General features: G+C 53.1%; 2 protein-coding genes across 2 annotated transcripts in view; one reads left to right on the top strand and one right to left on the bottom strand.

The window, feature by feature from the left end:
• Positions 1 to 67, top strand: part of MAFF (MAF bZIP transcription factor F) — a 7,771-nt gene extending 7,704 nt beyond the window's left edge. Inside the window, exon 3 of the mRNA XM_068971877.1 lies at positions 1 to 67. This exon is cut by the window's left edge and continues 398 nt beyond it. Within this exon, the coding sequence (XP_068827978.1) occupies positions 1 to 67 (67 nt within the window).
• A 4,102-nt stretch (positions 68 to 4,169) lies between these two features.
• TMEM184B (transmembrane protein 184B) lies at positions 4,170 to 53,630 on the bottom strand. The gene is made up of 9 exons (XM_068970821.1): positions 53,522 to 53,630; positions 27,181 to 27,430; positions 25,489 to 25,654; positions 13,717 to 13,807; positions 13,168 to 13,243; positions 10,178 to 10,269; positions 9,207 to 9,376; positions 8,554 to 8,748; positions 4,170 to 5,444 (listed from the first exon to the last, which is right to left on the bottom strand). The coding sequence occupies exons 2-9, from the start codon at positions 27,370 to 27,372 to the stop codon at positions 5,203 to 5,205; spliced, it is 1,224 nt and encodes a 407-aa protein (XP_068826922.1). The 5' UTR covers positions 27,373 to 27,430; positions 53,522 to 53,630; the 3' UTR covers positions 4,170 to 5,202.
• Between the last annotated feature and the right edge of the window lie 14,514 nt (positions 53,631 to 68,144).

Here is a 68,144-nt window from a genome sequence, read left to right on the forward strand (position 1 = left end):
CCCCGGCCCGGGCCCCGCCCCTGGGCCGGGCCCCGCCCCCGGCCCCGCCCCCACCGCCTGCTCCTAGTGCTCGCCGAGACCCGCCGGTTCCACCCACGCCCATTCCCCAAACCACGCCCCTCCGACCCCAGCTGCCATCCCTAAGTGCCTAAGCGCCGCCTCTGTCTCCAAGTGCCATTTCTCTGCAGCCACCAGCTCCCTCCATGGTGAACACACGTTCCCTCCCCAGATCCTGTCTTCCTCGTGCGGTCTCTGAAACTGGGACCTAACGGCCCCGGGGAGGGTCAACTTTAGTGAGATAGGAAGTCGGGTGAGGTCGAGGTCTGGCGTTTCCTAAAAACTTCAGCCTTCTTAGTTTGGGAGGATGGGATACAAAGCTGATTAGAGAAGGGCCATCGAGGGGAAGATAGCCACCCCTCATTTTGTAACTGTTTGCTCAGATCGTGCCATCGGCCCGTCCCCACCCTCCAGGATACAAGACTAGACTTGACCTCGCATGCCTCTGGTAGGATTGTCCAGCTGGGAAGTTGATGTTCCCGCCTCTGCTTTGGGCCTGGATGCCTGGCCCTCCAGAGCTGGAAGGTTCATTAGAAATCTCCTAGTGAAGCCCATTTCACCGATGGGAAAACAGGCCTCCAGTGGACCCGACAATGCCCAAGGCCACATATGCTTAGCGGTTAAGCTAGAACCATGTCTTTCCACTGCTGCCCTGAGAGTCCAGCCGTGGTTGTCAGGGGGACAGTGGTCGGGGCCTGAAAAGGTGATGCAAGGGCCTCCGTGGTCTGGGAGGTAGCTCTCTGTGAGTCAGGTGAAGAGAAGTAGAGGGAAAGAGAAGGTGATACAGATGGGAGAGAGGGAAGGAGCTGGCCTGACTGTCCTGGGCTCTCTCTGGACCCAGGGAGCTGGCCAAAGAGAAAGGGGACAAAGGAAGTGACCACAGAGGCAGGTGGGGAGATGAGAAGACAGATCCTACAGTTCTGAACCTTGGGATAGGGGTCGTTAGAAAGGGAAGGGTCCTACCTGTCCATCCTATTGGGTGGGGGCGGGTCACTGCCATTGACTGCTATTCTCCTGGGAAGTCTGGCCCCAGCCCCTCCCCTTTCCCTATTAGACAGCTGCCCCTTCCCGCTGTTTATTTATTGCACGAGTCTAAGTTATTCTCCCCAGCCAGAGGCCTAGCGCCCACTGCCTGGGAAATGTGGCGTGCAGTCCTGAGCTGTACTTTATATTTTATATCTGCAAATAAAACACATTTTATCTTATATTTAGGGAAAGCCGGATAGCAAAACAACCAAAAAATGTGTTTTAACAGAAAAGTGCCCGGCCCCCAGAATTTATTTATTTTTCTGACTTACAGTAAGCGAGTTATCCGCCTTCTGTATTTTGTAGACTTCCTGAATAAAGTCAAGTTCTCTTTTTCCACAGTTTAGAAGTATGTGTCCTGGTTTATGTGTTTTTTTTTTTTTTTTTTTGCGGGGATGGGTTCTGAATGAGGGCCCCAATATGAATTCAGCTTTCAGTCCCATGCAGAACCCTCTGCTGGGTGGGAGGGTTTCCTCCAATTTGCAGATGAAGAAACTGTGACCCATCACTAAATCTAGCACCTGGGCTTGCACTGGAGTAGGGTGGGTTGGTGGGGGTGAAGGGGGATGTAGGGTGGAGGTGGGAACCAGACAGGGTTTTGTCCTTCCATCTGGGTGCCTGGAGCCAGGGAGCCTCCCTGGGGAAGGCAAAGCTAGGCGAACAATGAAATGTAGGGTTAAATTCCCTGGGCATCCCGTCAGCAAATAAACAGTCCCACCCAGAGAGGAAAATTCCCCGATTTAAGAGGAATTGCACTTTCACATTGAGGTCTGACTTTCTACAGCCAAGTAAAAAATATTTTCCTCATGTTCCGGAAAGGCACAGGGAGGCAGAGAGAGAAGTGACTTCCTCCGCCCCGGCCTGCAGGCCTAGAATGCAACCCTGGGTCTCATCCTAGGCCCCAAACTCCCCGCTGTTGTTGCCGTCCAGTCACTGAGTAGTGCCGACGTTTTGCGACCCCATGGACTTCAGCATGCCAGACTTCTTTGTTAATTTAATCCGACCTGCCAGCACTTCTGGGGCACCCTGGGAAGGAGTGTTCTGTGGTTCAGGGGTCAGGGAAATTGGGGTGTGTTTTTCTCTAGCTGTATGACCTTCGATGGCTTATGTCACCGCTTGCAGCCTCAGTTTACCCATCTGTACAACTCAAGAAGTGTAAGGTCGTACGTGGGGATGCCAGGGGCTGCAAGCTTCCGCAGGCAGAGTGAACGCTTACCCGAGAGCACCTGATGGCCAGGAGGAGGAGTTCCATGAGGCTGGGTATGGAGGGATGGCTGGGCTAGAAGGATGCTTCTGGAGAGGACCTGAAAGCTGGGAAACGGCCCACAGGCCCACAGGCCCTTCTGCCCTCCCAGGCTGGGGTCCAGGATCCTGATGCCGAGACACAGAGCCCAAGCCCGTGGAAAGGACAGCAGGAAGGCATGCGGGGACCGAGTGGAGGGTGGCGGCTGGGAATTTCCCCGCCCGCGCCACATTCCTGAGCGCCCCGTCAGCCGGGCCAGGCCACAGAGGGCATGCAGAGGCGGCAGGGAGGTGCCAGGTGTCCGGCACATGCCCACTGCTGGGCAGGCCGTGCTCCAGGACTCCTGCCCCAGGTCCCAGGGTGGAGGCATAACGATGGACTAGGAGGCATGAGGATCACAGGAAATTCTTTAAACCCCAGGGAGACACCTGCAGGAATGGGGCTGCTGGAGGGTGCACCCCGTTTAGCTGGTTGACTGAAGCCAGCACGAGGCACCAACCCGCTGCTGGGTGTCGAGGTGGGTGGACCCCTAGTGACCAATGTCCCACTGGCCAGAAGAGAGGGAGACACTCTGGGGACCTGGACCCCAATTTCAGTCTGGCAATGTGACCCCCCCCATCACTTATACCTACAACTCGGACAGAAGAGGGTTTTCTAGGACACCTTTGAACCCACAACCACTAAACCCATCCCCAAACATACATACACGGGAGCTGGGGGAAAAAAAAATCTCACCCACCAGCAGAGAAGATTTCAATACAAGCTATATTATCTCATATATATATTTCTTTCTCACTGTATTTGCTCACTTCTGTCACGCATTTAAAATGTCACAGAGACCAAAATAGAGCGGCTTTCTGGTGGAACTCATGGCAGTCATACACGAGATACAAAACTAGGGGACTCTGTCTTCTCATACATCATACAATTAATTTTTCAAGTATTTTTTATGTACAAAGAGCTACTCTATCGGGAAAAAAAAATAAAAATAAAAAATAAAAAGACAAGGTAGGTTACACATCCTAGGAAGGAGGGGTGGAGTGGTTGGGCACGCGTTCCCAGCCCCCATCTCCCCGAGGGCTGCTAGCTCCCTGCCATGGGGCACCTCCCGTCCACCTTGCAAGTGGCCAGGGGCCAGAGCAGGCAAAGACGGGGGTGGGGGACAGGGAGTCCACAGCCCACTTTGGCCTGGAAGGAGAATCAAATTTATGAAAGCAAATGACAGGGGCAGCCCAGAGGTTCTCCGTGGACAGCCCGCACCTACCCGCTGCCTTCCTGCACAGCTTGGTACCAGCTGGCCAGGCCCATCCAACAGGGGCTCACAAGCTGGCCTTTGTGCCCCTCAACCCCAGTGCTGGCTTGGTCACCAAAAGAGGCCGGGGAAGACTCCTGGGATGGAACCCCCTGCCCGACCTTGGCATGGTTCAGTCCAGGAGTGGCCAAAAGGTAAAGAGATGCCAAGGTCCCTCAGGGCTGGGCCCCCTTCCCCTTCCCCTCCTCCAGGCTGGTGCAGCCCACACCCGCGTGCTCTCTGGGTTTCATGTGACAGGAACTCCTGCCTGAATGAACATGCATTGTGTCCCATTATCATGAGGCTCCTCCAAAGACAGTGGCCAGTGGAAGCCCGGCCTGCCTGGGGGCTCCGGCCCTGGGAGGCTCCATGCATGTGGGCGTGGAGGTGGGTGAAGGGAGGGGGACTGGTGGTCCTGGCCACCCCTGAAGCCTGTCCAAGGGTACTTGGCCCTGCACTACAGGATCCACTGAGTGCCAGCAGCTTAACAGGGAGCCCCCCAGGGAGTGTCTGGGCCAGACTGACGGCCGGGGGCAGGGGCAGTGGGGGTGGGGGGCTTTCATATGTGACTAAGGCACAGAAGAGATGGGCTGTGGGGCCAGATGAGGCAGGACACCAGGTCCTGTGTGGATATGGGGCCAAAGAGAGGAGTCCCCCAACTCCGGGCTCCCCGCCGCATGCCCCACCCCTCCCGCCTGCACTGCTCCTCCTCCGGAAGCTGGTCTGCAATGCAGAGACCAGGCCCTCCTTGTGAAACAGGAGCAAGGAGCCCCAGGGAGAGACGAGGATCCAGCAGAAGAAGGAGGGCTGGGAGTCCCTGACCCTTTGAGTAGCTTGGATGCAAGGGCTCTGCTCAAGATGCTCTCAAGAAGGACCCCTCGTGGGAGGGCAGTGTGGACTGCTGGCTCCTCAGCAGGCCCAGGGGAAGGGGCATGAGGCAGGCAGACGGGGCGGCCCCGGAGGACACCCAGGCGCCCTCTGAGGGGGGTACCCATGGCTCTTGGTGTCTGGCTCTGATCCCTGCAGCATGCCAGGCAGGCCTGGGTCGGGAGGAGGGTCTGCAGAGAGCATCTGTGCCCCCTCCTCCTGCCCAGGTGAGGCTAATCTAGCATGGGACCAGGGGGGCAGGGTTGGGAGCAGGCAGGAGCCCCGGGGAGAGAGTATTGCACGGTCTTTGGGGGAGGGGTTTACGTCTGGGGGAGGAGGGTGAGGGGCTGAGAAGGTGGCAGCCGCTGGTCCACAACACAAGCATCGGGGCCTGGGCACGGCTGGTCCTCACAGGACGAGCTGCAGGGGCACGGGGAGTTGCTCCCACCATCCTCTCCCCATGGTCCAGGCGGTAGAGCCGTGGCCTTGTATAAATATTCCTGAAGGCTCCTGGGTGAGCCTGGGCCGTACCCTGGGCAGACGGCGGCGTCGGGTTGTTCCTCTTGAAGCGATATGTGAGTGTTTCTGGTCCAATAAATTAAAGGGTGATGCCAAGGCTGTGCCACCCGGCCTCCCCGCCTGGAGGTGAGGCCGGAGGCAGGGCACACCCTGCCCTGGGCCAAGGGGCCAGTCCTTCCCCCGCCAGCAGCAGCCACCCCTAGAACTCATCATCGGAGCTGAGCAGGAGCGTCTTCTCGTTGTCGCGGGCGCCGCTGAGGCTGTGGGAACGAGAGAGGCCGTGGGCGCCCCCGCGCCAGGTGGGCCCGGGCTCCAGGGTGGACTGCTGCGTGTACTGCTGGTAGGCAGGCGAGAAGTTGTGGATGGCATCCTGCACAATGTCGTGGGGGTTCATGGTCTCCTTGAGGCTGCTGGAGATGCTCTTCATGGGGGCACAGCGGCCTGCAGGGAGGAGGCGGGAGGTAGGGTGAGGGGTCTGGGCAGCAGGGTAAGGCAGCTGGGCCCCCACCCCTGGTCCCAAGTGTGTGTCATCTAACCAACCCCTCTTGGGACAGAGAACAGGGTCCTGGGCATGATAAGGGACGAGCAAAGGAACGGCTCCTTTGGCTGCAGAGCACCTCTAAGGGAGACAGGGGTTGGGGGGGGGGTAGCCTGGGAGTAGGGAAGGGAGCTGGGGTGGAGACTGGGGTGCTGCAGGCATGAACCCAAGGACCCCAGGGAGTTGCGGGAGAGGGTCCAGGCTTGTGGGATGCTCCCCTTCACTCTGGAGAGGAGACCAAGGGCCCGCTCCACCCAAACAGGCTGACGGGGGCCTGGACCCACAGCAGAGCAGACATCCTGGCTCTGGCAGGGGGGCCCCTGCCTTGAGGTGCTTGATCGCTCAGTCGTGTCCGATTCTTGGAGACCCCACGGACTGCAGCCCGCCAAGCTCCTCTGTCCATGGGATTTCCCAGGCAAGATTACTGGAGTGGGTGGCCATTTCCTTCACCAGGGGATCTGCCTGACCCAGGGATCGAATCTGCAGCTCTTATTTCTCCTGTACTGGCAGGCGGGTTCTTTATTTCTTTCTCCTAATTCCCTAACATACTGTGCTCAAGGGCTCAGGGAGGGAGCAGGGGCAGAGATGGCCCAGGCCCCCAACTGAGACGTACGGGGCGAGCCCCACTCTGGCCTCAGTCTTCAGACCCAAATCCACGTGCCCTTTCCCCTTTGGCGTTCTCTGCCACAGAACAGAACCAAATGCCCCAATTCCCCATCAACGAGCACTGTGCCCTCAGAATGCACAGGGCATGTTTCAGAACAATGAGAGAGAGGATGAAGCAGGCAAGCTCTACGGAGGGCAGCCCTTGGCAGGCGCTCTCCGTGCCCCAGGGGTGCTTGTGCGGGAGGAGACGGGGACACAGAGAAGGAGCTAGGGAGAGACTCATGCTGGTGACAGGAGTGGCGTGCAGGACAGACGTACAGACTGAGTGGAACCTACCGTAAGGGCCGTATGTCGGCACTGCCCGAGGCCAAACCCGGGGCAAAAGCAGGGCAGGGGGAGAGGGAGGGGGAGCCAGAGAAACAGAAGACAAGAGACAGCTGAGTGAACACCTCATGCCCATCACCGAGGCGGGCACCTCACCGCATACGCTGCCCGCCCCACCCCAGGTCCCGCCCCCACCCAGCTGGCACTCAGGTGGCCCCACTGCCCCTCCAGGCCTGGGCCGGGGCAGTTCTGTCCATCTAGGAGACTGCTCCTTCAGGGCTCAGGCCTTCTTCTGCTGGGGGACCAAGAGTGGACACCCAGAATGCTGGTCGGAGTTCAACCTCTGCACCTGAGGAGGGACCCCCCACACCCCACTTCTCTTCACGCTTGGCTAGAAATCCTGAGCCTGTGTTACGTGCGTTGCCAACCTTGCAACACTTCATAGATGGAGCATGGAGGAGAGGGCGCTTGACAGGTAGAGACCACACCACAGAGCTGGCTTTGCACTCAACTCTGATGGGGGCTGAGAGAGGCCGGGCACTATGGTTAACAGGTGAACAACTGGCCTAGGACCCACACAGTGGTGGGCAAGGGCGTGCAGCAGCTTCCCCAGGCTGGGCTGGGGTCCTTGCTAGAGCTGGATGCCTGGCCACGCTGTTTCTGGCTGGGGGTGGATGTGTCTCAGGGCAGTGGGCGAGAAGAGAGCCCAGGTGACCGCGGAGAGCCTCTGTGGGGAGGGCCACAGAAGCAGGGCCTTAAACCATGTTAGACCTTAATGGTCTAGAAAGGGTTCTCAGCCATGGCCTCAGGCTCAAGGCACCAGGGTGACCAGGTACCAGGGACATTGCCCTCGACACTGGGAGGGTGCTGGCCACATCTCTTCCAACTGGTGGGAAGTGGGTGGGATGCCAGCTAGCAGCAGTGAGCCCTGGCCAGCACAGCCCCTCTGGCACTAAGTGTAGAATCCGAACCAGAAAAAAGATGGAGAATGCCCAGGTGGAAACTGTGTTGGGTGAATGTGGTCAGGTGCACTGGAGTTGAGAGGCCTGGAGGTGATTCAGTCCACACACCTATAGCAGCCGCAGGTTTTCAAGGCCCCTTCTCAACCAGGGAAAGCACAAGACAAGTAAGGTGGGAAGGGGCCCCCTGAGGAGCCCTGCAAAGGCCAGGCCAGTGTTTCTACACTCAGCTCAGCATGCCCAGTGAGCCCACGGTGGGCACAGGTGGTGGGCCTAGGCAAGTGGGCCCTGGGCCTTCAGCCACACACGCAAGGAGCTGGCAGCAACCGACCCCATGGATAGATGTGTTAGACCAGGAGACTTCCTCCTCCCCAGACCCTCCTGCCTCCTCGAGGGGCGAGCTGGTTCAGGCATTGCCAGCCTCTTCTTCCTCGTCCCGAGCCTTACCACTCTGCCCAGCAGCAGCCAGAGGCAGCGCTCAGCCCCTGCTTTTCCTGAGAGCATGTCAGAATTGCCTGGGGAGCTGTCAGCACATCCTGCCGGGCCCAACCCAAGGGCAACTACTGCAGAATCTCTGAGGGCGTGTCTCCAGGGCATCTTAATATACAACTGGGGTTGCCAACCGCTGTTCTCACAAAGCAAAGATTAGCAGGTGTAAAAAGAAAGCTGTTAAAAGCTATTACCATCCGAGTCTGTTTTTTAGAAGTAATCAGGTTAAAAAAAAAAAGCTTTAGAGACAAGGAAATTCTAGGACAAAATGGATAATGCTGTTCGATATCGGAACCTGAGGAATCTGTTTATCCTAGGGTCTCTGTCCTGGCCTTCCCATGGAGATATTGCGCTTCATCATCTCAGGTCTCCATACTCCAGACCTGCTGCGGACCAGTCCTCACCCCCACTGACTTCCAGGACCAGTCCTCATCCCCACTGACACCTTGTAACTGGGGGCAGGGGTGCTTGGACCTCTGTGGCCCCTTTCCTACACCAAGGGTCCCCTCCTGACCTCCTGATCCATCAATACCAGAAGGACCCTGGGAGGCAGGAGGGGCCGAGGGGCAGGGCCGGGAAGCACTCTTCCGGCTGGTGGGGGGTCGGGGGTCAACTCTAGGACCCTGGCTCATACCTTGTGCGTCCAGCCTCTTGTCGGCATAGACCTTGTAGGTGAAGGCATGCCGCAGAGCCAGAGCTGCAAAGAACATCTCCACGCAGATGATGAAGTCCTGGTAGCCAGCAGCCACGGTGCCCTCGCCCACCGACACGCGGGCCGAGTGGATCTTGGGGATGGCCCCGCACTTCTCCAGGATGGCCAGGAGCATGCCTGGAAGGGGAGGTATGGAAGGGGCGCCACGGGCGTCGAGCCCAAGACTGGGTCCCCTTCTCCTTTTCCCTCCACATAGCGCCCCAGTGCCACACTCCCCCGGGAGGGTGAAAGCAGGGTGCACGGCTTCTCCTATTGGGTGGGAGTGCTGACACAAGCCGGAGCCTTGAGGAAAGTACCCCCCAGGTCCTGGCTGGACACCAACCCTGAGATCCCCCTGTCCAGGAAGCAATCCCACCAAAGCTCCTGGCTCCAGTGAAAGGCTCTGGGGGCCCAGACTTCATGCCCCACAGGTGCTCAGTGGACAGAGCTCCCTTTGAGCTCCAGCCAGGATCGCCCATGGCAACCCCGAGGCCCAGGCCCTCGGGGCACTGGGGATGGTGAGCAGGAGGCAGAGGACGAGGTTGAGGGGACAGGGAGGCACGGGCTGGCCTCGCAGGGGCCGGGAGGAGGCTCACCTTGCCAGAAGGAAAGAAAGATGACAGACTTGACCATGAAGAACTTGAGGACAGGGCTGTAAGGGCTGAGCAGCTCCCGGGTGGCAAAGTAGAAGAGGAAGAGGGCATAGAGGGCCAGGCTGACGGAGATGTTGTAGACGATGGTCACGTAGAGGTAGCCGCTGGTGACACTGCGGGAACCGGGGACATTCTCAGGCTTGAACAGACCCTTCTGAGCGACAAGGGGCCTCCTTCCCCCTTTGCCCTGCCCGCATGCCCCTTCACATGGCTCTCAGAAGGCTCCCTGAGCAGTGCTCCCCAAGCCACTGATAGAAGTGGGCAGGGCACCGGTGAGCCTTGCCACCTGCAGCTCCATTGCCCACGCTCCTGGCAGAGGACTCCAGGCGGCCTCGGGGGCAGGGCCTCAGCCTGATGGTCCAAGGGACAGAACCTGGCTTGGCTCTTTTCACTTGAGCCACATTACATTCCCTCGGAGCCTCTGTTTGCTCACCGACCCCCGGGGACTGTCGTGCAGGGTTACAGGGGGTGTGTGTGTGCAAGCTCAGGGCCTAGACACACAGTCATGTTCACTAAACCCTCAAGTGGGGTGTGTGTGTCAATCCACGCAGAAGAGACTCAAGCTGGGGACCTCAGGGATCTGGCTCTCTCGTCCCCTCCCTGGGAATGGTCACTGTCCCTTCTTGCCCCCCTCCCCCCAGGGGCCCCACTCTGTTGCCTGAAGGTGACAGATGCTCCTCTGTCAGAGGCAGGGCCAAGTGTGATGGCACCACTGCCAGGCTCCAGCCCTGGCAACTCAGGGGTGCAGAGAGGCATGAGGACAGATGGGGTCAGGCTTGCCCTCCACTCGGACGACAGACACAGGCGTGGGGGCAGTCTGCGGCCACTGCTTCCCTCAGCCAGAGCCTGAGCCTCTGGGCAGAGCTGCTCACTCCTCCCCACACGCACCTCGGAGGAGGGGACCCACCACTTACTCAAAGTCACCATCCCGGTACTTGCCGAACGCCTGGAGGACCACAGTGCTGACGGCCATGAGTGGCTTCACCACGCAGAACTGCAAGGTGGCCTGTTGGAGAGAAGGCAAGAGGCAAGGCTGAGCACACGGACCACGGAGGCAGCACCTCCTCTGGCCAGCTGGGCTGGTGCCAGGAGCCAGGGGATGGGAGAGGCCCAGTGTCCTGCCCCCGGGGGAACTGCTGCCTGCAGAAGACATGAGACAGTAATAGGGCGATGTGGCTGCGTGCGAAGACAGGAGGGTGTGAAGGAAGAATGGAGGAGACACAGAGACGGAGATCCCACAGGAGCGACCACTGGACATGCTGAGACAGGAGGACTGGCAGAGGGGGCAGCCAGGGGCACGAGCTCAGCCCAGGGGCAGACAGCAGACAAGGACGAGGGGTTAAGTGCTGGTGTGCGGGCGGCAGCGGGGAGCAGGCCTCCCACTCTCGGTGGGTGAGGGCCTCCTCGTCCACCCCAGGTCTGGCCCTCTGCCCCATGCTCTGGGCCTGGGTCTAAGATTTATGTTGAGCTGGGGTTTTACTGACGATGGGGATGACCCCAAAATAGGAAGTAGCCCAAAGCCCAAGAAAGGCCTGGAGTCCCGACATGAGTCTGAATTCTGGCCTCATCAACTACCCGCTGCGGAAGCTCGAGGGGGCAGTCACTCAGCCTCTGAGTGGCTGTGCGTGAAGGATGGTTGTAACCAGCCCCCTGTGGCAGGGTCGCTGTGCAGGGACTGAAGCACAAGACCACACAGGCTGCCCTTGGAGGTCTCCCACCTCTGAGCACTCAGCAGAGGCCTCTGCCACTGAAAGAAGCCCTCAGTTGAGTTTCCACAAGTCCCTCCAGAGGCCCCAGTAAATGCCAAGGGGAAGTGCAGGGCCCATGTAATCATGAGAAGCACCTCTCTCTAGGGGCTTCCCTGGTACCTCAGTTGGTAAAGAATCCGCCTGCAATGCGGGAGACCTGGGTTCGACTTCTGGGTCAGGAAGGTCCCCTGGAGAAGGGATAGGCTACCCACTCCAGTATTCTTGGGCTTCCCTGGTGGCTCAGTTGGTAAAGAATCCGCCTGCAATGCGGGAGACCTGGTTCGACCCTGGGTTGGGACGATCCCTTGCAGAAGGGAAAGGCTACCCACTCCAGTATTCTGGCCGGAGAATTCCATGGACTGTACAGTCCAAGGGGTTGCAAAGGGTTGGACATGACCGAGCGACTTTCACTTTACCACTCTCTAGAAACCCAATAAATGTCTGCCACAAGGTCCTGCTTGGGGAGATGGGATTAGCTTTCAAAGGCTAAGCTGGTGTGGTTCCAAATGGGGCAAGGACCTCAGAGCAGAGAAAGTAACCTGTGGAACCCTAAGTTTCTGATCCGAGAGGGGCTTGAGTGAGGTTTGCAGGGGACCCCTGGGCGAGCTGAGCTGCAGGGCTGCCAAGACGAGAGGTGCACATGATGGGGTTAGACGGGTGATGCCCACAAACCCCGCTGCTCCCCACCCCCTCAAGGAAGCGGGATCAGCACCTTTGGGGAGGGTCAACAGCGTGTCCCAAATAAGTGCTGGTGCTGCCCTGGCTCAGCATGGTGGGGGTTGGCTGAAGCGACCGAAGATTCAGACCCAGACAGTGGCCCTGATGACAAAGCTGCGGTGTCCTCTCTCCAAGGGGAAAGGGTGAGAGGTTTCTTTAGTTCTCGCCTTTGACTACCTGTCCCCGCCACCTCCAGGACCAGCAGCGGAACATCTGGGCCCACAAGGCTGGGGAGTAATTTCCAACAAGGCAACCAAGCTAGTGATCTGGCGTCAACACTTCGTACACAATCTGATGCTCCAAGAAGAAGCTCAGAGAGTCACAGCTGGGTCAGCCCTAGTAAACAAAGGCTCTGAGAGGCCCCACCCTGAAGCCGGGACAGTGTGAACTCTTTCCCTGCAGGTCCCAAGGGGAGGTTTTGAATTTAGAAACACCCGAGGGAAGGAAGATCTGGAAGAACTGGAGACTGGCTGTCCAAGCAGGGCTTTGTGGGTGGGGCTGTGCACAGGGCGTGGCCCTGCCCAGGAAAGAGCAGAGAGGCCAGCCTCCAGCAGCTCTGGGGATGGAGTGTGAGTTTCATTTCCCAAGATGATGCTGCTCGATGCTGGATGGGCTGATGGGCCCTGTGGAGATGAAGCCAGGGTCCTGCCAGCGGGGCATGGTGCCTGAGGCCCTCCTGAGCAAGGGATGGCAGGCTCAGAGCCAGGCTGTGTTAAGGGCTTTCCTTCATCTGCTCCTCAAACCATCCCTTGAGGTTAAGTATCATTATGCTCATTTCAGAGAAGAGGAAACCAAAGCTCAGAGAGGTTTTGTAATTTAGCCAAAGTCACACAGTCAAGAGAAGAGGCCAGAATTCAAATTCAGACAGTCAGAGACCCAGACCCAGGCACCTGAGCACAACACCATGCTGCCTCCTCCCAGGCCACTCGAGACCACTGGGAGGGCGGATCTGGAAACTGGGAGCTGCTGGGCTGCCTGCCAAGTGGGAAATGGGGAAAGAACCAGAGGCTGCGCAGGTTTGTTCCATCGTGTTCCTCAACGCAGAAACCCTCCTGGCTCTAGCCACAGAAGACAAGTTTTCACACTGAGAGTCTAGAATCGCCATGCACTTCCTCTGACTTGCACACACACATCAAGATTTGGATGAAATGAGCAAGCATCTGGGGGCACTTCCTGCCTGGGGTGCCTGCCAATGCTCCTCTGAGGACACCCCGCTAGTGCTCGTGCATCCCTGACAGCACGGGGAGACGGTGCCTCGCAGGAAATGGGGACCCCGCTGGTGGGCCAGGAGCAGGGTCCTCCTGGCCTGACGCCTGCCTCTGCTGCTCTGTCAAACCAGGGGTAGCCTAGTCCCTGCAGCTGCTGCTCCAGGGCACAGACCCAGGCTCCTGGTCCCCGGCCTGCAACCTGTGACCAGCGCAGTTGTAGGAGCTACCCACCTGCTTGCAGAACCGTAGGAACCCGATGGAGTAAGTCTTTCCCCAGAGGCAGCAGGTGCCATACATACAGCTGGACCTGGAAGAGGCGAGTGGAGAAGGGCGGGTGAGCGAAGAGAGAGCTGGGACTCAGGAAAGCAGGGCGGGGGCAGGCCACCCTCACTCTCCTTCACAAGCCGGGGTGGAGCGGGGCAGGGCGGGGATCAAGCTCGGATCCTGGGCAGTCTTTGAGCCTGAGGGCAAGCACTGGGAGAGACACAGCATGTGTGGCAGGAACCCTTGGGATAACAAATCAACCCGAAAGGCACTGAATGGGAAAGCTGCAAGAGGGAAAACATAGGCAAACAAGAAAGGACAGGAAGAGAAAGAGCCAGGCAGGCCCTCCCCAGAGTCCCAGTGAATGACCTCGCTCAGGAGGTGCAAGAGAGGCAGAGTAGGTCAAGGTCACAGGCAGAGATGGTCTGTGTGACTGGCTGATGCCAGGACGGCTCAGAGAACGTCAGGCCCAGGAAACAGGGTGGTGGGGAGGGCTCCCGGGGACTTCATACTCACTCGATGGGCTTCCCTCTGATCTCTGACATGATGGAACTTTCCCCTCCGAGGTATTCATAGCACAGGCTCAGGAAATTATAGATGACCAAGGCTGTGAAAACAAAGTCCAGAGAAAACCACTCAGATCAACAGAGCGGATAAACAGATGGTGGAATTCTAAACAGCAATGAAAGTGAATGAACCACAGTCACAGGCAGAGACTGGAGGTGGGGAGAACTGGAAGTGGCGGGGGTGGGGGGCGGACCTCAGCAATGTAAGAACCCACAGTGGATATTCCACTTGTATAATCAAACTCAGGCCCAGCTAAACCGTGGTGCTCACAGACGCTGCCGGTCTCACCATAAGGCAAGAACGTGATTACCACCAAATGCAGGACTGTGAGGGGCGAGCTGGGCAGGCAGGCTGGGGGCTTGAAGAGCTGACAGGGCGCACATTCTGGGTTTTAGCCTTATAATTGTTTACAAGTTTTATGCACTTTTCTGTTTCTGTGGTACAGATCACACTTTTATGACCAAGCAACAATTAAACATTCTCCAGAAGGATCTCAGGAGAAATTCTCAGCAAGAATGAGACAGAAAGAACCCTTCTGCATTCATCAGCGTGTAGCAGCATCTTAGCCTATAGCACGATAAGCTACAACAAAACGTATGAGAGGTGCCCAAAATACAATGCAAATGTTTCGGGAAGCTGGGCCAGCGCGTTCCGAATCAGGACACAGCTTGACATCGCCCACAAAGATACAAAATCTGCAACAGCCACCAACGGGGGCACAGCAGAAGTATGCTGTGAGTGCTATAAATACAGCACCACGTTGTAATAGGTCTCCTGGTCAGAGGACTTCTGAGGGGTCAGCAAATGAAGGCTGCGGCCTGCAGGGTGCTAGAAGTACCAGGATGTGCCGGAAGCCAGGGCACAGAGAGGAGGAGGACGCATGGAGGGAAGGTGCAGGAGGCAGACCAGGGGACGGGGCAGGGACAGGACAGGCGTCCAGCAAAGGAGTGAGGCCAAGGGGAGGGTCAAGGCAGGGTCAGGGGATAAGAAGATCTAGGGAGACGCCCCAGCGGCCCTGCAGCCAGCAGGCCGCTTCTCATCTGACCCGCCACCGCGTGCAGCAGAAAGGCCTTCGAGGCTCCCAGAGCAGGCCCCTGGCTCAGCTCAAGGTCTTTCAACAGGTAGCCTGGTTCCTGCACACCCCTCACATTTCCTTCTCAGCAACACAAGGTGCCCCGCTCCCCTTGGCAGGGTCTTATGCCCTTCGTGCTTCTGCCCTCGGGGGTCCCACTGCCTGTGCCCTGCCCTCTGCACTCCTGGAACCATCAACCCGTCAGACATCACCCTTCCTGAGAAGTCCCTGGCCATCACCATGGGGACCTGTGCATCCCACATCCACAGAACCTGCTGATTTGCAGACACCAGGCAGCCCTTCCCCCCTGGAGTGTGATCGCCGACTGGGATTAGCATGGGCCCAGCCCTTGCCATATACTAACATAGAAGCTTGACTGCCTGGAATTGGAGTACAGCAGACCCTGGCCATACGTCTGTAGGTAAAAGTCGGCCTTTAGCAACTTGGAAAGGGCTGTACACCCCTCAGTTGGTCTAACCTACTAAGGCTTCATGTCTGGGGCTGCGAAACGGGGGCCCAGGTGGCACCCTGTATAAACAGGACCCATAATAGCACCAGCCACCTATGCTGTGACGATCCCCCTAGAGACACACAGTGGAGGGTTCCCAATGTGGCTCTGCTGGGTGCCTCCCTGTGGCTCAGTTTTCTCATCTGTTAAACAGGGCCCCAAAGAGCACCTATCAAGTTAGGAGGTGGTGGGGTGTCTGTGAGTACGCAAGGTGCTCAGGAGAGTGGCTGGCACCCTCCGCATCGGTGGTCACGGCTGTTTATCTGCCCATCTTCCCTGGGGGCCCGCTGTCCCCCGACAAGGCTGAGCGCCCTGTATGTGGTGGGAATCTCCACTGACTGGCCTCCAGATCACTTTCCACTGATAGGAACTTTGGGCATCTGAAGGCAGGAGGTGAGGAGCATCAAGCCAAATCTGATGTCAGCCTACTAATACGGTTTTATCCAAAACCATATAAGGCCAAGAGGAGTGGACGTGTCTCTTCCAAACGGTCCAGCTATATTGTAGTCAATGGCATTTTTCCAAAGGCAGACACATCCCCAGATGCTGACACTCCTCTGCTGAGAGATGAGGGTTTTCTTCCCTCTTCTCAAATCTGGGTGAGCCGGGGAGACCATAGCGGAAGCAAAGCGTTTTGACATCTGATGTTCTGGTTAGAAAAGGCTTCTTTCTTTACAACTTAAAAAAAAAACTTATTTATTGGCTGTGCTGGGTCTCCACTGCTGTGCACGCTTTTCTCCAGTTGCGGCGAGCACGGGGGCTCCTCTCTGGCTGTGGCACGTGGCCTGCTCATTGCGGTGGCTTCTCTTGTTGGGGAGTACCGGCTCTAGGGTGCATGTGCTCCGGCTGCTGCAGCACACAGGCTCCAGAGCACAGGCTCAACGGCTGTGGTGCAGGGCTCAGGTGCTCCAAGGAATGTGGGAGCTTCCCAGATCAGGGATCAAAGCCACGTCCCCTGCACTGGCAGACAGATCTTTACCACTGAGCCACCAGGGAAGCCCAGAAAAGGCCTCCTTCTTCTGGTTTATCCTCTCTTGAGATGCTGGCCCTTAGACCCGGCCATCATGCCAAGAGGAAGCCCACACTGGTCCATGTGAAGAGTCCACATGAAGAGGCTCATGTGGCAGGAACCCAGGCCCCCAGCTGATACCAGCATCAACTGCCAGCAACATGAGTAAACCAGACATCAGATGATCCATCCTCGAGCCTTCAGGTTCTCCAGCTCAGGCCCAGGTGCCACGGAGCAGGGCCAACCTGTCCCCAGTGTGCTCTGTCCAAATTCCTGACCTGTAGTATTCATGGACAAAATAAACGGCTGTTTTACATGAGCCTGTTTTGGGGTAGTTGTGTATACAGCCAAGGGAGCGGAATGTACATAAAACCTCTTCTGGAGTCCCCACATCATGCCATGATCTCTCAGGCCTCCCCTTGGGGGTACATTCAGGTCACTCTGCTAAATCCCAGAGGCAGACCCAGCTGCAACGCCACCTTGTCCTTGGCTGGTCCCCTGTCTCATCGCCATGTTCATATCACACCCCACAATCTCTGTGGATCCGCCTGCTCCTTCAAGCACAAGAGGCAGCGTAAAGCGGGCAGCAAGCCAGGGACCCTGGAGCCAGACTGCCTGCGTGTCCCACCGCTTAGGCTCCATCACTTAGAAGCTGTGTGGCCAATCTCTTCAGAGCTCTGGGCCTTGGTTTCCTCATCTCTAAGCCGGGGATAACAGCTCCTCCCAGGTGGGGGCTGCGGTGAGGACGGGGCTCAGGGCTGAGAGTGTGGTGCCTTATCTCGAGGCTGGGCTCACAGTGAATACTGCGCAGTGTTACCCACTGTCTTCTGTAAACACCTTGCAGGCAGGACCCGAGGCCCACCCCCACAGCGATCAAAGGGCTTGGCACTTCCACACTCAATCAGCAAGGAAGAAACGAATGGGTGGACACAGGCCACAGCTCCAGGTGAGGCTCAGAGAGGAGGGCTGTGGGTGTGGCCCTCACTCAGTCCTGCGCTCAAGGTGCTCAACCTCTCACGGGCTGGGAAGCTGCACCTTCCCCAAGGTAACTGGACTTCCAGTCACCAAAGTCCAAGGGAGAGGCCACAGGGCCCAAGGTTCCTCTGCCCCTCTGTCCAGAATCACCAAACTAGGCTATCTTGCAATCCACTTCTGGGAAGAGCTTGGTGCCTGAGCTCACATCCTTTCCTGTGTCGCAACATACGTCAGCCTGCTCCTGAATTACATGGTCTGGTCCAGCTCTCTGTCCATATGCAGCTCTGCATTCAACTGGTGAGATCACCAAACTTCATCCATCTCTCCCAATTCAGGATTTTTGACCTTTGATCAGTGCTCTGGGGCCAGACAGTCTGTAAAATCCTGATCTGCTGATGGTTTCTGTTAAAAGAATCATTAGTGAATAGATAATGCATCTTGGAGAAGGGAAACAAGACAGAATCTCCTGGAGATGACTCAACCAGCCCACACCAAGACCCACTGACCATCTGGACAAATCAATGCCCTTCCTAGGAAATGACAGAGCCATGCAAAATACCACCCCCACACTCCAGCATGTGTGTTTAAAATGGACAGCTCAACACACAGCCAGGGGACAAACACAGAGATAAGCTGGCCCTGAACGTCACAAGAGCAAAAAAGATTAACCGTGGGGGTTCTCACCTGACCACGCTTCTGACCACAGCTCCCATTCTGGTTCCCTGGAGAGACCCCAGACACACAAGTGACCACAGGGGCCCACAGGGAGCATCCAGCATCAGAGAAAGAACGGGCTCGCTCTCTTTCTCGCTAACCCTGGACAGCCAGGTACCTGGAACTTCCATCTCCATTCTAGACACCAAATCTTAAATGAACTGGAGACAAAGGCACACAATCAGAGGCAAAAGACTAGATCCAACTGCTTAGCAAACAGGGGGCACCCGAACATTCTTTCCTGCTTTTCCAGTGGCTGCTGATCATCATGGACAATAACAGATGCACGTGCTACAGCCAGGGGGGTGGGGTCCTCCCTCAGCGCCAACCCCGGACTCTGAGCCGTGCGCTGGCCCTTGCTCCTCCTCCCTCTGGCTTCTCTGCCCTTTGCTGTTCCTGCTCACTGCTGCTCCTTGCTGTCCAAAAAGCTGACTCCGGTCTGTCTTCTTTGGTTTCTTCTCGTTGCCTGTCTTTATCCTGATGGGTTGAGCTCTTCTGATTCCTGGCTCTCTCAGAGCCGTGGCCAGCAAGGGCCACGACCAGCCCCGTGAGTCCTGCTGGCAGCACACCGGTCGTTGAGTCTTTGGGGGTCCTCAAGCTGGTGGTCCTCAATTGCACTCTCCCCACCTGGGAAGAAGTTTTACTTTGGACCCGAATCCAGGAATCCAAGTTCGTCCCAAATTGGAAACTGGGTGGAAGAAGCGCCATTCTTTGCTTCTCTCGTGCATGTAAAACCTCTTCCCTGAACAAGAGTTCACACTTTTGCAGGGAAGAACCTAGTCCTGTATTCCTTCCCCAAGCTTGGCCGCAGAGCAATTCCTGGACCTCAGAGACCCAGACCAGAGTCTGGCCTTTGGCAGTTACTTTCTAGGTAACAACTTGGGGCAAATTTCTTAGCCTATGTGAATTTTTTTTTCACATGTGAAACATGGGGATGCTAACAGATACTCTACCAGGTAACTGAGATGAAAGAATGAGCTAACAGTAATGAAAAACCATGTGGTGAACTGTGAAGTGCCGCCCAAACCCTATTAACAAGACAGTGCCCACCCAGAGCAGCTGTGGACACGTTTCCCCATCTGAGCTTCAGCCACCCGCGCCTCTCCAGCCACCGAACTCCCCAGGGTGTCTCAGAGTCATCTTTAGGGGCGACCCCTACCCCAATCAAGCACTAAATGCAGGCAAGGGGGCTGGATCCCACCGCTGCACCATCTGCCTGCCCTGTGCACCCTGGTGCTCCACTCCCAGCTCTGCGAATTCTGGCCTTTACCAGGTGGTAGACGCTCAGCGGTAAAGAATCCGCCTGCAATGCAGGAGACCCAGGTTCAATCCCTGGGTCGGGAAGATCCCTTGGAAAAGGGAATGGCAACCCACTCCAGTGTTCTTGCCTGGAAAATTCTATGGACAGAGGAGCCTGGTAGACTACAGTCTATGGAGTCACAGAGAATCGAACACAACTGAGCAACTAACACTTCCATTAGGGGCACTGGGCGAGCAACCATTTCTCCCTAGATAATGGAATCACTAGCTCCAGTTCACAGGGTTTACCTCCATTCTCCCCTGAAATGGCGCTGAAATGAGAAGGAATTGGGGGGAAAGGTATAAACCTTCAAAGGCAAGGACATGGTCCCAGAGGCAGCAGGTGCCATGAGTCAGGGGGATGCCATAAAAGCTCTGGAAGGTGTGGCGTGGCCACTGACTTGGGGACAGGAGGGAGCCAGTAAGAACCTCAGGAACCTGTGTAACCAGGCGTGCCAGGCAGCTCTGACAGCTGTGGGTACAGATGCGAACACCAGCTACAAATCTCCAGGTAATGCTCTTGGCTTTTTCCTTTCGAGACAGTTGAGATGGTTCTGCCCGCACAGAACTTGGCCCAGTTAAGGGCAGCAATGAAGAGACTTGCAGAAAATATAGACAGGAAGTCTGAACACGAAGGGAAGATGTCCAGGGCCCTTTCCCAGCTATAGCTCAGCCCCTCAGCTTCCTCCTCCTAGAAGGCGATGAGAACATTATTCCCTGGGGAAACAGGCCCAGAATCAAAGAGCCTTCATGTACTGTCTACCCCATCACTGCATGCAAACAACAGAGGAGCAACCTCCCTGGTGGTCCAGTGGTTAAGATGCCCCACTGCCACTATTGGAGGCGCGGATTCAATCACTGGTCAGGGAAATAAGATCCCATATGCTGCAGTAAAAAAAAAAAAAAAGAAAGAAAGTAAATAAAAGGCAGAGGAAATGTCCCACGTCCTATCCACGTCCTCCACCCAATTGGGAAAGGCCCAGCAGTTTTAAGACCCATTCTTCTTTCCACTGTTTTAGATTTCTTACTTTGGGCTCCCACGTGTACTTGGTATTTCCTTTATTTATGTGTGTGCTCAGTCATGTCCGACTCTTTGCAACCCCACAGAGTGTAGCCTGCCAGGCTCCTCTGCCCCTTGGATTTCCCAAGAAAGAATACTGGAGTGGGTTGCCATTTCCTCCTCCAGGGGATCTTCCTGACTCAGGGTTCAAACCCGTGTCTCTTGCATCTCCCACACTGGGAGGCAGATTCTATACCAGTGTGCCACCTGAAAAGCCCAAGCCCCATTCTCAAATATATTAAAAAATAAAAAAAATAGCCAAGAACACCAGACATTTGAGGAAAGCTTCTTATTCAAAGGTCAAAGAGCAAAGTAAGCAAACAAATGGAAGAAACTCAAGAGACAGAGATAATGTGGGGAACGGAAGAAAAATGTACTTAGCATCCCCGGAGAGAGAAGAACAAAACCAGGAACAAGGGAGAAAGAGCAGGGGAAAGCTCCTGACATTTTACAACATGATACAAGAAACAAAACCTTCAACAGAAAGCTCAAAGGTAAAGATTTAAAACATAACCAGAAGAATTCCTGGAAAGCGGAACAAAGAAAGAGATGGAAAATGCCAAGAAGCTGTAAAGGAAATTTGAGGCTCAATCCAAAAGTGCAACGTCCTACTTAACTTACTCCAGAAAGGGATGATAAAGTGGAGGGGAAGGAATTATCAAAGAAACATTCAGGAAAATTTCCCAGAACCTTAGGACATGAGTTGTATCCACACTGAAAGAGCCCACCAGATGCCCTGTACAATGAACACCCCATCTCTTGTGAGATTTCCAAGGATAAAGGCAAGATACTAAAGAGCTAGGAGAAAAAAAAAGAGTTACATACAAGCATTAAGGACCCAGCAGACTTTCCAAAAACAACACTGGGAGCTAAGAGACGGTTAAAAACACACCTTCAAAATTCAGAGGGAGGATGATTTTCAATTCAGAAATCATATTCCCACTGAACACCAATGAACTTAAACATTATAATAAAGATATTTGCAGATAATGTTCAGATTTCAGAAAACAGAACTCCCATGCAACCTGTCTTCTCAGGAAGCCCCTGGAAGATGTGTGCTCACCAAAAAGGGCAAACCTCAGACACGGAAAAGACGGCACCCAGGGAACAGGCGGTTCACAGGAAAGACGGCAGGATTCCTGGACTGACGGTGAAGGAAAGACCCAGGACAACAGCTGAAAAGCAAGAGGCGTCGAGGACAACCAGTCCAGATGCGAGTAAGGAGGGCGGGGCTCCAGGAGGATCGCCACCTGGAACACCCAGAGCTAGGAGACTGCCAGGAGGGCTTCTTGTTTTATTCAACTGAAGCGCTGGGGGGGATAAATTAATGATAAGAAACAGAAAACAGCAAGCCAAAGAGGCAGACAAGTAGCAACCAGAAGGAAAACAAAGCTGAACAAGGAAACGTCGTCTTGGGTCATTGTAAGGCTGAGCCCTGAACAGTTACAGATGTATAATCCGCACACTGCACGCAGACGAAGAAAAATGAGGATATGATCATATTAAAAGGAGGAAGGAAAGAAAACGTGTGTGTGTGTGTGCTGCAGCTGGAGATAGGATACCTCACTCAAAGCCTTCCTTGGACGTCCCTGGCAGTCCAGTGGTTAAGACTGCATTTCCACCACAGGGGGAATGGGTTCAATCCCTGGTGGGGGAACTGAGTAAGATCCCACATGCTGCATGGCGTGACCAAAACCAGAACCCAAAACCAAAACAAAAAGCCTTCCGCAGCAGGAAGTCACTATGTAACCCTACATAAGACTGGAAAGCTAAGAAATAACCTATTTTTAGGTCACTCGAGCAAATGAAACCAGTTTAAAGAGTTGAAAGTAGGATGACCTTGAGAGTGAGGAGGAGTTGGGGCAGTTTTGTTTCAACCAAGAGCATATATTACTTCAATAAAAGTAAAATTTCAGTTGCTTTAATTTTGTTCAAAAAAAAAAGCAGACATCTTTAAGAGGCCAGACAGAGAGTCTGGCTCTGAGCTGGCCTACACAACGGGCAGGTTCTATCTGAAATAAGAGGCCCCCAGCCCAGTCGATTCGTGTCCCTTCCCGAGTTTTGGGACACTGAGGAGGAAGGGTGGGAGGGAGAATGAAGGTGAAGTGGGCTTGGTTCTTTTTGAATTTTAAGAGACACAGTTCAGTTCAGTCGCTCAGTTGTGTCCGACTCTCTGCGACCCCAAGAATTGCAGCACGCCACACACCCCATCATCAACTCTGTGGGGGCGGCTCCTGTGGGCAGCTGCAGATAAGAGCACCAAGAGGGAGGTGTGGAAAAGGCCAGGCCAGGCCAGGGCCCGGCCCACCGACTCAGACACTGCGAGCTGGTGGACGTGGGGGCAGCCTGAATTCCACGGCAGCTGCGGCGTTGTTTGTAAACTCCTTCGGAGAGGCCAAGCGGATAATAGCGTTGCTAGGAGACGTGCTTCGCAGGGCGGCCGGCTTCCTGTGAGGACCTTCGTGTGGCTGGAAGGATGGGACGGGCTGGACCTGAACAAAAGGGTTCTGGGATGGAGTAGCCGCCGACCATCTGCTGCTGCCTCCAGAGTGAGATGGGCTGGAGGCCCCGGGTGGTCCCCACTTCTGCCGTGAGCCCCAGTCTTCAGGGCCCCGGAGAGAAGGGAGCCTATACTTGGCCCCACATCACACAGGATAGCCCCACCCCAGGCCCCCAGTAGGGAAGTGCTTTTTGCTTCCAAAGAAACCAGTGGGCAGAGGCTGCTCCTGGGCACCGTAGCGAGGCTGGCAGCTGAACAGAAAAGGGAGCCCACCGTCGCCATCCCCAGGCTTTACCACTGCCTAGGTGCCCAGTGGTTTCCCTGGGGACTCCGCCGCTTCCGGGAACATCCGGCTCTACAGTCCCCGCCCAGCTGCCACATTCTCACCTGACAGAGCCGGGCAGGGCCTCCAGCCTGGGGACTCAGCGAGGCAGTCATGTGGGGGACTGCAAGGCGTGTAGCAGGTGTTTAAGAAAGTCTTTTCTTGTTTTGGCTGTGCCAAGCCGCACACACGTTCTTATTAGTTCCCCACCCAGGGATCGAAACTGCACCCCCTGCAGTGAGGCACAGAATCTTCCCTTATTCGTTCAGAAAATACAGATGGCATGAGCACCTCTCACCTGCAGGCTCTGTCACCCGGACTCTCGGCCCGTGTCTGCTCTCGTGGAGCTGACAGTCCAGGCTCACACACTGTCCATGCTTAACTGCAAACAGGGGCTGGGAGTCAGAGCCACGGGAAGGCCTTTCTGAGGGGATGCTGGAGTCAGGATGAAAGAGCTCCGCTGGCACTGGAAAAATGGATGTGCTGGGCCGGGCGGGAAAGGAGGCCGGCAGTGCTGCAGGGCCGGGGGGGCCCACCGGTGCCTGCATTCTCTCCTCAAGTTCAAAGGCCACTTCCTGTGCCCTGCGAGTCTTCAGGGATACACAGGTTCAAAGTGAGATGAGAGGAGAGACTCTAGCTTCTTTGGGGCCAAGCATGCTGCACTCCAAGGGCCAGGGCAAAGCGGCCCCCCTGCCCCGGGGTCTGGGAAGCAGGTAACCAGTCGTGGTCAGAGCCTCGGCATAAGGAAAACCATGTTTGGTCATTCCACCCACCATCGGCGCAGGTACGGGGAAGAGCCAGGAAAGCATAGAACCATTGAGAAAGGTGGGCGTCAGAGCAGGGGTCTTGAGTTCAAGGGTCGTCCTTCCTCTCCCTGCTGGCCTGCCTGGGGACAGGCTGAAGCATCGCTGGCCTGCGACCTGTCCTGGGGTCTCTGGCCTCCCCTTCCTTCACCCACTCAGCACCTGGAGATTTTCTAAACTGCAATTTCCAGTCATGTCCTATTCTTGTGAATCGTCAGTAAAAAAGAAAGCCTCTGTTTCCTTCTAGGCCCCCAAGGCTGTGTATGTCCCCATCCCTGCCTCCCAGGTCCATCTCCTCTAGCCATTGGCCTCTCCTCTGGCCATGGCTGGCCCCCCACTCCCCCCACAGCTCCCAGCACCCCAAAACTGGCACATGGAGATTCCTCTCTGCCCAGAATGAATACTCATCCATGCCACTGCCTGGCAGATGCTGACTCATCTCTAAGACCCTGATTCCTGCCCCATCGCTGCCCCAACCCCAGCCAGGGCCCCTGGGAGAGAGCACCCCTGTCTCCTAGCGCTGACTGTTTAGGCCGCACAGATTCCTGGACGGCAGGCAGGGTGAGGGCTGTCTTGCCCGGAGTCCAGCATGGGGCCTGGCTGGGTGCTTGGAGCTGGGCACAGGAGCAAGTGACGCATCCACACCACACATGAGGACTGCCCCCTGAAAGGCAGCGAGCTCCTCCTGGGACAAAGCCCTCAGGATTAAGACACACAGGGAGGGAGGCCCAGCCCTGCCACTACACTACCTTACCATACACCCCGAACAAGCGCCTTACCCACCTGTACCTCATGGTACAGGGGTGCATGAAGGCTGTGTGTGGTGGTGCCCAGGCAGCCTCGCAGACCCGGGGCCACGAGGTCACCTCCAAGATTATGCAAATCAGTCAGGGATGAGCTGGGATCCACAGAGATGACACACTCCCTGGGGACCGGTGTGCATGGCTGGGTTTGGGGACCAGGTGCCTGATGCAGGAGTCGATTAACATGCATGAACTGTCCCTCCACCTCCAAGACTTTCTAAACACCTGTCCCTGCGCTGTGGAGCTAAAACACAGGTGGCCCACCCCGCCCTGTCCCTTAACTAACTTATGGTGCAGAGGGCAGGACAGACAGGACCCTCCCTTCCACAGAAGGGAAGCCCTTTCTACCAATGAGCCACTTATTTGCTGCCCCCATCTCCACCAGAGATGCCAGCACTGAGAAAGGAGCCCTGATCCTGGGTGTCTGTGCAGGTGTTTGGGGGCCGTTGCGAAGCGTCTCAGCAGGTGACAACTGGTTACACGTATGCTGGGACCTGAAAACCTAGGGATGGAAAACCCTGAAGGGGTTCAAGAAGGGACAGGTAGCCCCTCCAGAAGGAAGCCGGGAAGAGGGTCTTCTAGCCCCCAGACAAAGTGGGGGTGCACAGCTCCCAGACCCCCCACAACCCTCTGGCTGCTGCCCGAGCCGTCCTCACCCTCATAGCAGTCGCGCACGGTGCCGAAGTACACGTAGTACTGGTCGTTGGTGAAGAAAAGGAGGCTGAGCCAGGAGTCGAAGGCGTAGATGGGCACGATGAAGAGGATGCGGACGATGTAGCGCTGCTCGTTGGGGCAGCTGTAGCAGCGCAGGTGCATGTAGATCTGGGGGCGGAGGGGGCCGGTCAGCCGGAGCCCCGGAGCCCACGGCCCGCCCGCTCCACGCGAGAGGAGCCCACCCGAGTCCGGCTCCGCCCTCAACTAGCACAGGGACCACCACCTAACTCAGCCCTGAGCCTCTGCGTCCTTCTCTCTCCACTGTGATGACACACACTTCCCGGGTGAGGCTATTGTAAGCATCCGACCAAGGGGTGCATGAAGCCCGCAGGCTGCGTGCGGTGGTGCCCAGGCTGCCTTGCAGACCCAGGGCCATGAGGTCACCCCCAAGATTATGCAGATCAGTCAGGGATGAGCTGGGATCCACAGTGATGACACGCTCCCTGGGGACCGGGATGTGTGCATATCTGGGTTTGGGAACCAGGTGCCTGATGCAGGAGTCGACTGACATGCATGTACTGTCCCTCCGCCTCCAGGACTTTCTAAACACCTGCCCCTGGGGTGAGGAGCTAACACACAGATGTTCAGGTGGTGGCCCACCCTGCCCTGTTGCTTAACTAACTTATGGTGCAGAGGGCGGGACAGACGGGACCTTCCCTTCCACAGAAGGTGGAAGTCTTTTCTGGCTGAGTGGCTGCAGCGACAGCTTCATTCTGGGTTTCACTTTCCCATCTGTTGAACAGGGGCAGCGCTGCCTGCCTCGCTGGCAAGTTGGGAGAATGCAATGCAGTTTTTAGAAAGCAGGGGAAAAAATAAAAGCTGCACACAAATGCCAAGAACGGCTCTAACCACGATGCCACAGTCCCAGCAGCCAGAGTCTCCCTTGTCCCAGCTCCCATGACTTCATGCTTGGCCCAGCCAAGCCCTGTGCTCGGGAGGAGGAAGACGAAGCATTTCCCATCTGTTGTGAGCCAGCCGCCTGGGAAGCAATCGAGTTCTAGGAGGGACGGGGAACCCTGGGACTGGAACAGGCTCAGCCTCCCTCTTCATGGAGCAGCCTTCAAACCTTCTTCCTTAGGCAGCCAAGGCACGTCCCCACCCATGGCAGCCTCCCCTGGGATGGCAAGCCCGGGGGATGGGGACCTTGACTTCCATCCCAGCTCTGCCACCAACTTGTATGTGACTAGGCTAGCGTCCCCTCCCTCTTTCCTCTCTGGGTCCCAATTTTCTCATCTGCAAAGGGGTTACCGCCACTCTGTACACAGTTCCCAGGCTCCCCTATAGCTTGGGCTGGACACGTGACCAGTTCTGGCCCATGGAAGGTGGGCCTTTTCTGGTTGAGAAGGTTAAATATTCAGAGTACCTTCTACACACACCCCTCCCTGCAGTTGTCAGACAGATGGTGTCTTGCAACTGTAAGATGCTGGAGCCACAGAATGGAAACTGACTGACACTGGACTGGCTGAGCAAGAACCCTACTCCCCCGGGGAAGCCTCTGAGATTCCGGGCTTATCTGTTACTGCAGTGTAGCCTGGCCTGGCCTAACTAACACTATGTTGGATGAGAAACCTCTCGGGACCACCGCCCACCTGCCCCGGAGGGCTGGGGCTTGCTGGCTCGCCTGGCCTGGGTACCTGGTGGCAGGTGATGAGCAGGGCTGTCCAAACGAAGAAGCCAGAGATGGCCTGAGCAGCGGTTGTCATCAGGAACACGGGCTGCTCCATGGCCGTGGGGCTGCCCTCAGGGATCACGGAGACGCTGGGCGAGGCTGCTGCCGTCGTAGGCGATGCTGGATCCGGGGCCAGCGCGGCCCCCCTCACGGTCATGGTGCCCGGCAGCAGGGGACTTCCTGAGAGAAAGCCTCAGAATAAATGACGAGCTGGCCTAGAAACAGGGAACCACAATGTTAGCCTTCTTCCAGTGTCAGCAGCAGCCCTGGAAAAACCTTCTAGGCTGTACATCTCCTTCAAAATGTGACCAGACCCTGCCCATGCCTCACTCCAGCCCCTGGGTTAATGGAACAGGCTCCTGACCAATCTCTCTGCTTCTTCCTTGGCCCCACCATCCACACAGAGCAGCAAGTGAACCTTCTAAGACATCGGTCAGATTGAGCCCTTCCTCTGCTCAAAACCCTCCAATGGCTCCTGTCTCCATCAGACTACAAGCTGTTGTCCTTACAGAGGCCCACGGACTGCCTGATGGGCCCTCTGCACTCTCTGATCTCCTGTCCATTCCCATCATGATCCTCCATTCCAGCCACACTAGCCTCCTGTGGCTCCAAAATGCCACGCCTGCTCCTGCCACAGGGCCTTGGCACAGCCTCTGCCCCGCCACACAGCAGCTCCCACACACGCTTTAGGTCTCTGTCCTGACCACCCATTCAAATATGACCACCCTCACCCAAGGCACTTCTGACCTCTTTGCTTTATTTCTCTCCAGAGCACGCATTACCACCTGGCTCCAGCTGACAAAACTGTACATCACACATGTGTTCATTAACTGTCTGTCTCCCACACCAGACACTAGCTCCCCGAGGGCAGGGGCCCTGCTCTGCTCAGGACTGGATCTCCAGCCCTTGGAGCAGCGCTGTCCAGTGACTGTCTGCGGGCTCCGCCCATCTTTACACTTGGGGTCTAGCAGGGTCACTCTAGCCCTGAGGCACCCCCTCTACTGGCAGGTGTATTTCCTCCGCCATTTCTCCCCAGTTTCCCTAAAGGCTGACACTTGGTCCTCACCAACCAGCTGTGCTGTGCTGGACATTTTGTGGCCCTTCCCCACCTCCAAACTGCTCACCTTGCAATTTAGCTCACGGACGGCTCTTCCTAAAAGCCTGCCCTGATCCCTTTCCCCATTTAGGTACTTCCATGCATTTCACCCGCCTCTGCGGTCCTACATGACGTGCACGGCTGTCATTTGCTTGCATTTATCCTCCTAAATCCACCCACTCTTCAAGGCAAGACCACTTTTCCATCTTGGAATCCCCAGCAGCAAGCTTAGCACCAAGACCACTTATAATGTTTATTTTATCATCTGTCAATTTTCACTCCTTATTTCAAAAGGAATTTGAGGTGTGTCAGAGAGAAGCAAAGAGTAGGGTTGAGGCAGCTGACATAAAAGAAGATTCTGGGTGGGGAAAATAAAGACGGGGTGGCTGGGCCACAGGATGGCACTCACTCCAGCGTCCTGGGCAGTTACCCCGCGTGGGCTGCCATGTCGGCCCCACACTTCCTGGTAGCAGCCTCAGTACCTGGGGTAACAAATTAGTAGTTTCACGCTGGAAGGAAACCATCTATTACAGGAGGAACTGTTGTTATGGTTCTCCTGGCAAGTTTACAAACAAGGACCAATGCCAGGCTGGGGGCTGGCACCACTCTCAAAGAGTGAACCCATTCCATCAGAAGCACCTGGAAAGCTCTAGGAGGACCAGCCACGCCCCTCTACAGACTTGCTGAGACCCACGGCCCTGATGGAGTCCCTTTCAGTGCTGCCACCTGTTGACAGGTTGGACAACGCCATCCTGGGTCACGGAGCCTCCATGCAGCAAAGGCCCCTGACCAACCTGCCACGGACCAGGTGACCGTCCAACCACTGATGCAAACAGACGTGAAGGTGAGAGCAGAAAGAGCCCTGGCTGAGGCTCACATCTTAGCTCCACCACGACCAGCTGTGTGTCTGCACAGGCTCAGTGGATCCCAGAGGGTCTCCACTGCCTGACCCAGAAAACGGCCAATCCCCCACACCCAACCATCTCAGTCTGAACCCTGCAGTCAGCCCAGATGACCTCTCCCAGTGCCCTCCTCATCTGAGGCTTCCTGGGGCCTTCCTGGGGCGGATCCTGACCCCGAGATGAAGAGGATTCTTGCCCACATCTCCCCACCTCTCAGCCCCCATCTGAGTCACGTCTGCTCTTAGCTATATGTTTTTACCCTGGAAGAGCCCCCTATGTTTCTATTTTCCTGTAAAAATAAACGATCTCTAACGCCCGACCGAGAGAAGAATCTCGATTAAAAACTCAAAACTGGAGAAGGCATCTATATAAAGAAACTCAAAATTGGAGAAGGTGTCTATATAAAGACTGGTGGCGCTTTGAAAAAGAGACACGGTGACAAGTCTAAGAATAGCTCCTGTAAGTATGGTTGCAACATTGAAAACCAGTGCCAGAAATATTTCCTAAAAGAGAAGATTTGGGTTGTAAATCATCATCTTTGTCTGTCATCCCAAATTAAATGAATAAACACAAGGAAATGGGGGAGGGGGGGTTGTTTCAGGAAGTGCACACACACTTCCATCTTCCCCTTCTGAGCAAGGGCTGGGTGTGTCAAAGGCTGTTTTGTCCTCAGCTAACAGCGGTGCTGACGGGACTGTGTATAGACTTCCCGAGACGGCGCAACCGCTGAGCTCTGGCCCCGCTAAGGGGTGACCGGCTAGGGCATCTATTCAGTGTGGCCGGTTTCCTGCTGGGCTTTGCTTCCTCTCCCTCGAGTGCTCTCCTTATGTAGGTCATCTAGCTCCCAGGAAGTCCACTCAGAGGGCGAGTGACCTGCCCTCAAATCAGACCCAGGACTTCAATAGAGTATGTTCCAGGTGCCTACTGTCTCCCAACGGGGGCCCATGGATGAGCCGCCCCCGCGGGCTCCAGAGCCCCCTTCCAGGACGGGGGTCACGGCCGTCTCACCAGGGCCCAACTCCTAGCAGGAAGGGGAGGGAGGTACTTCCCAGGAGGGGAAGCCGCGGCCTCGGCGGGCGCTTCTGCAGCCTGACCTACCCTGGCCACGTTTCTGACCGTGTCTCGTGCTGGGGCCCCGTGATTTACAGACCACTGACTTCGTTCTCAGGCAGCCCTCGCTGTTTACAAAGCATTTCCCCCCACATGATCTCATGCCTTTTCTCATAGCAACTCTGAAGTAGGACTGTCTGCATCTTAGAGATGCGGAGAACAATGTGAAACTGGGTTTTTACAGCTTCCAAGGGTACCACCACATGACTCAAGGGCTTTCATTCGGCTGCTGCTGCTGCTGCTAAGTCACTTCAGTCGTGTCCGACTCTGTGCGACCCCAGAGACGGCAGCCCACCAGGCTCCTCCCGTCCCTGGGATTCTCCAGGCAAGAACACTGGAGTGGGTTGCCATTTCCTTCTCCAATGCATGAAAGTGAAAAGTGAAAGTGAAGTCGCTCAGTCATGTCCAACTCTCAGCGACCCCATGTCTGACTCTCAGCGACCCCATGGACCCCATGGACCCCACCATGCTCCTCTGTCCATGGGATTGCCCAGGCAAGAGTACTGGAGTGGGGTGCCATTGCCTTTTCCCAGGGGCTTTCATAATAACCCCCAAAATACTTCCAGGGGTACTGACAAATAACTCTAGGATTTTCATAATAACCCCCAAATACTTTAGGCAGTGTTCTGACTTACAGGCACAGGGTCCCCGGCATCGAGAGAGGCAAGTGAAGGCAGCTGTCAAGGGTCGCCCTGCTTCATGGCACTAAACCCTGCAAACTTGGGCGCTGGCAGCAGAGGTGGGCACTGAGTCCCACCCTTTCACACGTGGGACAGGGACCTTCCTGGAAAGGACCTCTGCCTGCCTGGGTCCCGCAAGTGAGCAGGATGCTGGCCTGGTGACACCTCAGACCTGGGAGAAGTGGGGGTTTTGCTCCCCAGGGGAAAGGACCCTGATAGCTGCCTTTTTTCCATGCAGCCCACACATACCAGAGGGGGGAAGACACACAGATGGAGCTCAGAACCTCAGCTCTGGCAGGTGCCCTGTATGTTCTTGCTGCTAAGTCACTTAAGTTGTGTCCGACTCTGTGCGATCCCATAGACCACAGGCCACCAGGCTCCTCCACCCATGGGATTTTCCAGGCAAGAGTACTGGAGTGGGGTGCCATTGCCTTCTCCCTGTATGTTCTTAATCGACTGAAATTAAACTGCCAGGGTCGTGGTAGAGAGCCTGAGGGGAGACAATGGAGTCATCTTTCCAGCAAACACAACCTGAGGCCTCTGGACACTGTGCTGGGCGTGGAAGACCAGGTTCAAGGACGCACGGCTCCTCTACATGCCTGCTCTACGTGACTGGGGAACCTGGAGGCCTTGCCCCCACCACACTGCACAAGGGAGTGCCCACTACCCAGGGAGCCCTGAGGAAGTGCCAACCACCTTGGCAAAGGCTGGGGAGAGGGGTCGGGAAAGGCTTCAAAGTGGCAGGGGCTTTGGGCAGAGCTTCAAGGAGCATACCCAAGCTCCAGCTGTGAGGTCGCCAAGCCGAGTTCCTACTGCACTCCACCACCTGCAAGCCTGACTTCATGTCTCAGAGCTTCAGTTGCTTCATCTATAATGTTTAAGGGTAATGACGTCATTGTCGGACTTGTGTAAACAGAATGCAACCAAAATATGAATATTTTGCAACTCCTAATACAAACAATGGACATAGATATGGATCATCACATCATCATTTTATCATCAGTAGATGATAAAACCACTGGGTGAGGCTACTGAGGAATCTGATAAGGGATGGAACAAGCCACAGTCAAGGTCAACATCACTGAAGAGGGGCATGGGGTACACAGGACACACACGGCACCATCTAGGAAGGACCCTCACCCCAAAAGTGAACTGGAATCAAAGCAAGTCCCTAGAACTAACCACCAGTATCCAGGAGATACAGAGGGTAGCACAACAGATGAAATGATACCATGAGGAAGCAACAGCAAAGCCAGACCATGGGACCATCTACAGGACGAAGGATCTGGTTTCTCCCAGGAATCGATGGCTTATAAACAAAGGTGGCTGGGGGGCAGTAACAGAAGAGGCCAAGGAGACATTACAACTAAACGCAACATGTGGACTTTGTTGAGTCTCTGTTAACAAACCAGTGATTTGAAAAGGTATCTTTATGGATACGTGTACATGTATGACTGAGTCCCTTTGATGTCCACCTGAAACTATCACAACATTGTTAACTGGTTATACTCCATATAAAATAAGAAGTCAAAGAAAATAAAATATAAATTAAAAATAGAAGAAGACATCTTTGAAACAGATGGCACACAAGAATCCCTGCCAATTTTGTGAGGTGCATGTGCTAAGTCCAACTCTTTGTGACCCTAGGGACCACTGTCCATGGGACTCTCCAGGCAAGAATGAAGGTGTGGACTGCCATTTCCTCCTCCAGGGGATCCTCCCTCCCAGGGATCGAACCTGCATCTTCTGTGTTGGCAGAGGGGTTCCTCACTGCTGAGCCACTTTGGAAGCCCACTTCAGGTGCACGGTAGCTTTGTAAAAATAAAAGTGTTTATCAATGGAGGAAGAATAATCGTTTCAATAAACAGTACTAGCTACAACAACTGGATATCCAGACACCAAAAAAAAAAAGAAAGAACCTTAACCTAAACCTTACACCATACACAAAAATTAATTTAAAATGGATCATGGATTTAAATGCAAAATGTAGGGACTTCCCCGGTGTCTCAGTGGATAGGAATCCGCCTGCCAATGGAGGGGGTATGGGATCCCTTGTCCAGGAAGATCCCATATGCCACAGAGCAACTAAGCCCACACGCTACAACTAGCCTTACTCTAGAGACCAAGAGCTGCAACCACCGAAGTGTGTACACCCTGGAGCTCATGCTCCACAGCAAGAAAAACCACCACAAGGAGAAGCCCGGGCACCTCAACAAATACTAGCCCCCACTCACCTTGACTACAGAAAGCCCACGTAAGAAGCAACAAAAATTCAGCGCAGTCAAGACTACAAACCTTTTAGAAGACATAGGAGGAAATCTTTGAAACACAGGGCTAGGTGCAGCCTTCTTAGACTTAACACCAAAAGCATGACTCTCTAAAAGGAAAAACTGACTGGACATCACCAAAAGTAAAAACTTTCATGCTGTGATTATGTGAACAGCATGAACAGACAAGCCACAGAGCAGAAGAAAATATCTTTGAGCCACATATCCAACAAATAACCAGCATCTGGAATATAAAATATAGCAGGGCTTCCCTGGTGGCTTAGAGGGTAAAGCATCTGCTTGCAATGCAGGAGACCTGGGTTCAATCCCTGGGTCGGGAAGATCCCCTGGAGAAGGAAATGGCACCCCACTCCAGTATTCTCGCCTGGAAAATACCATGGATGGAGGAGCCTGGTGGGCTGCAGTCCACGGGGTCGCATAGAGTGGGACACGACTGAGTGACGACACCTTAAGAGTGCTCAAAGCTCAACAGTAAAAAAAAATAAAAAATAAAAAATAAAACCCAAACAATTCAGTCAGAAAATTCACAAAAGATACAAACAGACACTTCACACAGAAGACGCGCAGCCAACATGTAAATGGCTGTTCAACATTAGCAATTAGGAAAACGCAAACTAAAACCACAATGAAGTATCACTCAGTTCAGTTCAGTTCAATTCAGTCGCTCAGTCGTGTCTGACTCTTTGCGACCCCATGACTTGCAGCACACCAGGCCTCCCTGTCCCCACATATAAATACGAAATAGTGACATCAAACCTAGGTGAGGATGCAAAGAAACTGGCTCACACATACATTCCTGGAGGCACTATGAGAAGGTAGAGCCGCGCTGCAAGAGTCTGGCAGTTTCTTATAAAACTAACACGCACTTACCACACAACTCAGTATCACTCTTCGACATTTATCCTAGAGAAATGAAAACGTACATTCACACAAAAACCTATACACGAAATGTTCACAGCAGCTGCCTTTGTAACTGTCAGGGAAACGTGGAAACAATGCAAATGTCCTTCTACAGGTGAAAGGTTAAACATTGGGTACATCCAGACCATGGAACACCACTCAGCAACAAAGAGGACAAACTATTGATACAGGCAGCAGTCTAAACGGATCTCGAGGGATTGTTTAGTGAAAACAGTCTCAAAATACCACATACTGCCTGGTTCCTTTTATGTAACATACTCAAGACAACAGATCTATAAAGATGGAGAACAGATCAGTGGTTGAGCGAGGCAGCAAGGAAAGTGGGCGCACAGATACAGGGAGGGAAACACAGGAGTTCCCTCCAGGCGGAGAGATACTTTGTATCTTGAAGTGGTGGGGCTACAGGAGACCACAGGTGAAAACTGCAGAAAAGGACACACACAGGAAAACAGTGGGAACTGAGGCAGGTCTGTCCTCTGTTGTCTAGTTGGGCTTCCCTGGTAGCTCAGCAGTAAAGAACCCGCCTGCGATGCAGGAGATGCAGGTTTGGTCCCTGGGTTGGGAAGATCCCCTGGAGAAGGAAATGGCAACCCACTCCAGGATTCTTGCCTGGGAAATCCCATGGACGGAGGAACCTGGTGGGCTACAGTCCATGGACTGTAGAGTCAGACACAATTTAGCGCCTAAACAACTGTTGCCTAGTTAACAGTACCATAGGGACTTCCCTGGCGGTCCAGTGGCTAAGACTCCATGCTCCTAAGGCATTGGCCCCGGGTTCCAATCTCTGGTCAGGGCACTAGATCCCACAGGAAGCAACTAAGAGTTTTCAAGGCTCAACTAAAGATCTCACATGCTGCAACTAAGACCCAGCACAGCCAAATAAATAAATATTTTCAAAAAACAGTACTATACTAATGTCCACATCCTGGTTTTGATATTGGCCTACAGCAATTTTGAGATGTTAGCCTTGGCAGAGGAAGGGTACATGGGGTTTTATGTACTATTTTTGCAACTTCCTATGAGCTTATAATTATCTCAAAATGTAAAAGGTTTAAAAAGGTCCTTATCAAGTAGAGATGCACACTGAACTACTTCAGGATGAAAAAGAACATGACAGCTGGGATTTTGCTCTTTGGAAAGGGGGAGAGAGACAGATGCCAACAAGACTGCCAGATATCACTAACTGTTGCAGCTGAGTGACTGGCAGGTAGAAACATAGTCTTCTAGGTGCTCTACTTCCCTGCGTTAGACACTTTGCATAATAAAGTTTTCAACCACAGAACAGGAGAATTTCCCACCAAATTTCTAATAAGATGGGTACTGACTCAGGAAAGCATCTCTATCAGAGATTTACCAGTTGGTTATCTTGTAGAAACACAATCAAAAAGATTTGTCAAACCTAATCACTGACCTCAACACATCTTTCTTTAACAAAAAAAAAAAAAGTTCTACTTGCCCATTTTTCCCTGTGATCACTGGCTGTCAGAGATATGCTTCCAAAGGATGTTTCAAAAACATCTTTTGGTGCTATTTTAGTGGCTAAGTCATGTCCGACTCTTGTGAACCCACGGACTGCAGCTTGCCTGGCTCCTCTGTCCATGAGATTTCCCAGGCAAGAATACTGGAGTGAGTTGCCATTTCCTTCTGGGGATCTTCTTGACCCAGGGATCAAACCCGCATCTCCTGCATTAGCAGGCGGGTTCTTTACCATTGAGTTAGGACGGAAGCCTAATAACATCTTTAAGCATGTTTAACATGTCCCTCACAGCAAAGGCTTGTTATCACAGTCAATGAGAAAGGAACTGCTCTTTAAAAGAAACCTCAGTTAGGGCAGAGGTTTCCAGAAAAGTATACATAAAACACTTCTCCTGTTATAAGAGTATGTCACCCAAAACAATATGCTGAAACTTAAAAAAAAAAAAAATGCTCATAACTGAGCTCCTAAAAGCCTACGTAACAGAATTTTCTAATCTGTTTAAAAATTTCCAAAGCATCTGAGTGGGTTTTGGACTCATGCGTTAAGAACTTTAAAATACCTTCCATTTAGTTTACAGGAACATCTGATCGGCCTCGGGGAGGATGGAAATGTACTAGCCAAATTTCAACAAATCCTCTGCATACTCGTGCATGGGATGGAAAAATGAGTAACCCGATTTAGAAAACAAGCCAGTGATGCGTTTCCTCTGTGTGCAGCTACGTGTCCCAGGCAGGGATCTTTTTCAGGGAGGGCAGCCATTAAAACGAAGTGTCTAAACAAACTGGTCTCTCCCACAGCATCAGAGCACAGTTTCCAAAAATAAGTACATGAAGTCGGAAGGTTTTTGAACTACTAACAATTTTTAATTTTTAAAAATCATTACATCTTTAACTCATCTTCTGATTTCCAGTTTTAGTGTAGGTTTTATGATACATGTATTGTAACAGTGTATCTTTACAGGTTTTGTGTAAACAGTAGCTTCCCTAGTGGCTCAGCAGTAAAGAATCTGCCTGCCAGCACAGGAGATGCAGGAGTCCTGGGTTCAGTTCCTGGGTTGGGAAGAGCCCCTGCAAGAGGAAACGGCACTCAACTGAGTGACTAAGCGCGTAATGTGTGTGCGTGTGTTAGTCGCTCAGTCGTGTCTGACTCTTTGAGACCCCGTGGACTGTAGCCCACCAGGCTCCTCTGTCCATGGAATTCTCCAGGTAAGAATACTGGAGTGGGTTGCCATTTCCTTCTCCAAAGTTCACAATGTAACAATAAGAAAATACAAGTATATAATAACTACAACAGTATCCATATGATGGGGGCTGCTACTGCTAAGTCTCTTCAGTCGTGTCCAACTCTGTGCGACCCCAGAGACAGCAGCCCACCAGGCTCCCCCGTCCCTGGGATTCTCCAGGCAAGAACACTGGAGTGGGTTGCCATTTCCTTCTCCAATAATGGGGGCACATGCCCCCAAAGTTCTTCTACTGATAGGGACGTGTGAGTAAAGAAAGTCTGGAGTGATGCTGTAAGCAGTGGGAAACGCCAGTCACTGACATGGCTCCTAACTTTCTCTTCAGTCCCTCTGCTTCTGTCTCCCCGCCTCCCTCAGCCCCAGGCTGAACCAGAATGAAAGCACCATCAAGGTCTGGTCTTGCCTCTCTCTTCCAGCAGCCCACCTACCAGCAAGGCGGCTCCAGACGTGGGCCTTATTCGCCTGCCCCTGCTGCACTCGGTCGTAGGGTCTGAGTCAGGGAAGCTGGGCTGGAACCTCGGTGCCGCTACCTAGCAGTGGCTGGGCAGGTGACTGAATTGGTTTTCTGGGTGCACCATGCTGTAAGCAGGACCCTTGGGCCAAAGGAGTTTACCAACTCAAGAGCTGTTCAGATTTAAGGAAGGATTGTGGTGCTGTATTGGTTGGATGGCATCACCGACTCGATGGACATGGGTTTGGGTGGACTCCGGGAGTTGGTGATGGACAGGGAGGCCTGGCGTGCTGCGGTTCACGGGGTCGCAAAGAGTCGGACATGACTGAGCGACTGAACCGAACCGAACTGTGGTGCTGTATGGGCTCCCTGGTGGCTCAGAGGGTAAAGCGTCTGCCTGCAATGCGGAAGAGCCAGGTTAGACCCCTGGGTTGGGAAGATCCCCTGGAGAAGGAAATGGCAACCCACTTCAGTACTCTTGCCTGGAAAATTCCATGGACAGAGGAGCCTGGTAGGCTACAGTCCATGGGGTCGCAAAGAGTCAGACTTCACTTTTTTTTCTTTCTATGAGCTTCCTAGGTGGCACTAACAGTAAAGAACCCATCTGCCAGTGGAGTGGACAGAATAGACTTGGGTTCAGTCCTTGGGTTGGGAAGATCCCCTGGAGGAGGAAAGGGCAGTCCACTCCAGTACTCTTGCCTGGAGAATCCCACGGACAGAGGAGCCTGGGGGGCTACAGCTGGCCACTGAGTCGTTTCAGTTCAGTTGTGCCTGACCCTGTGCGACCCCACAGACAGCAGCCCATTGGAGTGGGTTGCCATTTCCTTCTCCAATGCACGAAAGTGAAAAGTGAAAGTGAAGCCGCTCCAGTCGTGCCCGACTCTTCACGACCCTCTGGGCTCCCGTCGGACACGACTGGAGCGACTTCAGCACGCGTGCATGGTGCTGTATATACTGCTTACGTGGTAACACCCCTAGAGAGGTCTGGGTGGCACCCCCAAACCAAACACATAGTATTTCCACAGAGAAAGGTGAGATATTTTTAAAGACCATAATTAGTCTCGCATCAATTCAGGTCAGATTTTTGCCACAAAATTAGTTTGCTGCAGACTTAGGAAGAACCTTTGGGATTTCAAGCGTTCTGGATTCCAGAAAGGAGGAGAAGGGACATGGCCCTGGACCATCCTCCAACGTTTTGGGGAGTGATGCTCCAGGAAGCAGGAATCAAGTGCAGTTTGTTTTCACTTATCTTCAAACATGCCCACATCCCTCCTCCTGATCTGAAATTCTCTGAGAACACATTAGGCTTTGATGGTGGGATGCAGAGGTCCAGAGCCCTTGGCAGCCAGGCCCCAGCCTCCCTCCCTGCCTCTTCCTTGAGTGCTGGCAACACAGAGTCCCTCCACATGTGGCCTGGCCCCTGTCCCAACACACCCTCCTCTCAGCCCTGGTCCTTGTGGCAAGTGACCAGTTTCACTCACGAGCCATCCTCAGCATCACAGCCTCCGTGAGGGCCCGCCCACGCCCTCCCAGCCGTCTCCATGCGGTTTGTTCTGACAGTGTTCCCATCTCCCCACACCTGAGTCATCTATCTCTCTTCCTGGCATAGCACCAGATATACAGCAGGGACCTGGAAGAGAAGGATCAATCAGCTGACTGATGAATGCCAGGCATTAAGCCACATAATGCAGGCCGCCGGCTTTCCGTCACGTGGTCCCTTCCTCGCCATTCAGAGTTCTGCTGAAGGACCTCGATGTTTGGCTGGAGGAAGGGAAAGGCCAGGGCAAAGGACGGAGGTTGAGTCACGCTGTCTCACACACGTCTTCCAATGCGGAGAGGCCACGCCACTGAGAGCAAAGGGATTTGTCCCAAGTGCTCCATCAGAACTTAGTCCACCTGGTGTGAGCAACAAAAAGGTGAGAACCTGCCAAGATAGGGATGTTTGAACCAACTGGCACAAGATAGCAAAATGTTCTGGCTGCTTCTAGAAGAAGGAGGCTCCCAATCAAACAGGGCTAGAGGTCTCTTGGTGCAGGGACACTGGTTGAGGAACTTCTGGAGGGTGGTTTACTCTTTCTTGTCTTCTCCCCAGTCAGCCTGCAAGCCTGTGGAGGTCAGAGGTCATGTCTCATGTGCAGCTCTTATCTCTAGCACCTACCTCAGAGCCTGGATGTGGTCAGCACTCAACAGGCTTCGGCTGGATAAGGGCAGGGGAAACCAAATGAATGTTCGGGCTCTGCAACTCCTTCCAATTCTAACATCCTATGACACCTCCCACCAGCCCTATACCAACCCCCAGGAACAACACCTCCTGTGCCACCCGCCCCCGGATCTTTACCACCACCCCCTCCTCCCTGCCTCTGTAGCTGTCACTCCTTCTATGGACCATTAGTTTGTACGTGGCATGTCCTCCCTGGCCTTTCCCATTATCTACCACAATTGGCATTAAATCTGTTCCCTTAACATCCTGAGTCGGGCTCCATGAGGGCAGGGACTAAGTGCCACGATGAAATGTGCCTGCTGAATGACTGCTGCGGGGGCATGGTGACAAGCACACTCAGCCGGGGTGCACCCAGAGCAGGACACTGTCAGGTGAGGGGCGTCGCGTCCTGACTGGCACATGGCCTGCGGCACTTTGCAGTTGACAAAGCACTCCTGACAGCTGTGGGGAGTGGGTTTTATTGGAGTCGCAGCATCTTGGCAGGGTAACAGGGTCTTCTGGAAGGGCCTCGGGGAGCAGCAAGCCTCAAGACTGGACAGAGCTCACCTGGCAGGTGCAGAAAGCCCGGCTTCAGGGGACTGAGGGAACAGGGTCAGGCAAACCCAGCACACAAGCGAGGAGTGCTGGTTTATGAACGTCCTCCACACCTCCGATCAGCCCCCAGAAGGGCACCTGAGATCACAGGATCAGAGTACAGGGAGATGGGGGGCCCTCAAGTAAAACTCAACCAGGCCCTGGCAAGGTTTGGTGAACTACGCCACAGCTTAGCAAGCAACTTGGAGTGACGCAAATGCTCACGGCTGCTAATACAGCCCCACCCCGTCCTTCTCTGGGAAAGACATCTTCTGGCTGACTCCCGTTCTGAAGACACCCACCTTTTCCAGAAAAGCTACGGAGCTATGTATAGTCCCCAGACTCAGCCACCTGCCTTGAAACTAGGTATTTCACCGTCTCACCCAGATTTTATTCTATCATTTCACTTCATGCTTGGGCGATACCTCACTGTTTCGTGTCCCCTACAGATTTTCTGTGTGGAAGGCTCAATAATGGCATCCCAAAGATATTCACCTGAACTTGCAAATATTTTACCTTAAATGGCCAAAGGAACCTTGCAGGTGTGGTTAAGGCTCTTGAGATGAAGAGATTATCCCAGATTATCTGAGTAGGCCAGACAGAATCACAAGGGTCCTTACAAGAGGGGAAAAGAAAGGCTTTGAAGCTGAAGGAAGGGCCCTGAGCCAAAGAATGCAAGTGGCCTCTAGAAGCTGGAAAAGGCAAGGAAATAGATTCTCCCCCATCGAGCCTTCAGAAGGAATGGGGCCCTCCCAACGCCTTGACTTCAGAGCCGTGAATACATTTCAGACTTCTGACTGCAAAACCAGAAGAGAACAAATCCATCTTTTAAGTCACTAAGTTGCTGGCAGTTTGTGAGAGCCTCAGTGGAAACTTAATACACCTAGTTTACAGATGAGGAAAACAGGGGTCTGGAAGGCTAAAGCCATCTGCCCACAGAATCCTGGTAAAAGGCTCCTCACGCTGTCCGCACCGTCCTGTCAGGCCCCGGATTTCCAAGGGCTGTTAAAGAGCTGTGAGCTCTGGAGTCAGACAGCAGGACTTGACTTCCAGGCCCATCACGTACTCACTCTGTGTCTGTGGGCAAGTTACACAACCTCTCCTTGCTGCAGCTTCCTCAGTGGTAAGACGGGGCTGCAGCCACCCTTAGGTTCGAGAGAACTGCAGGGAATAAACAAGTTACTACACAGCACCGAGGACAGGGTCAGGAGGGCATGGCGTTATCCGTGACAACTCGCTCCCGTTTCACAGGCATTCCCTCCTTTGGCCAGGGTGGGAGGGCACCCACCCAGCAACCTCTGAGACCCGGGCCAGTCCTGTCTCCAGTGGTCAGCTCTGTTTCAAACCTTCCAAGGTCATATTTTCATTCATTAGGTTCCGATCCTAACCCTTTTGAGCTGCAGCCACGAAGTGCTTGCTCGGACGGTTGCTACACACCCATGAGCCAAGCTGGGCTGGCAACACACTCACCCGCACATCTCTGGAATATTAACAAAGCCCAGGAGGGATTACAGTTCTTTTATTTAAGATCCATGGAGAAACTTTCACCTCCACAGAGCTCACTAGGCACCACTTGACCTGAGCACAGTTAATCTGAACTGGCCGCTGCTCCCACTTCGGCCACCGGGGGGATGACGGGCCCTCTAGTCTCTGGGGGCTGTCTGCTCTGTGAACTTCTGGGTGGCTGCCTTTTGGGGGAGGCTGACCCACATCAGAGCAGGTCAGCAGCCCTCAGCCTGGCCTTTCTCCAGAGGGGATTACAGGGAAAGAGCAGCCAGGGGCTGGGCGGTTCTGCCTGGTTAGCCTCTGGAAAGAGTATCACATGCCCTCCCGAGGGGGCAGGGTCCTGTCTCTGGGTCCCACTCCCCTGGGATCAACACAGACAAGCCAAGGCCAGTCCAGTGGCTCGGCATCTGTCCCTCTTCTCCTGGGGCCAAGTTCCCACGAATCTCTCAACAGGAAAGAAAAACCATCCAATCGTCTATCTATCCTTCACTTGGTGGTAGGGACGGGGGGTAGGTGCCGAAATGAAAGAGAACAAAGTAATCCAAAATCCTTCAGCAAGAGCTTACTTAATTCAGCCTTGTAATTAAGTTTTATTTTTTTCCAATACATACCAGGCCAAATTTTGACCCTTACAGTTTTCTCCCAAACTGAGAACAGATGGGCCAGTGCTCAGCCTCTCTAACTAGACTCTGTGTCCCTCTAATGAAACCACCTTTCCAGCCAGCTAAACCCAATCCAGCCCTAAGCAAATGGGTCCCCTTTGGATGAGAAACCCTGAACCTCAATAGTCCCACTGGCCCGGAAGAACAGCCTGTGGAAGCTGAGACAGCTGAACCTGCCCCGACCCCTGGGACTCCTCTGGCAAGAAGTCCAGCTTCAGCCCTGGGTACCCAGTGAGAAATCCCAGCCTGAATGTCATTCATGAAAACATGTATGTACTGAGTGGGCTGAGCCAGCATTCCACCCTGGGTGCACACCCCACAGGAATCCATGTGTGTCCCACAGATAAGAACAAGACATTTCATAGCAGCCCTGTTTAAAACACCCAAAACCTGGACGCAGAGTGAATAAGCAGGGATGGTGGATCCAGGAACAGTGAGTGAGGGGCTCCAGCCCCCGGGGGTGGAAAATCCAGGCATAACTTACAGTCAGCCCTTTGCATCCACATCTGTAGATTCAACCAACCACGGATCAGGCAGCACTGTGAGCACATTTATTGAAAAAATATCCATGGATAAGTGGACCCACATAGTTCAAAGCCATGTTCAAGGACCAACTGTATATTGAAACAGCGTGGTCTTCCACGCCGCAGTGAGCAAGGACTGCTCTACACAACCTGGGTGACTCTTCTAAAGACATGACTCCATTTTCAAGCAGGCCAGATCCAGTCAATAGTGGTGAGGTATGAGAGTGGTTGCCTCCGAGGTTTTGACCCGGAGAAGGCCCCAGGGAGCCCCAGGAGAGGTTGGGAATGTTCTGCAGCTTGAGCTGGACAGTGGTTTACACAGGAATTTACAAATGTAAAAATCATCGCACTGCACACCTACCTGTGTACTTTACTGTAGCAGGTTAATGAACATACACCTTCAAGCACCTTCTGTGTGCTAAGTCCAAAGGGTATCTCAAGCAAGGCTTTAGCCCTTAAGAGCTCACAGTCCAGTAGGGAAGAAAATATTAATACACTCAAATAACAATGCAAGGTTACCCATGACCAGTGGGGCAGGTGATGAGAGTTGGCCAGGGGATTGCTGGCGTCACTGCTGAGTCAGGGAAAGGGGTAGAAAAAACTGATCCAATGCAGGAGTTTTGGAGGCAGCCAGACCTGTGTCCGATCCTACTTCTCACTGTGTGACTTGGACCCGACGTTTGCTCTGCTTCTTCAGCCTACGGGGGAACCACAGTGGAAAGCACAGCATTTCCTGGGTCCTTGCGAGGACCAGGGAAAGAATGCACAGAGCACTGGGCCGTGAGATTTGTTATTCCTGCCGCGAGGCTGCGTCCGCCCTGTGCCAGGCACCACGGTTCACAGATGTGAAACGGGCCCTGCCCCCCTCCCCTGCCTCTTGATCCCACCGCGAAGAGGGCAGCCACCACGCACCCACTCTAACAAAAGTGCAAGCGTCTAACAAACCAGGGGCTGTGATGTGGACTTGGCCCTAAAGGAACCTGCAGCCCAGTGGGGAATCAGACACCTAGGACACAGTGTAAAAGGGTTAGGTGCAGTGGAGAGCAAGAGATAAAGAAACAGGGAGGTCAGAGGGCAGAGGGAGGTGGAAGCTGAGCTGGGCCTTCAGAGGTAGATAGGATTTGGGCACGTGGAGACCGCCTGGGAGGGAGAGGCAGGCAGGCAGGCAGAGGGAACGGCGTGAGCAACAGCACAGAGGTGGGCAGGTAAGGAGGCACGTGGAAGAAAGGGCGCCCAGTCACGTGTGGCTCAACCAGGGTCCCAATAAGCAGGGCCTGGGGCAGGGACTTCATTCATGTGTCAGAGGGGGAACCCCCGAAGATTTCAGAGGTCAGAAAATAAGCATATCAGAACAGGGATTTAAATACCAAGCTAGACAACAGCAGTGCTTCAGAGGGACCAGAGGGAGGGGGCTCCATTTCTCCAGGGCTGGGGCTAGGGGCCAGACTTCCCAAGAAACACCCAAACTTCCACATCTGGTCCCCTTCGTGAGACCCAAGCTTGCACTCTTGATTAACTGATGGTCAGGGGGTCCCTTCGACAGCAAGGAGAACAAACCAGTCAATCCTAAAGGAAATCAACCCTGAATAGTCACTGGGAAGGCGATACTGAAGCTGAAGTTCCAATACTTTTGCCACCTGTTGTGAAGAGCCGACTCACTGGAAAAGACCCTGATGCTGGGAAAAAGCGCAGGAGGAAAAGGTGGGGACAGAGGATGAGATGGTTGGATGGCATCACTGACTCAATGGACATGAGTCTGAACAAACTCCGGGAGATAGTGAAGGACAAGGAAGCCTGGTGTGCTGTAGCCCATGGGGTTGCAAAGAGTTGGACACGACTATAACAACTACAACAGGGGCCTGAGTGAGGACGCTGCTCCTTGACAGGGTAGCCTTGGCCTTCCTGCATTGGCAAGAGGTGAGGATGCATTTCCTGTGCTTCTTGTTTATTTAACTGTATTCATTTTAAGTTTTTGAAAAAGTCACATAGTCACATGAATCGGCACTCAAAACAGCTCCCAGGCACCACCCCGACCCCACAGGCACCCCAGTCACCGACTTTGTGTGAACCCCCAGAGACCCTGAGCACACACAGAAGCGAATGCACTTTCCACTTCCCTTCACTTTCACACAGACGGAGGCAGAGCAGACACACACGTCCTGCACCTGCCTCATTCACAGAAATCTATCTGGTGATTGCTCTGCATCTGTGGATGGCAAGCAGTCTTCATCTTACTTTTCAGGGCTGCACAGTGGTCCATGGTATGGATGGACCATAACTTGTTCCTGGCCCTCTGCGGATGGACTTTCAGGTTGCTTCCAACCTTGTGCTACTAAAAAAGAGGCAGCCGTGACTAACTGCACAGTCACTTTGTACACGTGGAATTTCATCTGTAGGGTAAATTCCTAGAAGTGCAACTGCCGGGTGAGAGCCTCAAGCATCTGTAATTGTATAAAACATTGCTGGAGACGCAGGATACATTTTAATCACTCATCCAAGAAAGAAGCCGAATTACTGAGGAAAATACTGACAACAGGTAGTCCCACGGACATCCAGATGAAGAGGGAGTAGAGCAAAGCCCCATTTTCAGCAGACAGAGAGCACTGGGTCAGGAGATGGCTCTAGACCCAGAGCAGCCCTGGCTCGCCAGTGCCCTGCTCCATGAACTCTCATTTCCTCACCTGTGAGTGAAGGGCCAGACCTGCTCAACCCCTCAGCCCTTCCTGGCACAGACAGGCTCTGGTTCCAGGGCCAGTGGGAGTACGGACGAAGACTGCAGTCACCACGACACCCGGCTTTAATTGGTCTCTCCGGGCAAAGGTGCCAGGGGAGAGGTGGGGAGAGCACGAAGAAGGCCTGGTGGGGAGGGGTTGGGAGTGCAGAGCCTGGGAAGGCGGGGTGCTTTCAGTCTGGCCATCCTGATCCAGTGACACGCACTTGTATGAGCTGGAGGGACACCTGCATGACATTCCATTCACTGCTGTGTCCAGCAGACCCGTTACGTAACAGCCACGGCCACCCAACCCTCGCTCATCAAGCGGCGGCCGGCAGAAGATGGAGGCGGGCCTCTGGATGCCTCGTGCCCTCCCTGTGAGATAGGACAGCTGGGTAAACGCAACGGGCAAGGTGGGGCTTTCTCCCACCTCCACAAATCCAGCTCAACGACCCCAAACTGCAAATAGAAGAAGTGGTCTTCTGCCCCAGTCGAGTGGGAGCTACCTCTTGGCAAACCAAAGGCAGCATTCGAGGGCCAGAAAGCTCGCCAGCCTTCCCCGTTCCCAGCCTGTGCTCTGCTCCAGCAGACTGGATGGCCAGGGCCTCCTGTAAATCGAATCATCCTCAGATGCACTGAGGTTATGGCTGTCAACACTTTTCTAACCACTGCCCCGTGCCTCAGCCTTTCTTTGTAAAGCAAATACATACCGCCTTGTCAAGTCCAGACTTTCATACATACTATTTGTTTAAAACCCACCGACCAACTCATGGGGAGACACACTTCTCTTCCTGGAAGCGACGCCTTGACACCTACTGTTCCAGACAAGCTCACTCCCTCTGTTCCTCCACTCACCAGCCTGGGCCTGCGCTCCGGGTGGCCCCCCTACCTGCAAAGCCTTCTTCGGCTCCTCCACCTGCCCACCGCCACTGTCTGTCAGAGCTCCAGCTCAGCTGCCCTTCTCCTGGGGAGTCTCAGCTCCTCAGCCCACCGGCAGGCAGAGCAGAGGGCTGCCTCCTGGGGCCCCCACAGCTTCAACCAGATTCTCTATTAACACGCTTTCCAAGTCTGAGAAGCAATTCCACCTGGCAGGCTTCCCATTGGGACTATAGGCTCTCTGGGGGTAGTGTCTGTGCTGGAGGGGCCACTCAGAGCAGCGAGGGCACAGGATTTGAAACGGAAAACCTGGGTGCTTCCTTCCACAGTTTCTTAGGCAAATTCACCCTTCTGAGCCTCAGTCTATCCATCTACAAAACGGGCACAAAATTTTCAAGATGCCAGGGCCTTTGGGAGGATTAAATGAAATGTTATTTGTGAAAAGTCATTCACAAACTGCAAAGCCTTAACACCAATCCCAGTGGGGATTACGAATATTAGTACTAATTAATATAAGAACATTGATTAATACTCATTTCTTCACACACCTCCCTTTACCAACACCTATCATTGTGCCTGCAGGCACCCGAAACGACTGCTCGTGGAACTCAGGTTCTCTGTTCATTCTAGATGGAGATAAAATACACAACTGCTAGAGATATAGAGACCAAGAGCCTCTGCCAGCAGCTACAGCAGCCGCCGCCATGGGGTTAGTTATTTTCGCCTGGAGCTTTCCTGTAAGTGATGACCCAGAGGGCTTTGGTGAACAGCTCTGCCCAGAAGGAGGGAGGTACCCAGCCACCTGCCAGAAGGACAGGGCCTCCCTGGGTGCAGGCTGCCCACAGGGGCTGCAGTAGGAGAAAAATAAAGGTACCAACCTCCACACACATTTCACTCAGGATGCGGAGGCTGTCAGATCTGAAAGTCCCTTTCAGGGTGACAGATGCGGTAACTTCTAGAGGTCTCACGCCACCCCCTGCCTGGAGGTGAGGGTGGGGGACAGCCATCCTGGGACCACCCTTGGCCAGCAGCTACAGGACCCACAGATCACGGCTCCCCAACCAGGAGACTGAAGTCTTCCAGAAGATCGCCAAACACACTTCAGGTTGGAAAAGAAAACACGCGCGCGCACACACACACCCCTTCTCCATCCATCTTCACGTGACGATTAAGACGGGTTCTCCCTCCGAAACAGAAACCAGGCCCCTCCTCTGGGGGGTGGGAGGAGGTTCAAGGTTTTCTAACCTAGGACCTCTTCTGGGCCCTGTGGCAGCCAGCAGTGACGAGCAGCCCCACTGGAGGGCAAGTGACTGCACCAAGGTCAGCACCAGGCTCTCTGACTCTGGGCAGTGTTCCACCTGCTCCTCACACCGTAGGGCCATCCAGCAAACAGGGTGGGGACCCCGTCTTTCCCACAGAAACCTTGACACAAAGCCCTAAGAGGCTCTGCTTTAGCCCCTCTCCAATTCTGTCACAGCGATGGCTACCTTTTCATGGCATGGGTAAAGGCCTGTGACCCGCTGTGATATGAACAAAGAGATAACGCAGGATTATGCCTAGGAGGATTATGCCACTTTTCCACAGTGACTATCTCTTGGTTATTGGAAATCCGGGGTGATTTTTATTCTTACCCTCCACTCTCTTCTGTGCTCCAAATTTACTGTAACCAACAAGTACTATTTTCAAAAGCAGAGATGCCTATTGTTTTCCATAGGCTGAAACATCACAAGCTTTCCGTGAAATGCTCATTTCGTCGTGTGTGACTTTTTAAAAACACAGTAAAGCTGGAAGTGACGCAGGTTAGGCACAAAGGCTTTCTGGGTGGGATCTTCCCTCTCTGGTTTCCGCCCCAGAAGAGAAGGAAAAGGAGGTGACTGTGGGGCTTCCTGCCTCCCAGCCCAGGCCCGAGACCTCCAGGCCCTCAGACAGAGCCTGCCCTTGGGCAGACCCAAGGCTGTTCAATGTACCTGTCGGTTCCTGATACAAGCTCAGTCCTAATAAACAATGTTGTTCTGACCTGTCACTTCTCAAGAACAATTCTAGCTTTATCCTGAGTGGCAATGATATTAAGCCATCCAAGTGTTGGCTTGTTCGGTCAAAAACTATTTCAGCACCTACTCTGTGCAAGGCATCATGCCAGACACTGAGCCACCATTAACCCCAAACTGGAGAAACGACCAACGAGAGAAAGGCAGGCCCATGTCGCCCTTCTAAGTTCTGCCCTGGTACAGGGTTTCAGATGCACTAAAGCAGCAGCAAACAGCAGCGTGAACAAGTGCTGCCTAATTCCAGTGCCGCCCCTCCCAGGACTTGGGCAAAGTGGGGGCCAAGCCTGAGTCCCTGATGACAACCCAGCAGCTTAGCTGCACCGAATTAAGGTACCTGAACTGCAGGCCACCTGGCAGACGGAGACAAGACGGGGAGGGAACATGAGATAAGCTGAAACCTGGGGGCCATCCAAACCTTCTCTCCCGGGCCCTTCACACTGTGCTTCCTCCCCTTCCTGTCCTCTTGGAGCCAAGAAGGTCACATTCGATCCACAGTAACTGAGGGCTTGCTACGTGCCAAGCCCTGATGCCAAATAGTTTTGCAGACAAAGAACTCAGACCTTCACCCTGCATGTGCTGTTGCCGCTGCCTGGAACCTGCTTCCATACACACCAGGTGGCAGCTTATACGCTACCTGGTCAGAGAGCTGCCTGCCCAGGCAGCAATGCCCCGACGTTCCCTCAGGGTACCCGTGACCCCGGAGCGGTTCTCTGCCCAGATGGATACTCGGCTCCCTGCACTGACACACAGTGTGCAACAGTTCTTTCCTGAATAAACAGTTTGGAAGGTAATAATAAAAACCACTGTTTACTGAGCACGTACTATGGGCCGAGTGCTGTGGGAACTCCATGCAGACATCAGAACATCGTCGGCGTATGACGGCTTACACTCTCACTACTGCCCTTTCACAGATGAAGGAAATTGCATCATCTCCCCCTATTTTCAAAGAATGGGAATTAGAACCCGGTCCGCAACTTGTCCAAGGCCACACAGCTAATGAGAGTGAAGACTGAACCTCAGCTCTCAATTCGCTCTCCAGAAGGCTCGGCTGACCTCCCTCTCTCCCCGGGACCCCAAGGGGCGCTTCTTGGCCCTGTGTCCCCAGTGACCATTTCTGTCCCCTTTCCGAATCCTCAGCCTCCTCTCCCAAGGCACTCCACTCAAAAGTCATCCCTGACTCCTCCCCCAGCAACCTACACTCATGGGTTCCCATAGCCGACGTGGACCCCCCTCTGCCGTGCTTCACCAGACGTCCTGTGCAAAGACCCTTAGTCTTTCAGTCCTGCAGGGCGGGACAGGCTGGGGCACTCAGCTGGCTACTCAACACCCAGCAAAGCAGGTGGCTAGGGAGGGCATGCCCTCCATGAACCCACGAGTGGGATCGGGCGGTTAAGCCCAGCTCTCTGTGCCCACTTCCCGCTCTGCTCCTAGCCCCACCCCTGCCTGTATTTACAGCACTCATGAGCACGGGGGCCTGGACGATGCAAGATGGAGAAGAGGGCCGCCCACTTAGTCCAGATCCTCAGGGTGAGAAGTCAGGGAGGACCTGCCAGGCCCAGAACAGCCAGGAAGGACCGAAGTTCCAGCTCAGAGAGCCACCCCCACCACTAGCCACAGCGGCCAGGTCAGAACTGCCCTGACGGCAGTGGGCTCCAGAGGCCCGTCCTGCGTCACACAGGCTGTCAAGACCAGAAGCTGATGGAAGAACAGAAGGGAAAGGCCACAGGGACCAAAAGGATGCCACTGACCTGAGGGAAAGCAAAAGGAAGAAAAGCCCAGCGTCCTTGGAGTTACCTGCAGGAAGGAAGGAAGGGGGAGACGCACCAACATACTGCCCTGGAATATGCAGTTGAGGATGTTGCTTCCTTTTTGAAACCTTCAGGACTCCCTGCTGGCTACTCTGGGGTCAAGTCTGAACTCCTTAGCAGGGCCTTCAAAGGTTTTCAGGCCCCGGGCCCTTGCAGCCATGTCTGGGAGGCGATGTATTTCAGGCCTTTGCACCTCTGCCCGGGGGCTCCCTCTGCCTGCAAGGTCCTCTCCCTCTCCTTGGGCAGAGTATCCCTGTCCTTCCAGGCCTGGCACACCCCAGGGTTAGAGGGGAAGAGCGTGGGCTCCAGGGTCAGCTCCCCGAACAGTGCAGCTTTACCCTCCTAGGCTGCCTCCTCTGAAAAACGTGGAGAAAACTGTCCCCACCTAACTGGGTGGTGGGGGATGAAACGCAGTAATTCACGAAAGCGCTTTGAACTGTGCCTGGCACACAGTAAGTGCTTAATAAACAAGCTGTTGTTCCCATTGTCCTCTGGCTCCGCTAGGGCCCTCTGTTTTCACCACAAGCAGAGCACTGTCTGGCATGTATCTGTTACCCGGTGGACAGCCTCAGCCAACCACTGCCTCGCAAGAGACACAACCCACGACTCAGCACAGTGCTGGGCACACAGTAGGTCTTCAGCAAGTGCTCACCACCTATGAGGGTCCAATGGCAGACCTCCCCCCACCCCACCCCCCGGAGCTTTTCCAGGGCCCAGCTGCTTCCACAGCTCACCAAATCCCCAGTCTCCAGGCCCAGCTGAGTGAGAAGGGCATTCACAGTTACTTGGTTTCAAAACAATGAAGGGCTGTCCTCTGCCTTCCCAGGCTGCTTCCACTCCAGGGAATTCACAGGGAGAAATGAGCACAGCAGGGACTGGAAATAGCACGGAGCCCCTCTCGGGGAAGAGAGCACGGCCGGCCCGCCAGGAACCAGGAGCAAAACCTCAAAGGCAGAGGAGAAAACAGCCTCCAGACAGAAGCCCGAGCTCTGCAGAACTCGGCCAACCCCAGTGAACTAGGACAAGATCACTTGCACCCATTCTGCCTTGAAGCTCTTCTTCCCACCCTCTTGGCCACCTTTAGATGGGGTTCCTGGTATAACCCACTACTACCATGTGGGAGCAACCGACAACACATCCCCCCTAGGCTGCACTAAGGAACCAGGTCGCGTGGGGTTCCTGGAGGGAGCTAACAGTGCCTTCTCCACGCACACTAGCTATCAGGGCCTCGTGTCTGGACTGAGGTCACTATCTACATCCATCTCTCAGCAGACCAGAAGCCCTCAGAGGCCAGGCACCAGGTCCCATTCATCTTTAAACCCCTGTGCCCCTAGCATAGTGCCTGGCACGCAGTAGATGCTCAGTAAGCTATGTGTGCTCAGTTGCTAAGTCCTGTCCGACTCTTTGTGACCCTATGGACTGTAGCCCGCCAGGCTCCTCCATCCATGGGATTTTCCCAGGCAAGAATACTTGAGTGGGTTGCCATTTCATATTCCAGGGGATCTTCCCAACTCAGAGATCAAACTCACATCTCCTGTTATTAGCAGGCGGATTCTTTACCCCTGAGCCACGTAGGAAATCCCACTAGGTTAAGTTACAAGGCAGCAAAACCTGGCAGCAAGAGAGTGGTGCTGGTTCATGGACCACTCCATCCGGGCCTCCCACAAACATGGACAAGGAGTCACGTGCTCCCTCTGGGTCTCACTTTCCACATGTGTAAAGAGGGATAACAAACAGTTCTGTATTCTCACAGCCACAGAGAGAACTAACTGGGGAAACACATGGAAAGCACCATAGCATCAGAGGAATGCTAGTTACCTTTCCATTTCAGCTCAGCTCTCTCTGCACCTTCCCACCTCATGTTGGAGCCTTTTCTGCTGGCCATGTGCCCCTCCCCCAGCACTGAACCTACTCTGCATTGCCTCTTTTGTTTTATATCTTTCACATCATTGTGACTACCTGGTTTTAAGTTGGATCCCCCCACCGACTGGAGAGGTCCTGAATCCCAGAGGCACCATGTGTTCCGTGTTCAAAGCCTGATAAAATGGGCACACAGGCCTGAATGCAGGGCCCCTCCCACCCACAGTCCAAGCTCTGACACACACACACACACACACACACACACACACACACACACACACACGGCACACTGAAAAGGAAGGGAGATAGGAAGGGATGCTGCACATGTAACCTGTGACGGAGTCACACCTCTGAGACCTGTGCCTCTTCGGCAGGTGTGTGAGCTTGTTTGCCTCCACGGCACAAGGGCCTCCAGGGCACTGATTGCTGCTTCTTTCCTTACATAAAGCACCAGGCAGTCAGATAAATAATACATGGCCTTTGCCTCACTCGTAGGTATCAGACGTGCAAACACCTGCTTAGTCCCAAAGTGCCCTGGGTGTGTGTGTGTGTAATGCCTGGCCTTACACAACTCCAGGGGACATATATGAGTTGGGAACTGATACTCATGCCCACCTCTCAACCCTATCCTCCAGCCTTGGCCTGGAGTCCATCAGCACTAGACCCCAGCAGGGTAGTCCAGGGAGGAAACCTAGGGCAGGCATGCACACGCCCTAAACCAGTCTCGGGGGTCCTTTCCCACGAAAACATCCTTGGAGCCCCAGGTCCCTGCTGGTGCCCCTCCAGACTGCAGACCTGTATGCAAGCCGTGTACACCTTCATGCACGCATCCCCGGGAGGCCTTGCCAGGCCAGCCACCATCCCAGATCACAGCTCGCCCCCCCGCGAATCCCCCCAACCCCGACCCAGGAGCTCCCCCACTCACTCGGTCGTGCCAGGCGCCAGCACACCCACCAGGCGCACACAATCCCACTTGTAAAGGGCCTGTCCAGCCCGCCTCCCCTCTTCCCCCAGCCAGCCCCACGGGCAGGTCCAATTACACTCCAGGCGCGGGCCCCGCCACGTTGGCGAGGAGGGGGCCAGGGCACACCCACGGGCGGCCCCGCGACCTCGCAGGGCGGGGAGAAGGCGCAGGGCTAGGCCGGCGGGGCCGCAGACGCCCCCTCCCTCCTCTGCCAAGACAGCCGCCTCCGTCCCCTTTCCCGCTCGAGGACTTGCGGCCAAGGCGACCCGCGGGGACGACCCCCCGAGCGGGCCCCTCCAGACCGGAGCAGCCCCTCCGCTCCCGGGAGCCCTCGGCTACCTCCCCCTGCCTCGGGGCCTCCAGCGCAGCGCTGGTGGGCAGAGTACCTCAGGAGCCCATGGCGGCGGCGTGTGCGGGCGACGCGCGGCAGCCGGACTGGGAGAGCGAGGCAGGCGGACAGCACCGCGGCCCCGAAGTCTCGCCGCTGGCCGGCGCGTCCCGGGCCCAGCCGAGTGCCGCCGCGGCGCGCCTGCGCACTGAGCGCGCCGCCGGGGAGGGCGGGGCGGCGAACGCGAGGCTGAGATCACTCGCCCGGCCTTAAAGGGACCGCGGCCCCACATCCCTGGTGGTGGGAGCGATCTCGGCTCTCCAGCAGCCGGCAAACCAGTCGAGTCGCCTCCCCCGCCTCCATCCGACGCCCCCCAACCCCGCCCACCACTGAGCTTCTGGAGATGCAGGGACAGAGTCGTGGGCTCCAAGCTCTGTCCTGGCACTCTCAGGCTGTATGGAACTTCACTTCTTTTAACCTTAATTCCCTCCATTTGGGCCTGTTTGAAAATGAAACAGTAACTGCTTTTTAATTGAGTGAAGGATGCAGGCGTTTGTGGAATGAATGTCTGCTGAAGTGCTGTGTGCAATAATCGAAATGAAATTGCAAAAGAAAGAGGTTTTTCTTCCCACTCCACTTAGCAGCGCTTCCGTCTTGCCCCACCTCGCTCTAGGTAGCGTAACTAGCAAATTCTTCAGATATCATTCAAACCGCTCACCTCATTTCTAAGTGCCAGGTCCACACCAAACAGCAGTTTAACTGAAAAACAGAAAATCCAATCAAGTTTGGCTTTGGTGTGTTCAAGATCCCCACATTTATTTCTGTCCTCAGCCCAGACTCCTCCCCTGAACTGTGTACTCAACACCTCATCCTTGAGGTCCAATAGGAGCTCAAAGTCAACAGACCCACAACAGAACCATCTCCTCTCAAACTGCAGAGACCTGCACTCTCATAGCCTACCCACAACAGCAGTTAGCAGCTCCCCACTTCCAACAGCAGCCCAGAGCTCCTGGAGTTACCCTTGGATCCTTCTTCTCAAATGCTTACCCACTAGACCAGGAAATTACGTTGGCTGCGTGCTAAGTCGCTTCAGTCCTGTCGACTATTTGCAACCCCATGGACTGTAGCCCACCAGGTTCCTCTGTACTTGAGAATCTCCAGGCAAGAATACTGGAATGGGTTGCCATGCCCTCCTCCAGAGGATCTTCCCCACTCAGGTATTGAACCTGCGTCTCTTACGTCTCCTGCATTGGCAGGCGAGTTCTTTACCACTGGCACCACCTAGACTCTGACCTCTTCCACTTCATCTCCACTGCTACCAACCACTTTGCTTATTTTCTGTCCATAATTATTGCAATATTCTTGTTAGGGAATGAATGTTTGTATCCCCCCAGATTCACATGCTGAAATCCTAACCCCCAAATGTGATGGTGTTAGGAGTTGGGGATGGAAGGTGATTAGCTCATCTGGGTGGAGCAGAGCAACTTTTGGAGCAAACTTATATAGGATTTTAGAAAGAGACCCCAGAGGACTCTGTAGCCTGCTTTCTGCCTCCTGAGAATACAGAAAAAAGTTAGCAGACTATAACCCCAAAAAGGGCCCTCAGCAGAACCTATCATGCTGGCAGGCAGCCTGATCTTGAACTTCTAGCCTCCAGAACTATGAGGAGTAAGTGTCTCTCGTTGATAAGCCACTCAGTTTACAATAATCTGTTATAGCAGCCCAAGCTGACCAGTTGAACGGTTCTATGAAGACCTACAAGACCTTCTAGAACTAACATCCAAAATAGATGTCCTTTTCATTATAGGGGACTGGAATGCAAAAGTAGGAAGTCAAGAGATACCTGGAGTAAAAGGCAAATTTGGCCTTGGAGTACAGAATGGAGCAGGGCAAAGGCTAGCAGAGTTTTGCCAAGAGAACACACTGGTCATAGCAAGCACCCTCTTCCAACAACACAAGAGAAGACTCTACACAGGACATCACCAGATGGTTGACACTGAAATCAGATTGATTATATTCTTTGGAGCCAAAGAATGGAGAAGCTCTCTACAGTAAGCAAAAATAAGACCAGGAGCTGACTGTGGCTCAGATCATGAACTCCTTATTGCCAAATTCAGACTTAAATTGAAGAAAGTAGGGAAAACCACTAGACCATTCAGGTACGACCTAAATCGAATCCCTTACAATTATACAATGGAAGTGACAAATAGATTTAAGGGATTAGATCTGATAGACAGAGTGCCTAAAGAACTAAGAACATGACTATGGTTCGTGATGTTGTACAGGATGCAGTGATCAAGACCATTCCTAAGAAAAGAAATGCAAAAAGGCAAAACAGTTGTCTGAGGAGGCCTTACAAATAGCTGAGAAAAGAAGAGAAGCTTAAGGCAAAGGAGAAAAGGAAAGATATACCCATTTGTATGCAGAGCCAAAGCCTTTTTTGACTGTGTGGATCTCAACAAACTGTGGAAAATTCTTAAAGAGATGGGAACACCAGACCACCTGACCTGCCTCCTGAGAAATCTGTTTGCAGGTTAAGAAGCAACAGTTAGAACTTGGAACAACGGACTTGTTCCCAAATCGGGAAAGGAGTACGTCAAGGCTGCATATTGTCACCCTGCTTATTTAACTTCTGTGCAGAGTACATCATGAGAAACGCTGAGCTGGAAGAAGCACAAGCTGGAATCAAGTTTGCTGGGAGAAATATCAATAACCTCAGATACACAGATGACACCACCCTTATGGCAGAAACTGAAGAGGAACTAAAGAGCCAAAGAGCCTCTTGATGGAAGTGAAAGAGGTAAAAAAGTTGGCTTAAAACTCAACATTCAGAATACTAAGATCATGACATCCAGTCCAATCACTTCATGGAAAATAGGTGGGGAAACAATGGAAACATTGACAGACTTTATTTTGGGGGGCTCCAAAATCACTGCAGATGGTGACTGCAGCCATGAAATTAAAAGACACTTGTTCCTTAGAAGAAAAGCTATGACCAACCTAGACAGCATATTAAAAAGCAGAGACATTACTTTGCCAACAAATGTCCATCTAGTCAAAGCTATGGTTTTTCCAGTAGTCTTTACCAGTTGAGCCACAAGGAAAGCACACGGATATGAGAGTTGGACCATAAAGAAAGCTGAGTGCCGAAGAATTGATGCTTTTGAACTGTGGTGTTGAGAAGACTCTTGAGAGTCCCTTGGACTGCTAGGAGATCCAACCAGTCCATCCTAAAGAAAATCAGTCCTCAATACTCATTGGAAGGACTGATGCTGAAGCTGAAACTCCAATACTTTGGCCACCTAATGTGAGGAACTGACTGATTGGAAAAGACCCTGATGCTGGGAAAGATTGAAGGCAGGATGAGATGGTTGGATGGCATCACCCACTTGATGGACATGAGTTTGACCAAGCTCAGAGAGTTGGTAATGGACAGGGAAGCCTGGGGTGCTGCAGTCCATGGGATCACAAAGAGTCAGACACGACTGAGCAGCTGAACTGAACCGAAGCTGGCCAGGGTGATTATGATATTTTCCTAACCTGTTTCCATTTTTCCAGGCTTTCCTGGTGCCCCCAGTCTACTTCAGTGCAGGAGCCAGAAGGATTCTTTTATTTATTCTTTAAGGTTTAGTTGTTGTGTGTTTTTTTTTTTTTTAATGTGGACCTTTTTAAAGTCTTTATTGAATTTGTTACAATATTGTTTCTGTTGTATGGCCATGAGGCATGTTGGAGACTAGCTCCCCAACCAGGGATCAAGCCTACCTCCCTGCATTAGAAGGTGAAGTCCTAACCCCTGGACCACCAGGGAAGTCCCCAGAGGGATTCTTTTAAAATCTAACTCAGAACATAGCACTTGTTTGCTCAAAGCCTTCCCCTGGCTGCCCAACTCACTCTGAGTAAAACCCAAAGACGTTACAGATCCCTGCTGAATTTTGCCTTGCTTTGTCTAACATTCCACCCACCCAGTCATGTCCGACCTCATCTCCTCTGTTTCTTTCCCTCTATGCTGACCCCTTGCTGTTTCTAGAACAAATGAACCCTTGGCCTCAAATCCTTTGCCCTGGCTCTTCCCCACTGCTGGGACTGCTGTTCCCTCAGATACCTATTGCTGTTCCCCAGTGGCTCAACAGTAAAGAATCCGCCTGCAATGCAGAAAATGTGCCAGGTTCGATTCCTGGGTCAGAAAGATGCCCTGGAGAAGGAAACGGCAACCCACTCCAGTGCTCTTGCCTGGAGAATCCCATGGACAGAGGAGCCTGGCAGGCTATATAGTCCATGGGGTTGCAAAAGAGTCGTACACGACTTAGTGACTGAACACACACACAGATACCTGAATGCCCCCTCCTTCACTTCCTTCTAGGGTTTACTGACACATTCCCCACTCAGGAAGCCTGCCTTGACCACCCTAGTAAAATTGGCCAACTCCTTACCTGCAAGTCCTGATTCCCCCTTTTCATGCTCTAGCTTTTCCCACATCACTTAATTTCTATCATAACATAGTTTGCCTGTTTTACTGTTTGTCTTCAACCTGTAAAACATAAATTCTAGAAGAACAAAGATTTTGTCCTTGTTGTGTCCTGATATAATCCCAGTACTTAGTACTAGGGCTGGTATAGACAACATGCTTTAAGAATATTTGAAGCAGGAACAGAGATCATCTAGAGAAAGTCTTCTAGGCAAATTCCTTCCCAGCCCCCAGGTAGGAAGTTGCTCAGGGCTTTCCCAGCACACAAACAACATTTATCATCAGTTGCATCATCTTCACTTGCTCGTGACTTCCTGATTCTCTCTCCCTGCACATGAAGCCCTCCAGGGCAAAGTCCTTGTCTCAGTTATCACCATATCTTATGCTCAGCACAGAAACCTAGAAAACGGACACATCTGGCGTCAGACCAAGCCACACCCTTATTCAAGTTCTTAGTCCCTGTTCACCAAGGGCAATCTTTGAGTTTCAATTTACAGAGGCCCCAGGCTGGCAGGAGCAGAGGCAGGTGGTGGGTATTTTTAGGTCTGGGTTGTTCAGAAAGGGCCTCACACACAGAAAGTCACCTGGCCTGACTGACATGGCAGGTTGGCAGCAGGTGGCACTGGGAGCCCTCACTGTTTTCTCCTTGTCTTTCCTCATCCTCTCCCCAGGCTGTCTAATTTAGAAGATAAATGTTTCCCTGCTCTGTCACCTCCTTACTCCTTGCAAATTTTCATTCACCCTGGCTCAAAGATGTCGCTCACATCAGTCCCCTCGCCCTTTCATGCCCAGGGCCTCTGTCCTAGTTCAGGTCCCCTTGGTGTGTGTTAGTCGCTCACCATGTCTGACTCTTGCTGACCCGCTGGACTGTAGTCCACCAGGCTCCTCTGTCCATGGAGTTCTCCAGGCAAGAATACTGGGTAGGTTGCCATTTCCTTCTCCAGGGGACCCCCTTAGTTCTGGACAATAATAACAGTTTCCCAGCTCACCAGACACCTTTATCCCTGCTCACCGGCTACAGGAGGAATCTTTTTCCACCTCCAGCAACCAGCTACTCTTCCTTCAAAGGCCAATTCAGATGTCATCTTTTGGTTCTTTCTAGATCCCCACCTCCCCCACCCTCCCTTCCCCCATTCTGTTTTAATTAGCTTCTCCCCAACAAGAAAAAAATCACAAATGGTTTGAAACGCATCACAGAATAGTTAGGTAATTATGGTAGATCCATGGCCCTAGTGGTCAACAACCCGCCTGCCAGTGCAGGAGATGTAGAAGACTGGAGTTTGATCCCTGGGTTGGGAAGATCCCCTGGAGAAGGACATGGCAACCCACTCCAGTATTCTTGCCTGGAGAATCCCATGAGCAGAAGGGCAGAGGGACCTGGTAGGCTACATTCCGTGGGGTCACAAGGAGTCAGAGACAGCTGAAGCAACTTAGCATGCAGGTACACACACAATGACATATATTGTGTAGATATCAGAACAGCCTCTACGCATTACAAATAACAAGCGGACAGTGATTAGGAAGACTACTCATCGGAAAAGATAATAAATTTGTAATAAAAAGTAATAAATTTGCATGGCAGCCTGATCTGAACTCTGTAGTTAAAAAAAAAAAAAAAGCCTTAGAAGAAAGATTTGAAGGAAATATAACAAAATGTTAGTAGTGGGTTCTCCTAAGTAGCAGGATTATGAATATTAATTATCTACTCTCCCCTCTTCCTTCTCTCTCTTTTACTTGTTTAATTTTTGTTTGCATTTTCTAAAACGTGTTTGCAAAAAGCGAGCAATGATTTCAAAGTAAGACAACAGGTTGTTTAAAGAAATGATTTGTTGTTCCCTCCCTTCTATTTGCATCATTTCAGCTGAATGCATCTGGCTCCCCGCCCCACCCCACCCCCAGACTAAGAGCCTCTCATGGGTAATGGGGACCAGGTTGGATTACCTCTGATCCCAAATCCACTCCTAGCATCTGCTGGAGAGTACAGAGGAAAGAGGCAGGGCCTCAGTGGTGCTAGCTGATGAGTGGCCTAGAGCCCAGAGCACTTCAGATACACTTACCTGCAGTCTCTGCATCTCCCGCTTGCCCCCAAGGATGCTGCGGGAGCTCTGGCCAAGTGCCCTGGAGAGGCAGTGTGGCGTGGCAGGCAGAGCACAGGGCCAGCTCCACTTACTTCCTAGCGGTATGGTCTTAGGCAGGTGGCCTTGCCTCTCTGAGGCTCAGTTTCCCCATCATACAAAAGTGTTGACACAGAATTTTGCACATGGCTGACAAGAATGCTACAGTCTATGGCATGGGGCTGCTGAAGCCCCAACTAACTTATTACCTGAATTGGATCCATTTGTTTGCAGCGGATTAAAAGCCAATTCAAACTAACTTTAGAAAAAAAAAAAAAGAAAGAATTTAAGTGCTCACTTAATTAGAAAGTGTGAGGCACAGCTGCATGTGAGGCTTCACACACCTTCATTAGCTCACTATTTCTCTCATTCTTCTGGGGGGGGGGGGGTGTGTGTGAGGGGCTTGTTCCCAGGTAGTCTTTTCTCTCTACAACAAACAGATTACCTGTCCTTTTGTGGCTGTTCAGTCGCTCAGTCATTTCTGACTCTTTGTGACCCCATGGATTGCAGCATGCCAGGCTTCCCTGTCCTTTACTATCTTCCAGAGCTTGCTCAAACTCATGTCCATTGAGTCAGTAATGCCATCCATCCAACCATCTCATCCTCTGTTGTCCCCATCTTCTCCTGCCCTCAATCTTTCCCAGCATCAGAGTATTTTCTAATGAGTCGGCTCTTCCCATCAGGTGGCCAAAGGATTGAAGTTTCAGCTTCAGCAACAACCCTTCCGGTGAATATTCAGGGCGGATTTCCTTTAGGATGGACTGGTTTGTTCCCCGTGCTGTCCAAGGGACTCTCAAGGGGCTTCTTCCAGCACCACAGCACCCTCTTCAGCCCTCAGCCTTCTTTATGGTCCAGCTCTCACGTGCATACATGACTACTGGAAAAACCATAATACCTTTCCCAAGAATTCCAAAAATTCTGTTCCATAATTGCCTCTGATTGGCCCATCTTGGATCACGTTCCCATCTCTGAGCCAGTCACTGGAGCCAGGAACTGCAGTGCTCCAATTGGCCAATCCTAGGTCAATGGCCGTTTGGTGATGTCCAAGTGTAAAGTCATCTCCTGTGTTGTTGAAAAAGGGTATTTGCTATGACCAATGCATTCTCTTGGCAGAATTCTGTTAGCCTTCGCCCTGCTTCATTTTGTACTTCAAAGCCAAACTTGCAAGTTACTCCTACTTTTGCATTCCAAACCCCTATGATGAACAGGACATCATTTTTTGGTGTTAGTTCCAGGAGGTCTTCTAGGTCTTCATGGAAATGATCAACTTTAGCTTCTTCGACATAAGTGGTTGGTGCATACACTTGGATTACTGTGATATTGAATAGTTTGCCTTGGAAACAAATTGAGATCATTCTGTCATTTTTAAGGTTGCACCCAAGTACTGCATTTTGGACTCTTTCATTGATTAAGCAACAGTTTAAACCCTGTGCGGAACAACTGACTGATTCAGAATTGAGAAAGGAGTACGACAAGGCTGTTTGTTGTCACCCTGTTTATTTAACTTCTATGCAGAGCACATCATATGAAATGCCGGGCTGGATGAGTTCCAAGCTGGAATCAAGATTGCCAGGTGAGATATCAACAACCTCAGATATGCAGATGATATCATTCTAATGGCAGAAAGCTAGGAGGAACTAAAGAGCCTTTTGTTAAGGGTGAAGGAAGAGAGTATAAAAGTTGGCTTAAAACTCAATATTAAAAACACTAAGATCATGGCATCCGGTCCCATCACTTCATGGCAAATAGATGGGGAAAAGGAGGAAGCAGGGACAGATTTACTCTTTTTAGGCTCTAAAGTCACTGCAGATGGTGACTGCAGCCATGAGATTAGAAGGCAATCACTTCTTGGCAGGAAAGCTATGACAAACCTAGACGGTGTGCTAAGAAGCAAAGACATCACTTTGCTGACAAAAGTCCCTATAGTTAAGGCTATGGTCCTTCCAGTAGTCATGTACAGATGTGAGAGTTGGATCGTAAAGAAGGCTGAGTGCCAAAGAATTGATGCTTTCGAACTGTGATGCTGGAGAAGACTCTTGAGAGCCCCTTGAAAAGCAAGGAGATTAAGCCAGTCATTCTCAAAGGAAATCAACCCTGCATATTCATTGGAAGCACTGATGCTGAAGCTGAAGCTCCAGCACTTTGGCTACCTGATGCGAATAGCTGACTCACTGGAAAATACTCTGATGTTAAGAAAGATTGAGGGCAAGAGGACAAGGGAGCAACAGAGGATGAGATGGTTGAATGGCATCATCAACTCAATGGACACGAGTTTGAGCAAACTCTGGGAGAGGATGAAGGACAGGGAAGCCTGGTGTGTTGCAGTCCATGGGATTGCAAAAGAGTCAGGTATGATTTGTCAACTGAGCAACAACAACCATACCGTCATTTCAGGGCTGATGTGAAGATGAAATAACGCAAGGAAGGCTGTTAGCACTGGGCCTGACATGCTGTAAGGACTCACGAAGTATTGTATTTATTTACTTATCTATTTTTAGGGCATGCCAAGCTTGTGGCCTAGCTGGTAAAGAATCTGCCTGCAATGTGGGAGACCTGGGTTTGATCCCTAGGTTGGGAAGATCCCCTGGAGAAGGAAAAGGCTCCCCACTCCTGTATTCTGGCCTGGAGAATTCCATGGACTATATATAGTCCATGGAGTCGAAAAGAGTCAGACACAACTGAGCGACTTTCACTTTTCACTTAAGCCGACAAGTGAGATCTTATTTCCCTGACCAGGGATTGAACCCTAGCCCCCGCATTGGCCATGAGGAGTCTTAACCTCTGGACTGCCAGAGAAGTCCTCAAGAAAGTGCTGTGTTTGTTTGTTTTGTTTTGTTTTGTTTTTTAAGTCACATTTGACTCTTTGCGACCCCATGGACTATATAATCCATGGAATTCTCTAGGTCAGAATACTGGAGTGGATAGCCTTTCCCTTCTCCAGGGGATCTTCCCAACCCACGATTCGAACCCAGGTCTCCTGCATTGCAGGCAGATTCTTTACCAGCTGAGCCACAAAGGAAGCCTGAAAGTGCTATTTTTAATATCTATAAATATAACTAGCAAGAAGTCCTTTCCTGAAATTCCTGTTTGCAACTGAAAACATAAACAGGCCCAACTGGGTCCATTTTGATGACCCTGCTTCAAACTCTGGCATCAGTGATTCTGTCCACAGCAACCACTTTGTGTCTGGCGTCAGGGCCTTTTTATTGTTCCCATCACCTGGACCACACTTCTTCTCACACCCTTTTCCTTCCCTAGTTAATTTCTGCCCCTCCGTCAGGTCCCTGATAAAACGTCAGTTCCCCTGGATATGTCATTAAGTAGAGAAAAGAAAATATCATACAGAACAGTACTAACTATATCATTTATGCAAATGTATGTGTGTACATCTATTTGTGTGAGGTTTAAAATGCATAGTAGTTACTGAAGCTGTGCTCTACAGCCCAGGTGAGAGCCTGCACGTGGCAGCTACTGAAGCCAACATGCCGAGCTCCCCAACAAGACAAGCCATCACAGTGAGAAGCCCACCAACTGCAAGTGAAGAGTAACCCCCGCTCACCACAACTACAGAGATGCCACACACACCACAAAGACCCAGCACAGCCAAAAATAAATGCTTTCTAAAAAGTACATAAAAAAATAGGGAATGCCCTGGCGGTCCAGTGGTTAGGGACTCTGGAGCTTTCACTGCAGAGGGTGTGGGTTCAATCCCTGGCTGGGGAACTAAGATCTGTCAAGCTGTGCAGTGTAGCTAAAAAAAAATAAAATGAATAAAAATAAATAAAATGCATAGTAATTTTCTGGAATGCAGAAGAATGGCCCCTCCCATGAACAGAGGGCAAACAAGGACTGGGTGTTAGTCATCTTTGCTCAGAACCCGACACACCAGGCCATCATATTCATCACCACTGCTACGCACTAAGCAGTTGCTATGTGGCAGGCAATGTACTAAGCTCTTCATTATCTCAATAAGCAGCGGTGGTGACTGCCATTTGGCCGATGAGGAAACTGAGGCATAGAGACTCATCATTACCTGGCCAAAGTCACACCTGAGCCGCCCAGCACACAGGGAGACCTAGTGGTCCCAGGTTTATTAAATGAACCCGGGACCCACACCAGTCCCACAGGGAACTAGGAAAAATCAACTGGCAAGACAAAATGCTTCTGACTTCACCAAGACTTTCCTGTTGGGATAGTGACCATCAGCAAGCGGAACAAGGCCATTCCTGCCATCCAAGTTGTGTGTGTGTGTGTGTGTGAATCAGAGATGTAGCTGGTGATGGATTTATGGGTTGCTGTGAAAAGAGCCTGAGTTGGAGACACAGAGAAGAGCTTCCTCTTTCTGCCTGTCTGTCACACGCGCACACACAGACTTACACATCTGGGCCTCCAACAAAGGTGAGATGAGTCCCACTTCAAGCTTACCTAGCCAAAACCAACAAGCAAATGAAAACAAAGAGAAGGATTTACTGCCAGTTTCCTTGGAATCACTAGGAACTTGTCTCGGGTTCTCTACAAAATCCCAGGTTGCTGCCAACTATCCCGAGCACTGCGATCGGGAAAGGGAGGTTCTGCCACAGGTCAGGGACATGCAGGAGCTGGGGAGGCTGGGTTCAGGGTTTCCCAGGAAAGACTTTAATAAGAGGGAAGCGTCCAGAGTAGGCCTGGTGGCCCAGTCTCAGATCTGCTGTGACTCAGTAAACCTGAATGGGATGACTTCAGAGGGGCGGCACCTTAATCATAGGTGCTTTGAAGATGCAGGGATGAAAGGCCTTGGGAGGCATAATTACAGGAGATGCCATTCTCTCAGGGGCCTGCAGGACCCCAAGTCACCATCTGCAGAGATATGTTGTGGGGGTCCCCAGTGGGGCCTTCTTAAAGGGGCAGCACCCCAGGGCTGGGCTCTCTGTTCCCTTCACTGCAGCTGCTGGAGGGACGGCTCTTCCATCCTATCAGCATCCCCTGCACGGGCAGTGCAGCCTCTGCGAAGCCAGGTTCCAGCTCTGCAGCTTCCTGCACCTCAATAGGCAACAGGACACAGCCTCACATGGAACAGTTGGGAGGACAGACAGGAAGCTGCTGTTGGTGTCTCAGGGCTAGGGTGGAGGGAAGAATGAAGGGAGCAGGCCAGAGGAAGAGGAGGAGGGGAAGGTGGCTCTCAGTCACCATGGCAACACGTCCCCAGCTCATCAGACCCCTTCTCCATCACCCAGCCATGCACAGCCCGGAAAGCTGGCCCCAGACAAGTGTGGCTTGAGCGAGAGAGGAGATGTCTACTGATTGGGCAGCTGGAGGCTGGAGCTTGGAATGTGTTTACTCTTCTGAACGATTAGACGGGTTCCTGTGGGCGCCTGTGTTGCAGGCTTTGGGAACAAGGATGTGACGTGGAGGCCTCAGCCTTCTTAGCTGTAACTATTCCCATCTCCGTTTCCGAAATAGAGCAGGGATGGGGGAGGGGGAGGCAAGGGAATGAGAGAGAATACAGGAGGGGAAGGCTCTCTCGGCTAAAGTCAGGCTGGAGTGACTCCTACTGGAGCTGATGGCAGGGGTCTGCCCGATCCACTCCCCCATGGGAGGCCCTGGCTTTCGGCAGAGGTGGGTGTCAGGGGGTGTGGGGGGCATCAGAAGGTAGGTGGGAAAGGGGAGAAGGAGAGAGGCTGCCACGGGGCAGCCCCGTGGTGCCAGCGGCTTGTGTTTTACGGCAGGGAGTGACTGAACCAAGTGCAGAGGAAGCCAAATCCTTCCTTCTGTACCAGATCATTTTCTACGAGGGTCTCCTCGGTCTCCTCCCCTCCTTCCTCCTCCAGACCTTCTGCCATCTGGTCTTCAGTCCCCTTCCTCCAGCGATCTTTGGCCTTCAAACAAGAGCAGGCCTCCTGGATCCTCAAAACCATCTCCTTCCACACCTCAACCCCAGTCGCCTCCCCTCCACTCTTCCCCACACCCCCTCAGATAAACGGTCACCTGTTGACTTTTGTTGGAGCGGTTACCTGTGTGTGCATGAGGGGCAAAGTTGCAGGGGTGGGAAGGGGCATGAGGGAACTTGTTGGCGGGTCGACATTGCCCACATCTGTTTCAGGTAGTGATTACACAGGTACATAGAAACAGGTAAAAAGCTATGGATCCCTGTACACTTAAGATGTGTGCGTTTTTCTGTGCATACGTTATACTTCAATTCTTAGAAAAGAAAAAGAAGATCTAGGGGGAAACGGTCAGTGGGGAGCTTGCGTTTTGCCGGCCCCCTCTGCTCTGCTCTGTTCGCTTTCAGCTCGCTGAGCCCACGCTCTTCCCTGAAGCCCCGCCCCAGCCGGGCTCCTCTCTCCCTGGCCCCGCCTCCTTGGTTTCCAAGCTGCGAAGGTTTCCAACCCCCGAAGGTCTGCCCTGTCTGCATTCTTGCTTTCTGTCAGTGGTCCTGCGATGCTTCCAGGCTCCCACGTAGATCACCTCAGAGCCTCCGACTCCTCCCTCTCTTTCAGACGACTAAGAATAGGCCGGTTCTGAAAAGGGTTCAGTCATCCTTGCCTTCTGGATGTCTGCTGCCTGGATTGTAACCATAGCTCCCTAACTCCTCTCCCTGCCTCCTTTCTCCATCCTCCAATCTCCCTGCCCACTGTTGCCAAATTCACATCCCTCAAGTTCACAGCCGTCGTGGCTCTTCTCTAATCGTTGGTCCCCCACCGTGCAGACGCTGGTGGATGGAAGTCAGGCCAGTGGGTTCTGGCCTCTGCTTCCTCCATCCTTGGCAGCTGTGTATCTCCTCCCTCCCTCTTTGTGCTTGGATCTCTGAGTATATATCGACCTCGTTCATACCTCTGGGCCTTTGTACATGCTGTCTCCTCTGGTGGGAAGGACTGTCCCCACCTCATCCCTCCTCCCCACCCCCAGGCCACCACCACCCAGTAAATGACTCACATTTCAAGGCTCAGATCAGGTATCTTTGAACACCTTCCTGACACACCCCCTCCCTCCTTTGTCCCTAGTTCACACTGCGTATCTCACACTGGATTTTGGATTGGGATAAGCCATTGGTTAACTTGAGTCTTTCCTCTGACTTGGGCCCTTGGAAGCCAAAGTCACACCTCGTGTTTGCAGTGTGCAGTAACCGTTACTGAGCACTTACGCAGCACCGGGCTAGAGTGAAGGTTAGGAGCATGGGGCACTGTGTCTCTGTGTCCTCATGCATTCAGCGAGCATCAGAGTACACCAGCCTCCTAGGATGCTTGTGAGCAGACAGGGTGGGAACAGGGCCTGGCACCAGGAGCCTCCTCAGCCCTTATGAGCATCTGTGGTTTTATTTAATCTTACAACCTCTGAAGCAGGTAATAGCACCTCCACTTTACAGGAGAGGAAACCCCAGGTCACAGAGGGACCAAGCCAGCCCTCTGGGTTCCACTCTGTGCTCTCCACCCCTCACCCCTGCACTCCACTCCCCCTCAGCCCAGCACCGGCACCCACAAGCCCCAGTGTTTGTTGCATGAACAAAAATGATTCACCAAGTGGCATGTTGCCCCCTCCAATCTGGGCAAAATTTCCGAGCAATTGTTTGGCGTACTTTATAAAAATAAACTGTTTGCCTGCTTGACGCATCCTGGTCACTCCCTGGCCTCAGCTTAAATATCACTTCCTTAGAGGCTGTCAGCCACCACCCCCTCTCATATACATTAGCTCCCTGAATAAGAAACACAGGAAAGAGAAACCAGACACCAGTGATGATCGTGGGTAGGAACACAGTGGAGGGGGCAGGGATGGTAATGACTCTCTATAATTCGACTTTTATTTATTTTTGATTTTTGGCTGCACCCTATGGCATGTGGGACCTTAGCTCCCAGGCCAGAGATTGAACCTACACCCCCTGCATTGGAAGGTGGAGTTTTAACCACTGGACTATGGGGAAGTCCCGTAACTTGACTTATACAGCTTGATGTTCATATATGTAATAGCTCAAAAAAAAAAAATTAAACCAAAAGAGAGGGGGGACACTAACTCATTATTAAAATTAATTACCACACAGAACACAGAGAAAAGAATGACTTTAAGTTACATCCAGGCACTGTGCCCTGACCACATTTCCTCAGAATATACTCTAAGGGAGAAAAAAAGTC

This window comes from Capricornis sumatraensis, chromosome 4, assembly GCF_032405125.1.
Source record: "Capricornis sumatraensis isolate serow.1 chromosome 4, serow.2, whole genome shotgun sequence".
Taxonomy (NCBI): domain Eukaryota; kingdom Metazoa; phylum Chordata; class Mammalia; order Artiodactyla; family Bovidae; genus Capricornis; species Capricornis sumatraensis.

What these genes read in the sequence shown, in the direction of transcription:
- TMEM184B (XM_068970821.1), bottom strand. Translation starts at nt 27,372, where the DNA reads ATGACCGTGAGGGGGGCCGCGCTGGCCCCGGATCCAGCATCGCCTACG. An exon ending in CGTGCGCGACTGCTATGAGG is followed by an intron (nt 13,808 to 25,488) that starts GTGAGGACGGCT and finishes TTGTTTTCACAG; the next exon opens with CCTTGGTCATCTATAATTTC. An exon ending in ATCAGAGGGAAGCCCATCGA is followed by an intron (nt 13,244 to 13,716) that starts GTGAGTATGAAG and finishes CGCCTCTTCCAG; the next exon opens with GTCCAGCTGTATGTATGGCA.